The sequence below is a fragment of the Pyrus communis genome, chromosome 1 (assembly GCF_963583255.1).
Source record: "Pyrus communis chromosome 1, drPyrComm1.1, whole genome shotgun sequence".
Lineage (NCBI taxonomy): Eukaryota > Viridiplantae > Streptophyta > Magnoliopsida > Rosales > Rosaceae > Pyrus > Pyrus communis.
This window is the reverse complement of record NC_084803.1, coordinates 28660947-28733035: the sequence shown is the minus strand read 5'-3', so window position 1 is coordinate 28733035 and position 72089 is coordinate 28660947. Positions and strand designations below refer to the sequence as shown.

At 39.3% G+C, this 72089-nt stretch overlaps 2 protein-coding genes across 2 annotated transcripts; both read right to left on the bottom strand.

The window, feature by feature from the left end:
• Positions 1–27028: 27028 nt before the first annotated feature.
• Positions 27029–27526, bottom strand: LOC137735432 (uncharacterized; the record flags this gene model as incomplete). The annotated part of the gene is made up of 1 exon (XM_068474859.1): positions 27029–27526. A coding segment is annotated over one exon (498 nt), but the record flags the coding sequence as incomplete, so codon positions are not given.
• Positions 27527–51024: 23498 nt separating this feature from the next.
• LOC137735478 (uncharacterized) lies at positions 51025–51522 on the bottom strand (the record flags this gene model as incomplete). Its single annotated transcript, XM_068474912.1, has 1 exon — positions 51025–51522. A coding segment is annotated over one exon (498 nt), but the record flags the coding sequence as incomplete, so codon positions are not given.
• Between the last annotated feature and the right edge of the window lie 20567 nt (positions 51523–72089).

Genomic DNA, 72089 nt, shown 5'->3' with positions numbered 1-72089 from the left:
ACATGTGAGGGACAACTAGGGTGAATGATGATGAATGCATATGGAAGTGTGGCTGAATTGAAGGATACATGTGGCTGAAATGAAAGGGAAATGCAAAGGGAAAAGCTGGAATTGTAGTGAAGTGCACGGCAAGGTTAATTTCTTGATGGTTTTGGGGTTGTGATGCATGTGAATGCATGTGAATGGCAGCTAGGGTGTGTGATGATGAATGCATGTGGAATAAAGAGTGAATGGTGGCTGCAATAATGAAATGGAATGGCTGGAAATGCAAAAGGGGAATGCATGTGGAATGACAACTAGGGTGTGTTGGTGTGTGTATGGGAATTTCTGGTTTTAAGGCTTTGTTTGATTGGGCTAGGCCCTTTGTTTTATGTCCTAAAATGCATAAGTGGCCTTCAATTTCGTCCATCCTCTTGGCTCCATGGTTAAGCTATCCAATCCATGCCCAAAAATGCTCCAAATAGCCTCAAAATGCACTTTCTTGCTCCCTTTGCCATTAGGACCTAAAAACAAACGAAAATAGCTTAAACTACTAAAACAACTATGAATTTACAACATAAATGCACGAAAACAAGCTAAGTAAGTCGCCTAAATATGCTCCTATCAGGGGTGTCGTTCAGAAATCGAAGGGGCGCCTACTCAGAAATCGAAGAGGCGTATTCAAAGATCGAAGAGGCGCCACTATTTCAAAAAGCCGGATTTGCGGGATCAAAACGTTTGTCGACAAGGGTAAAAAGTACCACCACTTGCTATTATCTCTATATATGTCGACCTTCGTCTTTTATGGCAAGGCAGACCTGAAGAAAATGCCCAACTCTTCCTCACCTCTGAGGCCGCAAAACCCTTCGAAATACTCAATTTTTTCTTCTTCCCCAAAGATGATACCGGATGCCTGGAGTACAGATAACCCAGGAGGAAACAGCACAACAAATACATGTGCTGATTCATTCACCGCTTCTTCAAAAGCAAAGGTATCTCATATCATCAAGGTCAAAAGCAAAAGTATCTCATATCATGCTCTTTCCCTGTCTTTTTCTTTGTCCTTGTTCTTACTCGCATGGCAAAGTGAAAGAAGCAATCAGCCGGCACATGGAGTCAGTCTTTCGATCTGGAGCCAACTGCCTGGAATCTATTCCTGGTTGCTTACCTAGCGTTGCTCTCGAGTAGTCATCTTCAACGGAGCAAGTAAGGCAAGTGAAAATGATACATTGAAGCATGTAGAGACAAGCAACAACTGCTTATGCTGAGCTATCCTCTAACCCTCTTCAATATGAATTGGAGAGATTGAACAAAGAAACAGATAAAAGGATTAAGCTCAGACCTTCGGGGGAGACCAAAAGAATTCCTGCTGCCCAGTTCAAGAGTAGCACAAAGGAAAATCAATGAGTGGAGGAGACCAAAAGAATCCTCCAGCCCAGTTCAAGAGTAGCACAAAGGAAAATCAACGAGTGGAGGAGACCAAAAGAATCCTGCAGCCCAGTTCAAGATTAAGCCTGTGGAATCACCAAGATCAATGCCTCAATGCAATCACCAAGGAGAAGATGGAATTTACACTCCATAACCAGATTTGCGTCCCTAAACTCTTCTCTTTGTTAGTTACATTCTGCCATGTTTAGTATGTTTAAGTGCTTTTTGTGTGTTTACTTATGTTTTGTGTGAATCTATGCTTAAAACATTGAGGACAATGTTTGATTTAAGTGTGGGGGTATTGGTAACTAAGTATATTTGATGCAAATTCGTGGGATTTTATCACCCATAACTTCAAGTGTTGTTCCTTGCTGTTTTAAAATGTTTTTAAGCTGTTTTAGAGTGTTTTAGTATTTTTAGTTTTATAAACTCCGAAAATCACATAAAAATTTGAAAAACATGTTTTGAAAAGCCTAAAAAGAGTGTTTTGAGTCGTTTTTGTGTGTTTGTGTCTTAGGATACCTTCCAACACAATGACGAGGATTTGGTTTATAATTGCATGACTGTTAAAAAGAGTTATAAACATGGATGAAAGTTTGATTTACTCTTGGTATATGCTTAGTTATGGTTATAATGTATGACTTCATGATGTGAGAATTACTTGACACTCAAATTAAACCCTCGTTTGACAATTGTAGTAGAATGGATAAGTGAGGGATCGTTCTAGACCGGGGATTAGGAGGGCTTGCTAAAACCTTCTAAATTGACTTAAAAACATAAAAACACAATATAAAACACTATTTAATGCTCGAAGAAAGCAAAACTAAAAATAAGAAAGATTAAGACTAAGACTTCAACGAAATAGGGGGGAATTGGATTTGGACGAATTTAAACTAAAATGAATACTTGGAAACAAAACAAATTGTAAATATGGATTTGACGGAAATGAATGGATGGGAAGCTAGCTAAGGGTTCTTTCTCTACACATGATATTTATGCATATGAATCAATTTCCAGTTATTCCTTCATTGAATTATGAACGACAATGCCCCAAATTAACCGTGACATCACTAGTTAACCCTTAGATTTTCCTTATATTATTGGATTGGATGGCATCATTCGACAACCCAAAACATTCTCAAAAGTTCCCTACATGTCATCATAATAGAGATACAATCGAAGATCATTAAGAATAATGAAAACCATAAGCATTGACAAAGCATTTGTAACTATGACATCATGTTACTCATGCTAAGAATTCAACTTAACGCGATCGTGACAAGCGACCTTCACTACTTTCAAGTATAAGTTAGTAACGATTATGTGAAACCTTCTTAAACTTTAGCCACATATTCATGCATGCTAATTAAGTGTCGACCCTCAATCAACAAACACAAATAAGTTAATCATCAAATAGTTAAGCCAATTGCATTCACGAATCAAGAGTTCATAACCGGAATTCATCAATTCATATCACATAAATAAACATGGTATTGAAATCACCCCTAGCCAAAAAGGGTTTAGTTCCTCATAACTTTGAAATCAAAGAAACACCTAAACATTCCAACAACTCAAACTTGAATTGTATGAACGTTTAGGCACTCTTCTCTTCCATTCCTCATATTACAAAACAAAGAGAATTGAATTTAAACATTGAAATCAAAGAAACGCATAAACATTCCAACAACTCAAACGTGAATTGTATGAATGTTTAGGCCCTCTTCTCTTCGTCTTCGTTTGAGCACAAGGACTAAGGGATGTTGTTGGTGTGTTGAATGGATTGGGGGATTATGGAAATGGAAGAAATGGAGGAGAAAGGGAATGGAATGGTGCAGAAAATGGAGAGACTCACGGCTAGGGAGAAGATGGAAGTGTTTGTGGTGTGTTGTGTATGAAAATGAGATATGCATGAATGAATGAATGCTAGGGTATTTATAGGGGTAGTGGAGGGAACATATGGCTGTTTGTTTAAGCATTTGTGTGGAGGAATGATGGAAAAACAGCTAGGACACATGTGAAAACTGGAATTGCACAAGGGGAGCAAAGGGAACCCACGGCATTGAGTGTTTGTTTGATGATGATGCATGTGATGGGTGGGAACAAAGGGGGAAACATGGCACAAGGGGGCTTGAATGAATGATTGAATGTGCATGTGGATTTTTAAAGAATGAGTGGTGGTGTAATGATGAAGTGAGTGCATGTGAAAATTAGCTAGGAAAAGTTGTGGAAAGGCAAGGGAATACACGGCATTGAGATGTTGTTAGTGTGTGAATGCATGTGAATTAAAGCTAGGGTGAATGATTATGTGTTTGTGAATTATGCAAGATTGTATGGATGAATGATTAGGGTCTTGTAAGGGTGGGAATGCATGTGTTGTGCATGGTTGTGAAGCTGGAATTAAGGGGGAAAGCCACGGCAATGAAGATGGGTGCATGTGTTGGATGATTTGTTTGTTGGTTAAAGCTTGTGAGTGAATGATTAAAGATGCATGTGGATGAATTATACAATGGAAAAGTATGGGAGTGACACTAGGTTGAATGATGATGAGTGCATGTGAGTTGAAATGCATGTGGAATGAAGATGGAGAAGGTGGTGTAATGATGCATGGTTGTAGTTTAGGGTGTTGAATATGGATTTGCATGGCTTTTGAAGTGATTGTGGGTTTTGGAATTGGAAGGAAATGCATGGCCTTGGGGTTGGTTTAAGAGAGAATGGGCTAGGCCCTTTGTTTTATGTCCAAAGTGAATACAAGGTCTTCAAATTCGTCCAACACTTTGGCTCCAATCATATGCTATCCATTCCAAGCCCAATTTTGCTCCAAAATGCTCCAAAATGCATCTTTTTGCTCCCTTAGCCATATGAACCTAAAAACACACGAAAATGGCTTAATCTACTAAAACAACTATGAATTAACAACAAAGATGCACGAAAACAAGCTAAGTAAGTCGCCTAAATATGCTCCTATCAAACTCCCCCACACTTATCTTTTGCTAGTCCTCTAGCAAAACAGAAAAACAAAACAAAACCTAAACCTTCCAACAATTGTCTTAGGGATTTCCAATGCACATGACATGTTAAAAATCATCATTCTCACAGATTTTAGTCATCTTCACACTTAAGTACATTCTTAATCATAGTCACCACATACTATTTCACAATTAAGCATTTAAAACCATGTTTTGAATGTAGTAACATGCCTTAGAGAATTTGCTCAAATCCTTACAAGATATGCACTCGTTTTTCACACAGATTTTCTGACTACACTCCCTACACTAGGTATATGTGAGAAGATTGATGTAAACATGAAAGATTAGTATCTCACATATGTTATAACAAAGAAAGCATTTTCTGGATTTACGATAATGACATGAATATGATCTCATGAATGGAATGCTACTACTTAGAATGAGAACCAGTGATTCCATAAGCTCATATCAATTTCAAACTCCGCAAATTGAAACACATAACACTCAAGATAGAAGTTGAGGGATGTAACGGGGCTAAGGGTAATGGTTTAACAAAGAAAGGTAGAGTACACAAACGTTCTTAAAGCAATAGTGAGCAAAGTATTGAATTAGGCACTTGATAGGAGCATATTTAGGCGACTTACTTAGCTTGTTTTCGTGCATTTATATTGTTAATTCATAGTTGTTTTTGGCGTTTAAGCCATTTTCGTGTGTTTTTAGGTTCATGTGGCTAAGGAAGCAAAAAGATGCATTTTGGAGCATTTTGGAGCAAAATTGGACTTGGAAGGGATAACTTATACTTGGAGCAAAAGGAATGGACGAAATTGAAGAGTTGATGTCACAAGGATTCCTACTTGAAGTAGCCACATGCACTTGTTCCTCCATCATTGCACCAACAACAACATTGCACATGCACTCCCTTTAATTAATTAACCCACATGCACCCTTTATTCATTCATCATTCCAGCCACTCCACATCCCTCACCAAGAAATCATTCAACACATGCATCCATAATCATTTCTCCACACCAAAACCGTGCACATGCATTCCCCTTGTGAAATTCCATCATTCCACACCTCCATGGCAGCCACCAACCAACCTAGCTGTCATGTTTCCCCTTTAATCATTCAAACATTCACCCACATGCATTTCTAACCCACATGCACCCTAGATTCTAATCAGCCATTCACATTTAATCATTCATTCCCATCAGATTTCTAGCATATTCACATGCATTCCATCCTTTAAAACATTGCACATGCACTCCACATGCATTCATCCTAGCTGTCATGTTTCCCCTTTCATCATTCCCTCACATTCTTTAAATCAGCCAACACATGCATCCACCTTTCTCCCATCAGATTTCCAACATTGCACATGCATTCCCCTTACAATTTCAGCCATCCTAGCATTTGCACATGCAACCTAGCTGTCATGTTCCCTCTCCCATCCATCCATCTCGCTATAAAAACCATACACACTTCACACAAACATTCATTCACTCTTTCATATTCCAGAAATTCGTCAAAACCTCTCCACACCCTTGCAGCAGCCACCAAAACACTTTTCTCCTCCATTGCAGCCACTCCAACCACTCCCCAAACCATTCACACCATCAAACTATCCTTAGACCTTGTGCTACAACGAAGAGGAAGATAAGAGGGCCTAAACGTTCATACAATTCAAGTTTGAGTTGTTGGAATGTTTAGGTGTTTCTTTGATTTCAATGTTTAATTTCAATACTCTTTGTTTTGTACGAACGAGGAATGGAAGAGAAGAGGGCCTAAACGTTCATACAATTCAAGTTTGAGTTGTTGGAATGTTTAGGTGTTTCTTTGATTCCAATGTTTAAATTCAACTAAACCCCCCTTGGCTAGGGGGGGATTCGAAATATATGTTTATGCTTGCATTTTGATTTGATTACTTCTAATTGCGTTTCATAAGTTGTGGATTCAATTTGTTTAACTGTTTGATTGATAACTTATTTATGTATGTTTATTGAGAGTGCACGCTTAATTTTCATGCATGAGTATGACGCTAGAATATAAGTGAGTTTCACCTAATAGTTACGAACTTATATTCGCAAGTAGTGGAGGTTGCTTATAAACAATCGTGTTAAACAAATTCTTGGCATAAGTTTCATGCAATCATAGTAACGAATGCCTCGTCAACACTTATAATTTTCATAGAGCGTAATGATTCTTGCTTGTACCTCTTCTATGCATTCATGTTGAGGACTTGTGGGGAATGTATTGAATTGTCGCATGCATCATCCAATTCAATAACGTTAGGAAGATTTGAAGGTTAATTAGTGCATCACGGTTAACTTGGGGTGTTGAGAATTAATGATTTATTGAAATGCAATTGGAAATCGTTTTATTATGCAAGTATAACATGTATGGAGATGAACCCCTTAGCTAGCTTTCATTCCATTCAATTCTATCACACATTCACATTTACATTTTGCTTTTACTTACAATCTGTTCTTTTAGTTTAAATTCGTCAAAACCTAACCCCCCCCCTTTACTTTCTTGTTCTTTAGTGTTTAGACTTTGTTTAGTTTATGTTTTAAAGTGTTTTGATTCAATTTATTTCCCAAAATTCGTCCAAATTCACCAAAGTGCTCAAAACTGCCCAGAAAGTGATTTTAAGGCTGTTTTGAGTGTTTTGGGTGATGTTTGAGTCTTTTGGTTTGTTTTAGTGTTTTAAAGTTTAGTTTTGCATTCTTTGAGTCTAGTATAGTGTTTTATATTGTTATTTTACGTTTGAATCAAGCCATAATACTAAATTCGTCCAACATTGGGGTTAAGGTCAGAAACTGCCTAGTTAGTGTTTTTAGGCAGTTTTGAGTCTTTTGAACTTGTTTTGAGTCCTTTGAGTCTTTGTGAACGTTTTTAACTTTGTTTTTATGTTTTTGAGTCAACTCCAAGTGATTAACAATCCCTCCTAATCCCCGGTCCAGAACGATCCCTACTTATACTTATACTACAATTGACAAAAAGAGGGTTTAATTTGTGTGCGTATAAATCACGCATCAGCACTTAGAATTCCCTTTAGAACGCAGAAGTTAACTTTGAACACCCAAGGGGAAGTCACAAAACTTAGGGCCATATTCAAACTTTTTGGGCCCTTTCATCAACAATCACACTTGTGAGTCCATTCTCACTTATTTTCACTCTTTTTCTTTCTTTTTTTTTTTTTTTTTTTTTTTTTTTTTTTTTTTCATCTTTCTTTTTCCCGTGCCTCCTTTAAGACTTAGGCACATACATACACACAAAAATCCCTTCCCCCACACTTATTTTCTGCAACATATTAATAAAAAGGAATTCAATTAAGTCATGCTCACTATCTTTCAAGAACAAAGGGTACGGATGGTCCTACTCTAGGCTAGGTAAGGGGTGATGTGGTTAGCAAAGAAAATAGGCTAAACGAGGCTCAACGGGGTTAAAACTTACAACAAATACGAAATATGGGAAGTAAGGCTATTTGGTTATGGTGGCAACTACACAACTTCATCTTGATATATGTTATGCAATTCAATGTTATGCTTTGAATGAAACGGATATAAGTTCTGGCATTTAGTTCTATCATGATACAATTGCATCCTAAGTAGCAACCAAGCAAGGAATAATGAGATCATGCAACAACTTTAGAAAACACAGAATCACAGAAAATAACTCTCCAAAGAAGGTAATGGCTCGAGTCTCACAGGGTTGTAGCGTTTGTTTGAATTCCTTCCTTCAAGCATGTTACAAAAACGAATTTTTCTTTTATGATTGCATGTGAAGTCATACATTATAACCATAACCAAGCATATACCAAGAGTAAATCAAACTTTTCTCTATGTTAATAACTCTTTTTAACCGTCATGCAATTACAAACCAAATCCTTATCATTGTGTTGGAAGGTACCCTAAGACACAAACACACAAAAACGACTCAAAACACTCTTTTTAGGCTTTTCAAAACATTTTTTTTTTTTTTTTTTTCAAATTTTTATGTGATTTTCGGAGTTATAAAAACAAAACATACTAAAACACTCTAAAACAACTTAAAAACACCTTAAAACAGCAAGGAACAACATTTGAAGTTATGGGTGATAAAATCCAACGAATTTGCATCAACATACTTAGTTACCCCCCACACTTAAATCAAACATTGTCCTCAATGTTTTAAGCATAGATTCACACAAAACATAAGTAAACACATAAACAGCATTTAAACAAACTAAACATGGCAGAATGTAACTAATAAAGAGAAGAGTTTAGGGACGCAAATCTGGTTATGGAGTGTAAATTCCCTCTTCTCCTTGGTGATTGCACTGAGGCTTGATCTTGGTGATTCCACAGGCTTACTCTTGAACTGGTTTCTGCCCATCGTTGATTTTCCTTTGTGCTACTTCTTAAACTGGGCAGCAGGATGGTTCTTTTGGTCTCCCCCGAAGGTCTGAGCTTCCTCCTTTTATCTGTTTCTTTGTTCAATCTCTCCAATTCGTATTGAAGAGGGTTAGAGGATAGCTCAGCATTGCTTGTCTCTACATGCTTCAATGCCCTACTTTCACTTGCCTTGCTTACTCCCCTTTGCAGAAGTGGTCCCTTCTCTGGAAGTGTATCAACCGTTTGAAGATGACTACTCGAGAGCAACGCTAGGTAAGCAATCAGGAATAGATTCCAGGCAGTTGGCTCCAGATCGGAAGACTGACTCCAAGTGCCGGCTGATTGCTTCTTTTACTTTGCCATGCGAGTAAGAACAAGGACAAAGAAAAAGACAGGGAAAGAGCATGATATGAGATACCTTTGCTTTTGACCTTGATGATATGAGATACCTTTGCTTTTGAATAAGCAGTGAAGGAATCAGCGCATGTATTTCCTCCTGGATCATATGTACTCCAGGTATCTGGTATCATCTTTGGGGAAGAAGAAAATTTTGAGTATTTCAAAAGGCTTTGCTGGGAGTGCGCCCTCAGAGGTGAGAGAGAGTTGGTGGGCATTTTCTTCAAGTCTGCCTTGCCATAAGAGATGAAGGTCGACAAATATAGGGATTTTCTGAATAGCAAGTGGTGATACTATTCTTTTACCCTTTGTCGACAAACGTCTCTTCGATTTCTGAACGGACGGCTCTTCGATTTCTGCATGGCAAAAGTAGTCACGGGTGCGGCTCTTTTGACAAAGCTGCACGCGTTTTCTGAAAAGCAGAGAAAGCGTCGCCGAACTTTGCGCTTGTCGGCTAAAGACGTGTAAATGAGATGATGGCCTCCACGTGTTATCAGCTTTGTCAGATATCTTTTGACAAAGCTGAACGCGTTTTCTGAAAAGCCGCGAATGCGTCGTCGAGATTTGCGGAGGAAAATCCGGATCTCTGAATCGGTGGACGCGTCGCCATGGCTTTTTATGGAGCTATCGATCACCCCAACAAATACACTCTGAAGAAATCCCATTCTTGAAAAATCGACTCCGGCCCTTTGAGAATTAACTCCATCCACCCCTTCTTTCTGAACACTTTTGAAAAATGGCAAACTCATCGAACCTTAGCTTGGAATTGAGCCTTAGCAGTGATACGGGCGTGCCGCGTCAAGGTAACGTATGGCGCCCTTCTTTCTTTTCTTCTAACGGTCCTCTCACAGGTGAAGACTCCGTGATGCAGGACGCCACAACAGCTACAATAGTAGCTAGGAACCTCCTCACTCCAAAAGATAGTAGGCTGCTGTCAGGACGGTCCGATGAGTTGGCCGTTCAAGAGTCCCTCGCACTTAGTGTTTAGTGTGCGAGTTCTGTGTCCAACATGGGCCAACGCCTGCTTGCCCGCTCCCGTTAGGTGGAATCATTGATGGCAGAGGTGGAAAGTCACAAGCAGGAGATCCAGCAGCTGAAGTATGAGAATAGAAGTTTGCACGTGCTTGCAAACAACTATTCGACGGGCATGAAGAGGAAGCTTGATGAGCTGCAAGAGTCTGAAGGTCGGATTCACAGTGACCGTCAAAGGTTCTCGTCTTTCCTCCAGAGGCACCTTTTTCCTGGCTCATCCAGCGCTTGGCCAAGTATTGAGGCCTGGAATGCTCTATCTTCGATGCCTTCTGCTCCGATGCCTTCTGTTCCTACGCCTTCCGCTCCGATGCCTTCTGTTCCTACGCCTTCTGCTTGATGCGAGATTCACTTGACACTCAAATTAAACCCTCGTTTGACAATTGTAGTAGAATGGATAAGTGAGGGATCGTTCTAGACCGGGGATTAGGAGGGCTTGCTAAAACCTTCTAAATTGACTTAAAAACATAAAAACAGCATATAAAACACTATTTAATGCTCGAAGAAAGCAAAACTAAAAATAAGAAAGATTAAGACTAAGACTTCAACGAAATAGGGGGGGGGAATTGGATTTGGACGAATTTAAATTAAATGGACAGAATATAATTAAAGGCAAAATGTAAATATGAATGTGATAAAAAAATATGGATGATGGAATAGCTAAGAGGTTCTTCTCCACACATGTTACACTTGCAATACAAGATTGATTTTCGGTTGGTCTTTCGATAAATTATGAAACTCAATGCTCCAAGTTAATTAGGTCCACTTACATTAACTTTCAGATTTCCCTAGATTCGTTGGATTGAATGGAATACGCATTACAACCAATTTATTCTTAATCAAAGTCCCTAACTATGGAATACGCATGATAGAGACATTCAACAAAGATCATTAAGTTCAACGGAAATCATAAACATTGACGAGGCATTCGTTACTATGGAATACGCATGAAACTTATGCCAAGAATTCGTTTAACGCGATTGTTTATAAGCAACCTCCACTACTTGTGAATATAAGTTCGTAACTATTAGGTGAAACTCACTTATATTCTAGCGTCATATTCATTCAAACGGTTAAACAAATTGAATCCACAACTTATGAAATTCCAACCAAAAGTAATCAATTCATATTGCAAGCATAAACATGTATTTTGAATCACCCCCTAGCTAAAGGGGGTTTAGTTCCTCATAACTTTGAAATCAAAGAAACACCTAAACATTCCAACAACTCAAACGTGAATTGTATGAACGTTTAGGCACTCTTCTCTTCCATTCTCATACGTACAAAACAAAGAGAATTAAATTTAAACTTTGAAATCAAAGAAACACCTAAACATTCCAACAACTCAAACTTGAATTGTATGAACGTTTAGGCACTCTTTTCTTCCTCGTTGTTGTAGCACAAGGTCTAAGGTGAGCTTTGGGGATTATGTGAAGTGTTTTGGAGGGATGGGAAGTGGTTGGATAGTGGCTGCAATGAAGGAGAAAAACTGCACAGAAAATGGAAGGGGAATTGCGGCAATGGATGTGTATTTGTGTTGTGTGAAGTGTTGTGAATGGAAATATGAGATATGAATTGAATGAATGAATGCTAGGGTATTTATAGGGGTAGTGGAGGGAACATATGGCTGTTTGTTTAAGCATTTGTGTGGAGGAATGATGGAAAAACAGCTAGGACACATGTGAAAACTGGAATTGCACAAGGGGAGCAAAGGGAACCCACGGCATTGAGTGTTTGTTTGATGATGATGCATGTGATGGGTGGGAACAAAGGGGGAAACATGGCACAAGGGGGCTTGAATGAATGATTGAATGTGCATGTGGATTTTTAAAGAATGAGTGGTGGTGTAATGATGAAGTGAATGCATGTGAAAATTAGCAGGAAAAGTTGTGGAAAGGCAAGGGAATACACGGCATTGAGATGTTGTTAGTGTGTGAATGCATGTGAATTAAAGCTAGGGTGAATGATTATGTGTTTGTGAATTATGCAAGATTGTATGGATGAATGATTAGGGTCTTGTAAGGGTGGGAATGCATGTGTTGTGCATGGTTGTGAAGCTGGAATTAAGGGGGAAAGCCACGGCAATGAAGATGGGTGCATGTGTTGGATGATTTGTTTGTTGGTTAAAGCTTGTGAGTGAATGATTAAAGATGCATGTGGATGAATTATACAATGGAAAAGTATGGGAGTGACACTAGGTTGAATGATGATGAGTGCATGTGAGTTGAAATGCATGTGGAATGAAGATGGAGAAGGTGGTGTAATGATGCATGGTTGTAGTTTAGGGTGTTGAATATGGATTTGCATGGCTTTTGAAGTGATTGTGGGTTTTGGAATTGGAAGGAAATGCATGGCCTTGGGGTTGGTTTAAGAGAGAATGGGCTAGGCCCTTTGTTTTATGTCCAAAGTGAATACAAGGTCTTCAAATTCGTCCAACACTTTGGCTCCAATCATATGCTATCCATTCCAAGCCCAATTTTGCTCCAAAATGCTCCAAAATGCATCTTTTTGCTCCCTTAGCCATATGAACCTAAAAACACACGAAAATGGCTTAATCTACTAAAACAACCATGAATTAACAACAAAGATGCACAAAAACAAGCTAAGTAAGTCGCCTAAATATGCTCCTATCACTGCTTCAAGAGTAAAGCCACGTAGTGGGGCCTCAAGCAAACACCCTTTGTGAAGCACCATCTTTCTTTGTTTAGCAGTGCCTATCAATAAATCAAACATTTTCTCAATGTTACAATCATAGACTCACACAATTAATAAACAAACAAACAATAACAACTAAACAACCTAACAAGGCAGAAACGAAATAGCAACAAAGAGAAGAGTTTTTTTTTTTAGGAATCTGGATTTGGAGTTTTTTTTTTTTTAAATTTTTATCAAATTTTCGGAGTTTTATACCAAGACACTATAAAACACACTAAAACACTCTAAAAACGCTTAAAACAGCAAGAAACAACATTCTAAGTGATAGGTGAATAAATCCCACGAAATTCATGCAAATACAAATTGTTTACCCCCCCACACTTAAATCAAACTTTGTCCTCAATGTTTTAAGCAGAAAGTCACAACAGAGCAAGCAAATAAACAAATACGAGAAAGAAAGCAAAGTAAAGGCAGTAAAGAAAAAGAAAGGAATAAAAATAAGTCTCTTAAAGGGGTTTCCAAGTTCTTCTCTATTCGGATGCATGGGTTGCCTCCCACGAAGCGCTTTCTTTTACGTCTTGCAGCCGGACGGTACCTCCGTTTAAGCTTGACTAGGTTCCACGGCATGGAGGGGTACCTCCTCCACGACATGCTCCTCAAACATCTCGTAATAGGGCTTCAATCGATGCCCATTCACTTTGAATTCTTGCTGCGTCCTTGAACTTTTGATTTGCACTGCACCATGAGGGAAAACATTAGTAACAACAAACGGGCCAATCCATTTAGAACGCAACTTACCAGGAAACAAACGTAGGCGAGAGTTGAAAAGTAACACTTTCTGCCCAACTGTGAAGGTCTTGGTTCGAATCATTTTATCATGGAATGCTTTGGTCTTGGCTTTGTACATCCGGGCATTCTCATAGGCTTCATTCCGAATCTCCTCAAGTTCATTCAATTGGAGCTTCCTATGAACTCCCGCTGCATCTATGTCCATGTTGAAAGTCTTCACGGCCCAATGTGCCTTGTGCTCTAACTCTACGGGCAAATGACATGGCTTACCATAGACGAGCCGAAAAGGTGACATCCCAATGGGTGTTTTGTACGCTGTACGATATGCCCACAGTGCATCATCTAAACGTAAGCTCCAATCCCTCCTTGTTGGTCCAACGGTCTTTTCCAAAATTTGTTTGATTTCTCGGTTAGACACCTCGGCTTGGCCATTTGTTTGAGGATGGTAAGGTGTGGAGACCTTATGGTTGACATGGTACTTTCTTAGCAACGCCTCATGATAGGAGCATATTCATGCGACTTAAATGGCTTGTTCTCGTGCATTTACGTTATGTTTCTCTCGTTATTTTAGTCCTTTATGCTTCTTTTGTGTGTTTTCAGGTTCTAAGGGCCTAGGGAGCAAGAAAGTGCATTTTGAGGCCATTTGGAGCATTTTTGGGCATGGATTGGATAGCTTATCCATGGAGCCAAGAGGATGGACGAATTTGAAGGCCTTGTATGCACTTGAAGACACAAAACAATGGCCCTAACCCAATCACATAACACCTTGCCATGGGCTTAACACATTATGCCATACAAACCAACCTATTTTAGGCCCATTCTATGTACTTAAACCCTAGCCCTTTAAACTAGTTCATTTATCACTTATCAAACCATTCACTTATCACTCACCACATATAATTCATTTATCACTTAACATATCATTCATTTATCACTTAGCATATCATTCATTTATCAATTATCAAACCATTCACTTATCACTTCCATTCACTTATCACTCACCACATATCATTCATTTATCACTTAACATATCATTCACTTATCACTTATCATACTCATAATCATCTACACATTTCAACCATTTAAACATATGCATTTCAAATCACATGCACACCCACCTCTTTCCACCTAATCCACATGCATTCACACACATGCACATCATTCATTCTTCTTCCTAGCCGTGCATCCCCTTAGCCATTTCCAACCATATTCTTCCACTTCCCACTTCATCATTACACCACCTAATCCACATGCACTCCCATCCATTTCATCATTGCATTCATCACCAAAGAACCAACAACAAAACCGTGCATTACTCATCAATTCCAGCCACATTCCACATGTTTTCACAACCTAATTCACATGCACATTCAGCCACCTTTCTCCCAAAAACAGTGCACATGCATTCATTATTCATTCACTTTGCATTCCCTTTGCAATTACACCCCACATGTCCATTTAATCATTCAACCACATTCCCATTAACCACAAAACAAATCACACAACACACCAACACACATGCATCCTGAAATTCTTTGCCGTGCAATCACATGCATTTCCTTTGACATTTTCAGCCATCACACTTCATCATTACACCACCATTCACTCTTTAACCCACACACACTTCACACAAACAACATTCACATGCATTCACATGCATTTCCAACACAAAACACACTCAAAACCGTGGCCACCTTTGCATTTCAACATTCCCATTTGCATTTTCAGATTTCCAGCTTTCCAACCTAGCCACATTCACATGCATTCACTCATAATCATTCACCAAACTTGCAGCCACATTTCCACCCACCTCCTAGCTGTCATGTTCCCTCCATTACTCCTATAAATACCCTTGCATTCATTCATTCAAAGATCATCTCATTCCATTGTAGATACCACAACACAAACACTCCATTCCTTCTCTAGCCGTGAGTTTCTCTACATTTTCTGCACCATTTTCTCCACCACTCCTCACCTATTTCCATAATTCCTTTTCCATTCCACACTTCCATCCCCCAAACCAATTATCCCTAGACCTTATGCTACAATAAAGAGGAAGAGAAGAGGGCCTAAACGTTCATACAATTCAAGTTTGAGTTGTTGGAATGTTTAGTCGTTTCTTTGATTTCAATGGTTAATTTCAATTCTCTTTGTTTTGTATGAGGAACTAAACCCCCCTTTAGCTAGGGGGGGATTCGAAATATATGTTTATGCTTGCATTTTGATTTGATTACTTTTAATTACGTTTCATAAATTGTGAATTCAATTTGTTTAACTGTTTGATTGATAACCTATTTATGTATGTTTATTAAGAATGAACGCTTAATTTTCATGCATGAATTTGACGCTAGAATATAAGTGAGTTTCACGTAATAGTTATGAACTTATATTCACAAGTAGTGGAGGTTGCTTATAAACAATCGCGTTAAACAAATTCTTGGCATAAGTTTCATGCAATCATAGTAACGAATGCCTCGTCAACACTTATAGTTTTCATGATGCTTAATGATTCTTGCTTGTATCTCTATTATGCAATTCATGTAGGGAACTTGTGAGGAATGCTTTGGGTTGTCGTATGCAATCATCCAATTCATTAACTTAAGGAAAACTTGACGGTTAATTTAAGCGGACCTAATTAACCCGGGGTGTTGAGAATTCATGGTTTGTTGAAATGCAATTGGAAATCATTTTATTATGCAAGTGTAACATGTATGGAGATGAACCCCTTAGCTAGCCATACCATCCATTCATTTCCGTCAATTTCATATTTACAATTTGTTTTCTTTACAATCTATCCATTTTAGTTTAAATTCGTCCAAAATCAATCCCCCCATATTTCGTTTAAGTCTTAGTCTTAATCTTTCTTATTTTTAGTTTTGAATTCTTCGAGTTTAGTATAGTGTTTTAGTTTGTGTTTTTTACGTTTTTAAGTCAAATCCAAGTGATTAACAATCCCTCCTAATCCCCGGTCCAGAACGATCCCTACTTACATACTTACTACAATTTGACAAAAAGAGGGTTTAATTTGTGTGCGTATAAATCTCGCATCAAATTTTGGCGCCGTTGCCGGGGATTAGAAAATTTGCTAATCCCTTGGATTGTTTGTTTCTGTATTGTCTTTTAGATTTAGTTTTTTTTTATTTGTGTTTTGTTTGTTAAGAACAAGATGGCACTTAATAATGCTTCTCTTTTGTCACAACTCATGGAAAGGTCCCAAATGCAAAGAGTTGATATATTTAATCTTCAATCAAGGAATAACGTGTTTTCCAATACTTACAATTCGGATTGGAGTGATCATTCAAACTCTATGTGGTGGGAACCTCAAAATGCTCAACAAGGAGGATATTGGCAGCCACCACAACCTCATATTCAATATGCCCAACCAAATTTAAGTTCGTCAATAAATTATAACCAAAAGCTTGATGAATTAATTTGTTTGGTGCAGGGCTTACAAAATCAAGACAATGAGGCTCAACAAAAAGGATATTGGCAGCCGTATGAGGAGTTCTATTCAACGCCTATGCAGCCACCACAACCTGCCCAAAGTAATGTAGGTAATTCAAATGATAATGATACGATTTTTCAATTACTTACTACTCTGGAAAAGCAAATTGGGCAGATAGCGGAGTTCGAAGGACAATTTTGCGACCAAGGCGAACTCCCTAGTTCAACCATTGCAAATCAGAAGGGAGAATTTGAAACTGCCAAGGAAATCATGTTGAGAAGTGACAAGGAGGTTGGAACGGACCCTCAACCATCAAAATCAAATCACAAGGAAGAGGAATACACCCAACCCACGGAAAGGGTGGAAACACCTTTACCGGAGGCTCCTATTGCTCCTATGCCATCTAATACAGGTATGGTTGTTCCAAATTTCATTATTTTTAACCCTATTCCTTGCAGATTCATGACTTCCAAGGAAGAAGAAGGTGAAAAAGACATCTTGGAAGCCCTTCCAAAGGTGACAAGTAGGGAATGTCATGAATCCATCAAAGAGGACGTTCTTGAAACCACAAAATCCAAAGAAGTTAAATTTGATGACATTGGACAAGTAATAACCATCACTTGCAATCTGGCCAAGTCCAATATCCCTGAAACTTTCAAAGGAGTGGTATTTGTCATTGAGTTCTTGTCGGACAAAACAAGTAAGTATTTTTTTCCAAATTCCATTAGATTTTATACTAACTTGCTATTTTTTTTGAATCAGGCACCTACACTAGAATTCAAACCAATGCCGGTTCACTTCAAGTATCACCTTCCATTCAAGGACCAATTCCATGCCGTTTGATTTTATTTATGTTAATAAAAAAAAAGAAAAAAAAAAAAAAAAGAGAAAAAAAAAAAAAAGAAAAAGAAAATAAAAAGAAAGATACTAAACATGGAGAAAGGTGGTGCTTCACAAAGGTTGTTTGCGTGAAGTCCCACTACGAGGTGCAGAAGCGGAAGGCGCAGAAGCGGGAGGCATAGAAGCGGGAGGCATCGAAGCGGAAGGCATCGGAGCGGGAGGCATCGGAGCTAGAGCATTCCAGGCCTCAATACTTGGCCAAGCGCTGGATGACCCAGGAAAAAGGTGCCTCTGGAGATAAGACGCAAGCCTTTGACGGTCACTGTGAATTCGACCCTCAGATTCTTGCAGCTCATCAAGCTTCCTCTTCATCCCCGACGAATAGTTATTTGCAAGCACATGCAAACTTCTATTCTCATACTTAAGCTGCTGGATCTCTTGCTTAAGTCTCTCCACCTCTGCCATCAACGATTCCACCTGACGGGAGCGGGCAAGCAGGCGTAGGCCCATGTTGGACACAGAGCTCGCACACTGAACACTAAGTGCGAGGGACTCTTGAACGGCCAACTCATCGGACCGTCCTGACAGCAGCCTACTATCTTTTGGAGTGAGGAGGTTTTTAGCTACTATTGTAGCTGTTGTGGCGTCCTGCATCACAGAGTCTTCACCTGAAAGAGGACCGTTAGAAGATAAAAAAGAAGGACGCCATACATTACCTTGACGGGGCGCAACCGGATCGCTGCTGAGACTCAAATCTAAGCTAAGGTTCGATGAGTTTGCCATTTTTTTCAAAAGTGTTCAAAGAGAAGGGGTGGATGGAGTTAAAATTTCAAAGGGCCGGAGACGATGTTCAAGAATGGGAAATCTTCAGAGTGTGTATGTTGGCGGTGATCGATAGCTCTATAAAATGCCAAGGCGACGCGTCCACCGATTCAAAGAGCCGGATTTTCCGGCGTAAGTTAGGCGACGCTCCCTCGGCTTTTCAGAAAACGCGTTCAACTTTGTCAAAAGATTTCTGACAAAGCTGAAAACACGTGGAGGCCATCATCGCAACTACACGTCTTTAGCCGACAAGCGCAAAGTTCGGCGACGCTTTCTCTGCTTTTCAGAAAACGCGTGCAGCTTTGTCAAAAGGAGCCGCATCTGCATTACCACGTGTCGTTCAGAAAGCGAAGGGGCGTCGTTCAGAAATCGAAGGGGCGCCTGCTCAGAAATCGAAGAGCCGAATTCAAAGATCGAAGAGGCGCCACTATTTCAAAAAGCCGGAGTTGCGGGATCAAAACGTTTGTCGACAAAGGTAAAAAGTACCACCACTTGATATTATCTCTATATATGTCGACCTTCGTCTTTTATGGCAGGGAAAACCTGAAGAAAATGCCCAACTCTCCCTCACCTCTGAGGGCGCACTCCCAGCAAAGCCTTTCGAAAGACTCAATTCTTTCTTCTTCCCCAAAGATGATACCAGATGCCTGGAGTACATATGACCCAGGAGGAACCAGCACAACAAATACATGTGCTGATTCATTCACCGCTTCTTCAAAAGCAAAGGTATCTCATATCATCAAGGTCAAAAGCAAAAGTATCTCATATCATGCTCTTTCCCTGTCTTTTTCTTTGTCCTTGTTCTTACTCGCATGGCAAAGTAAAAGAAGCAATCAGCCGGCACTTGGAGTCAGTCTTCCGATCTGGAGCCAACTGCCTGGGATCTATTCCTGATTGCTTACCTAGCGTTGCTCTCGAGTAGTCATCTTCAACGGTTGATACACTTCCGGAGAAGGGACCACTTCTGCAAAGGGGAGCGAGTAAGGCAAGTGAAAATGATACATTGAAGCATGTGGAGACAAACATAGGCTGAGTTTTCCTCCAACCCTTTTCAATACGAATTGGAAAGATTGAACAAAGAAACAGACCAAAGGGGTAAGCTCAGACCTTCGGGGAAGACCAAAAGAACCATCATGCTGCCCAGTTCAAGAAGTAGCACAAAGGAAAATCAACGATGGGCAGAAACCAGTTCAAGAGTAAGCCTGTGGAATCACAAAGATCAAAAGCCTCAATGCAATTACCAAGGAGAAGATGGAATTTACACTCTATAACCAGATTTGCGTCTCTAAACTCTTCTCTTTGTTAATTACATTCTGCCATGTTTAGTATGTTTAAAGTTTTTTTTTTTTTTTTTGTGTATTTACTATTGCTTTGTGTGAATCTATGCTTAAAACATTGAGGACAATGTTTGATTTAAGTGTGGGGGGGTAACTAAGTATGTTGATGCAAATTCGTTGAATTTTATCACCCATAACTTCAAGTGTTGTTCCTTGCTGTTTTAAATGTTTTTAAGGTGTTTTTAAACTGTTTTAGCGTGTTTTGTTTTATAACTCCGAAAATCACATAAAAATTTGAAAAACATTTTTTTGAAAAGCCTAAAAAGAGTGTTTTGAGTTGTTTTTGTGTCTTAGGGAACCTTCCAACGTTATGATGAGGATTTGGTTTGTAATTGCATGACTGTTAAAAAGAGTTATAAACATGGATGAAAGTTTGATTTACTCTTGGTATATGTTTAGTTATGGTTATAATGTATGACTTCACATGCAATCATAAAAGAAAAATTCGTTTTTGTAACATGCTTGAAGGAAGGAACTCATAATAACGCTACATCCCTGTGAGACTCGAACCATTACCTTCTTTGGAGAGTTATTTTCTGTGATTCTTTGTTTTCTAAAGTTGTTGCATGATCTCATTATTCCTTGCTTGGTTGCTACTTAGAATGCAATTGTATCATGATAGAACTAAATGCTAGAACTTATATCCGTTTCATTCAAAGCATGATATTGATTGCATAATATATATCAAGATGAAGTTGTTGCCACCATAGCCAAATAGCCTTACTTCCCATATTTCGTATATGTTGTAAGTTTTACCCCCGTTGAGCCTTGTTTAGCCTTTATTCTTTGTTTACCCACATTATCCTCACCTAGCCTAGTGTAGGACAGTCCACACCCTTGTTCTTAATTGATAGTGAGCATGACTAAAATGAATTCCTTTTGAGTACATTATGCAAGAAAATGAGTGTGGGGGAGTAAAAGTTTGTTCTTACGTTTATATGTATGTTTTGAGATAAAAAAGAAAAAAAAAAAAAAAAAAAAAAAAAAAAAGGGAGTGAAAATAAGTAAGAATGAACTCACGAGCGTTGATGGTTGAAGAAAGGGTCCAAAAAAGTTGAATATGGCCCTAAGTTTTGTGTGACTTTCCCTTGGGTGTTCAAAGTTGACTTCTGCGTTCTTAAGGGAATTCTAAGTGCCTAAATCAATACTTTGCTCACTATTGCTTTAAGAATGTTTGTTTATCCTTCACCTTTCATTGTTAGCCAACACCTTTAGCCCCGTTACACCCCTTTGACTTCTATCTTGATCGTTATGTGTTCAATAATGTGGAGTTTGAAATTGATATGAGCTTATGGAATCACTGGTTCTCATTCTAAGTAGTAGCATTCCATTCATGAGATCATATTCATGTCATTATCGTAAATCCAGAAAATGCTTTCCTTGTTATAACATATGTGAGTGTTCGTCTACATGTTTACATCAATCTTCTCACATATAACTAGTGTAGGGTGTGTAGTCAGAAAATCTGTGTGAAAAACGAGTGCATATCTTGTAAGGATTTGAGCAATTTCTCTAAGGCATGTTACTGCATTCGAAATGTGTTTTAAATGTTTAATTGTGAACTAGTATATGGTGACTATGATTAAGAATGTACTTAAGTGTGAAGATGACTAAAATCTGTGAGAATGATGATTTTTAACTTGTCATGTGCATTGGAAATCCCTAAAGACGGTTGTTGGAAGGTTTAGGTTGTGTTTTACGTGTTTAGTGTCGTTTTGTTTATTTGTTTTTATTCTGTTTTGCTCGAGGACTAGCAAAAGCTAAGTGTGGGGGTATTTGATAGGAGCATATTCATGCGACTTAAATGGCTTGTTCTCGTGCATTTACGTTATGTTTCTCTCGTTATTTTAGTCCTTTATGCTTCTTTTGTGTGTTTTCAGGTTCTAAGGGCCTAGGGAGCAAGAAAGTGCATTTTGAGGCCATTTGGAGCATTTTTGGGCATGGATTGGATAGCTTATCCATGGAGCCAAGAGGATGGACGAATTTGAAGGCCTTGTATGCACTTGAAGACACAAAACAATGGCCCTAACCCAATCACATAACACCTTGCCATGGGCTTAACACATTATGCCATACAAACCAACCTATTTTAGGCCCATTCTATGTACTTAAACCCTAGCCCTTTAAACTAGTTCATTTATCACTTATCAAACCATTCACTTATCACTCACCACATATAATTCATTTATCACTTAACATATCATTCATTTATCACTTAGCATATCATTCATTTATCAATTATCAAACCATTCACTTATCACTTCCATTCACTTATCACTCACCACATATCATTCATTTATCACTTAACATATCATTCACTTATCACTTATCATACTCATAATCATCTACACATTTCAACCATTTAAACATATGCATTTCAAATCACATGCACACCCACCTCTTTCCACCTAATCCACATGCATTCACACACATGCACATCATTCATTCTTCTTCCTAGCCGTGCATCCCCTTAGCCATTTCCAACCATATTCTTCCACTTCCCACTTCATCATTACACCACCTAATCCACATGCACTCCCATCCATTTCATCATTGCATTCATCACCAAAGAACCAACAACAAAACCGTGCATTACTCATCAATTCCAGCCACATTCCACATGTTTTCACAACCTAATTCACATGCACATTCAGCCACCTTTCTCCCAAAAACAGTGCACATGCATTCATTATTCATTCACTTTGCATTCCCTTTGCAATTACACCCCACATGTCCATTTAATCATTCAACCACATTCCCATTAACCACAAAACAAATCACACAACACACCAACACACATGCATCCTGAAATTCTTTGTCGTGCAATCACATGCATTTCCTTTGACATTTTCAGCCATCACACTTCATCATTACACCACCATTCACTCTTTAACCCACACACACTTCACACAAACAACATTCACATGCATTCACATGCATTTCCAACACAAAACACACTCAAAACCGTGGCCACCTTTGCATTTCAACATTCCCATTTGCATTTTCAGATTTCCAGCTTTCCAACCTAGCCACATTCACATGCATTCACTCATAATCATTCACCAAACTTGCAGCCACATTTCCACCCACCTCCTAGCTGTCATGTTCCCTCCATTACTCCTATAAATACCCTTGCATTCATTCATTCAAAGATCATCTCATTCCATTGTAGATACCACAACACAAACACTCCATTCCTTCTCTAGCCGTGAGTTTCTCTACATTTTCTGCACCATTTTCTCCACCACTCCTCACCTATTTCCATAATTCCTTTTCCATTCCACACTTCCATCCCCCAAACCAATTATCCCTAGACCTTATGCTACAATAAAGAGGAAGAGAAGAGGGCCTAAACGTTCATACAATTCAAGTTTGAGTTGTTGGAATGTTTAGTCGTTTCTTTGATTTCAATGTTTAATTTCAATTCTCTTTGTTTTGTATGAGGAACTAAACCCCCCTTTAGCTAGGGGGGGATTCGAAATATATGTTTATGCTTGCATTTTGATTTGATTACTTTTAATTACGTTTCATAAATTGTGAATTCAATTTGTTTAACTGTTTGATTGATAACCTATTTATGTATGTTTATTAAGAATGAACGCTTAATTTTCATGCATGAATTTGACGCTAGAATATAAGTGAGTTTCACGTAATAGTTATGAACTTATATTCACAAGTAGTGGAGGTTGCTTATAAACAATCGCGTTAAACAAATTCTTGGCATAAGTTTCATGCAATCATAGTAACGAATGCCTCGTCAACACTTATAGTTTTCATGATGCTTAATGATTCTTGCTTGTATCTCTATTATGCAATTCATGTAGGGAACTTGTGAGGAATGCTTTGGGTTGTCGTATGCAATCATCCAATTCATTAACTTAAGGAAAACTTGACGGTTAATTTAAGCGGACCTAATTAACCCGGGGTGTTGAGAATTCATGGTTTGTTGAAATGCAATTGGAAATCATTTTATTATGCAAGTGTAACATGTATGGAGATGAACCCCTTAGCTAGCCATACCATCCATTCATTTCCGTCAATTTCATATTTACAATTTGTTTTCTTTACAATCTATCCATTTTAGTTTAAATTCGTCCAAAATCAATCCCCCCATATTTCGTTTAAGTCTTAGTCTTAATCTTTCTTATTTTTAGTTTTGAATTCTTCGAGTTTAGTATAGTGTTTTAGTTTGTGTTTTTTACGTTTTTAAGTCAAATCCAAGTGATTAACAATCCCTCCTAATCCCCAGTCCAGAACGATCCCTACTTACATACTTACTACAATTTGACAAAAAGAGGGTTTAATTTGTGTGCGTATAAATCTCGCATCACCTCAATGGTCCGATTGCAAAAGTGAGACCCTCCATCACTTATGATTACTCTCGGCATTCCAAACCTAGCAAGAATGTTAGTTTTCACGAAATCTGCAACCACCTTAGAATCGTTAGTACGGGTGGCTTTTGCTTCCACCCATTTAGAAACATAATCAACGGCTAGCAAGATATAAGTGAAACCATAAGATGGAGGGAAAGGGCCCATGAAATCAATGCCCCAAACATCAAAAATTTCAACATTAAAGACAGGGGTTTGCGGCATTTGGTCCTTGGTACCTATGTTACCCATTCGTTGGCAACGATCACAAGACATACAAAAGGTTCTAGCATCCCTAAATATAGTCGGCCAATAAAAAACCACACTCTAGAACCTTGAGGGCAGTGCGTTGTGTGCCAAAATGACCACCACATGCATATGTGTGACAAAAGCTTAGAATCGAGTGAAATTCAGAATCATGCACACATCTACGTACAATTTGATCTGAGCAATACTTCCACAAATAAGGGTCATCCCAAACATAGAAACGTGCATCATTTTTAAGCTTATCACGTTGGTGCTTGTTTAGTTCATTTGGAATTTGTTTAGCCACCAAGTAATTCACTAAATCTGCATACCATGGTTCACTTACCTCAATGGATAGCAGCTGCTCATCGGGAAAAGTTTCAGGGATAGGCACGGCATGTTCATGCTCCTCGTGGATCATTCGGCTTAAATGGTCAGCCACTACATTCTCGCTTCCTTTCTTATCCCGGATTTCAATATCAAATTCTTGAAGAAGAAGAATCCAACGGATAAGCCTCGGCTTTGCTTCCTTTTTCGTGAGCAAGTACCTCAAAGCTGCATGATCAGAATAAACGATTACTTTAGTACCAATTAAATATGAACAGAATTTATCTAAAGCAAAAACCACAGCTAGAAGTTCTTTTTCCGTCGTGGAGTAGTTGAATTGGGCATCATTGAGAGTCCGAGAGGCATAGTATATGACATGCGGCCGCTTGTCTCTTCTTTGTCCTAGAACAGCTCCTAATGCATAGTCGGATGCATCGCACATGAGCTCGAACGGAAGGCTCCAATCTGGAGGTACAATAATGGGGGCCGAGACTAGCTTCTCCTTGAGTTGGTTAAATGCCGAATTACACTCTTCATCAAACTTGAATGGCACATCTTTTTGGAGCAATCGGCAAAGAGGGTTAGACATCTTGGAGAAGTCCTTGATAAAACGCCTATAGAACCCTGCATGGCCAAGAAACGAACGTACCTCTCTAACCGAAGTAGGAGAGGGTAAGTGACGTACAAGGTCTATTTTCGATTTATCTACTTCAATTCCTTTTTCTGAAACAATATGTCCTAAAACTATACCTTGTTTCACCATAAAGTGACATTTCTCCCAATTCAAGACAAGGTTAGTTTCAACACATCGTTTCAAAATTAAGGTCAGATTATCTAAGCAATTATCAAATGAACTCCCAAATACACTGAAATCATCCATGAAAACCTCAATGATCTTTTCAACAAAATCGGAAAATATACTTACCATACACCTTTGGAAAGTGGCCGGTGCGTTGCATAAGCCAAATGGCATGCGACGATAAGCAAATGTTCCAAAGGGACATGTGAATGTGGTCTTCTCTTGATCATCCGGGGCTATCACAATTTGGTTATATCCAGAGTATCCGTCAAGAAAACAGTAAAAAGCATGACCGGCTAACCTTTCGAGCATCTGGTCGATGAATGGCAAAGGAAAGTGATCTTTCCTAGTCATGGCATTTAGCTTCCGGTAATCGATACATACTCGCCATCCAGTCTGAATGCGTGTAGGCATGAGCTCATTCTCATCATTCTTGATAACAGTTACTCCGGACTTCTTGGGAACGACTTGAACTGGAGAGACCCAACGGCTATCGGAGATAGGGTAGATCACTCCGCAATCCAAAAGCTTGATTATTTCCTTCTTCACCACTTCCATCATCGGAGGGTTGAGACGGCGTTGAGCCTCTCGAGTTGGTTTAGCCCCCTCCTCAAGAAGTATACGGTGCATGCATGTGGTAGGGCTTATTCCTTTAATGTCGGCCAAAGTCCACCCTATGGCCGTTTTGTGCTCTCGCAGCACCCTCACAAGCTTCTCCTCCTCCATTGCCGTGAGACTTGATGAAATGATGACGGGCAATGTTTCGCCTTCTCCCAAAAACACATACTTCAAATGGTCCGGCAACGGCTTAAGTTCAAGCGATGGTGCCTGAACAACAGAAGGTAGCATCTTAGTGGAAACTGAATTTGAAAGTGAGAGTGGAACCTTACCATATTGTTGTGGCAATGACTCAAGGGCTGCCACAACCTCAATTATTTCTTCACTAGAACCCATTGCAAAGAATTCCTCCTCATTGCCATGGCCTTGCATTGGCCCAAATCCTTCATTTTTGCGCTCTATGGCCTTAGTGATGGTTGTTTCCAGGGCGTCCTCGTTCAATTCTTCAAGGTATACCTGCGCCAAAGAATCGATAACATCAATGGAAAAACAAGAATGGTCATCAACGGGATATCTCATAGTTTCAGAAATATTAAAATCAATCACTTCCCCATCGAATTCCATTGTCAAGGTGCCTTTGTATACATCAATCTTCGTTCGGGCCGTCTTCATGAATGGCCTACCAAGGAGAATCGGCAAAGATGTAGAATGGTCTGAATCCTCCATGTCTAGGACGTAGAAATCAGCCGGAAAAATTAAATGGTTCACCTGCACAAGCACATCTTCCAAAACTCCTTTTGGATACGCGTTAGAACGATCGGCCAATTGTATAATTACACCATCTTGTTTTAATTCACCCAAATTCATAGATGCATAAATAGAATAAGGCATGACATTTATGGATGCACCTAAATCAAGCATGGCATGTTCAAAATGATTATGTCCAATCACACAAGGAATCGTGAAACTACCGGGGTCTTTGCACTTGGTAGGCAGTTTACGTTGCAAAACAGCGGACACATTCTCGCTTACCTTCACTACCTCTTTGTTTGCCCTTCTTCTCTTTGTATTGCATAGGTCCTTGAGGAATTTAGCATACTTTGGAACCTGTTTGATTGCATCGAGAAGCGGTATGTTCACTTGCACCTTCCGGAACGTTTCAAGAATGTCCTTCTCGCTTTCTTCCTTTTTTTCTTGCATGAACCTGCGAGGAAAAGGTACATTGGGCAGATTAGGACGTGAAGTACATGAATTTGAACTTAAATTACCTGATTTGGCCGAGTTAGGGTGATCTGCCTCAGGTTGTGTTGTCTCTTCATCTACTTTCTGGGCAGATTTGGGATTGTTTGGCTTGGTCCCAACTTCTTTTCCACCCCTTAGGGTGATGGCCTTGGCGGATTTGAATCCTCCCTTTGGATTGACTGTGGTTGAGCTAGGAAGCTTTCCTTGCTCTCTAATCTGTCCAAGGAACTCAGAAATCTGCCCTATTTGTTTCTTCATATCCATCATCTCCTTCTCGTTATTTTCTATCCGGTTGTTTTGATTTTGCAACCCCTGCGAAATAGAGGTTAGTAATTGCATAGCTTGATTACTTTCCAAAGATGTACCCGAATGAGATGATGCCGCAGGTTGTTGGGATTGTTGGGGTGCATACGGCTTGGAATAAAAACCAGGGGGGTTTGGCCTAAATCCTCCTTGTTGGGCAGCTTGTTGTGGCTCCCTCCATTTGAAGTTTGGATGGTCCCTCCATCCGGCATTGTAAGTGTTCGAGTATGGGTTGTTTTGATTTTGTCCTTGGAAACCAATTGCATTGGCAGATTCCCACCCACCATTCTCGATTAGTTGAGGGCACTTGTCGGATGGATGCCCTTGAATTGAGCACACGCCACAAACTTGGTGTTCTTGTGCTTTTGGACCAATCACAACCTGAGAAACAAGAGAATTAAGATTAGCAAGTTGTGATTGAATTTCAGAAATAGCACTCACCTCATTTACACTTTGTTGCCGTGGGGCTTCCCTTTGGCCCACTCCTTTATATTGTTGAGCGTTGAGCGCTCGGTTGGCTATGAGAATCTTGGCATCCCTTGGTGTTTTGTCCACCAATGCTCCTCCCGCTGATGCATCAAGCATTTGACGTTCGATAAGAAGGAGGCCCTCATAGAAATATTGAAGGAGAAGTTCCTCCTTCATTTGATGTTGAGGACATGAAGCTACAAGGCCCTTGAAGCGCTCATAATAAGCCGGGAATGTCTCACCATGATTCTGTTGAATACCACTAATTTTCTTCCGTAGGAGAATCACTCTCGAAGTAGGGAAAAATTTCTCCAAGAAAGCACGCTTCATACTCTCCCACGAAGTCACAGTTCCCGGGGCTAGTTCGTAGAGCCAATCTTTGGCCTTGTCCATAAGTGAAAATGGAAAGGCCTTCATCTTCAATATACTCCCATCCACATTGACGGGGGTCATGCTTGAACAAACCACCTCGAACTCCTTCAAGTGTTTGTTGGGGTCTTCCATAGACAAGCCATGGAACTTCGGAATATGGTGTAACAAACTGGATTTGAGTTCAAATTCCTCAGTCTTCCCCTCTGCAGCCGTGGGGTATTGGATACAAAGAGGCAATGCATTATCCAAACCCGAGGCCGAAAGCTCCTTGATGGTTCTATTATCTGCTGCCATGGCTTGTTCTTCTTCAAAAATCTGATCCGTGGGCTTTTCTTCTACACCTACTTCGTCTTCTTCAAGCCCAGGTTGTGGTGGAGGTTGTGGTGGCTCTTGTTGACTCCTCGTTCTCCTCAAAGTGCGTTCAAAATCACCGTCAAAGTCGGAGATGTTCTCTATAATAGGCCGAGAGCGACGAGTCATACACAGTACCTAAAAAAACAAGGAAACAAACAAACTAAGAATCTGAAATAAGAATGCACGAAAAAAAAAAAAAAAAAAAAAATATAAAAATAAAGACAAAGGATTAGCAAAGTTGCTAATCCCCGGCAACGGCGCCAAAATTTGATGCGAGATTTACTTGACACTCAAATTAAACCCTCGTTTGACAATTGTAGTAGAATGGATAAGTGAGGGATCGTTCTAGACCGGGGATTAGGAGGGCTTGCTAAAACCTTCTAAATTGACTTAAAAACAGCATATAAAACACTATTTAATGCTCGAAGAAAGCAAAACTAAAAATAAGAAAGATTAAGACTAAGACTTCAACGAAATAGGGGGGGGAATTGGATTTGGACGAATTTAAATTAAATGGACAGAATATAATTAAAGGCAAAATGTAAATATGAATGTGATAAAAAAATATGGATGATGGAATAGCTAAGGGGTTCTTCTCCACACATGTTACACTTGCAATACAAGATTGATTTTCGGTTGGTCTTTCGATAAATTATGAAACTCAATGCTCCAAGTTAATTAGGTCCACTTACATTAACTTTCAGATTTCCCTAGATTCGTTGGATTGAATGGAATACGCATTACAACCAATTTATTCTTAATCAAAGTCCCTAACTATGGAATACGCATGATAGAGACATTCAACAAAGATCATTAAGTTCAACGGAAATCATAAACATTGACGAGGCATTCGTTACTATGGAATACGCATGAAACTTATGCCAAGAATTCGTTTAAAGAATGAGTGGTGGTGTAATGATGAAGTGAGTGCATGTGAAAATTAGCTAGGAAAAGTTGTGGAAAGGCAAGGGAATACACGGCATTGAGATGTTGTTAGTGTGTGAATGCATGTGAATTAAAGCTAGGGTGAATGATTATGTGTTTGTGAATTATGCAAGATTGTATGGATGAATGATTAGGGTCTTGTAAGGGTGGGAATGCATGTGTTGTGCATGGTTGTGAAGCTGGAATTAAGGGGGAAAGCCACGGCAATGAAGATGGGTGCATGTGTTGGATGATTTGTTTGTTGGTTAAAGCTTGTGAGTGAATGATTAAAGATGCATGTGGATGAATTATACAATGGAAAAGTATGGGAGTGACACTAGGTTGAATGATGATGAGTGCATGTGAGTTGAAATGCATGTGGAATGAAGATGGAGAAGGTGGTGTAATGATGCATGGTTGTAGTTTAGGGTGTTGAATATGGATTTGCATGGCTTTTGAAGTGATTGTGGGTTTTGGAATTGGAAGGAAATGCATGGCCTTGGGGTTGGTTTAAGAGAGAATGGGCTAGGCCCTTTGTTTTATGTCCAAAGTGAATACAAGGTCTTCAAATTCGTCCAACACTTTGGCTCCAATCATATGCTATCCATTCCAAGCCCAATTTTGCTCCAAAATGCTCCAAAATGCATCTTTTTGCTCCCTTAGCCATATGAACCTAAAAACACACGAAAATGGCTTAATCTACTAAAACAACTATGAATTAACAACAAAGATGCACGAAAACAAGCTAAGTAAGTCGCCTAAATATGCTCCTATCAAACTCCCCCACACTTATCTTTTGCTAGTCCTCTAGCAAAACAGAAAAACAAAACAAAACCTAAACCTTCCAACAATTGTCTTAGGGATTTCCAATGCACATGACATGTTAAAAATCATCATTCTCACAGATTTTAGTCATCTTCACACTTAAGTACATTCTTAATCATAGTCACCACATACTATTTCACAATTAAGCATTTAAAACCATGTTTTGAATGTAGTAACATGCCTTAGAGAATTTGCTCAAATCCTTACAAGATATGCACTCGTTTTTCACACAGATTTTCTGACTACACTCCCTACACTAGGTATATGTGAGAAGATTGATGTAAACATGAAAGATTAGTATCTCACATATGTTATAACAAAGAAAGCATTTTCTGGATTTACGATAATGACATGAATATGATCTCATGAATGGAATGCTACTACTTAGAATGAGAACCAGTGATTCCATAAGCTCATATCAATTTCAAACTCCGCAAATTGAAACACATAACACTCAAGATAGAAGTTGAGGGATGTAACGGGGCTAAGGGTAATGGTTTAACAAAGAAAGGTAGAGTACACAAACGTTCTTAAAGCAATAGTGAGCAAAGTATTGAATTAGGCACTTAGAATTCCCTTTAGAACGCAGAAGTTAACTTTGAACACCCAAGGGGAAGTCACAAAACTTAGGGCCATATTCAAACTTTTTGGGCCCTTTCATCAACAATCACACTTGTGAGTCCATTCTCACTTATTTTCACTCTTTTTCTTTCTTTTTTTTTTTTTTTTTTTTTTTTTTTTTTTCATCTTTCTTTTTCCCGTGCCTCCTTTAAGACTTAGGCACATACATACACACAAAAATCCCTTCCCCCACACTTATTTTCTGCAACATATTAATAAAAAGGAATTCAATTAAGTCATGCTCACTATCTTTCAAGAACAAAGGGTACGGATGGTCCTACTCTAGGCTAGGTAAGGGGTGATGTGGTTAGCAAAGAAAATAGGCTAAACGAGGCTCAACGGGGTTAAAACTTACAACAAATATGAAATATGGGAAGTAAGGCTATTTGGTTATGGTGGCAACTACACAACTTCATCTTGATATATGTTATGCAATTCAATGTTATGCTTTGAATGAAACGGATATAAGTTCTGGCATTTAGTTCTATCATGATACAATTGCATCCTAAGTAGCAACCAAGCAAGGAATAATGAGATCATGCAACAACTTTAGAAAACACAGAATCACAGAAAATAACTCTCCAAAGAAGGTAATGGCTCGAGTCTCACAGGGTTGTAGCGTTTGTTTGAATTCCTTCCTTCAAGCATGTTACAAAAACGAATTTTTCTTTTATGATTGCATGTGAAGTCATACATTATAACCATAACCAAGCATATACCAAGAGTAAATCAAACCTTTCTCTATGTTAATAACTCTTTTTAACCGTCATGCAATTACAAACCAAATCCTTATCATTGTGTTGGAAGGTACCCTAAGACACAAACACACAAAAACGACTCAAAACACTCTTTTTAGGCTTTTCAAAACATTTTTTTTTTTTTTTTTTTTCAAATTTTTATGTGATTTTCGGAGTTATAAAAACAAAACATACTAAAACACTCTAAAACAACTTAAAAACACCTTAAAACAGCAAGGAACAACATTTGAAGTTATGGGTGATAAAATCCAACGAATTTGCATCAACATACTTAGTTACCCCCCACACTTAAATCAAACATTGTCCTCAATGTTTTAAGCATAGATTCACACAAAACATAAGTAAACACATAAACAGCATTTAAACAAACTAAACATGGCAGAATGTAACTAATAAAGAGAAGAGTTTAGGGACGCAAATCTGGTTATGGAGTGTAAATTCCCTCTTCTCCTTGGTGATTGCACTGAGGCTTGATCTTGGTGATTCCACAGGCTTACTCTTGAACTGGTTTCTGCCCATCGTTGATTTTCCTTTGTGCTACTTCTTAAACTGGGCAGCAGGATGGTTCTTTTGGTCTCCCCCGAAGGTCTGAGCTTCCTCCTTTTATCTGTTTCTTTGTTCAATCTCTCCAATTCGTATTGAAGAGGGTTAGAGGATAGCTCAGCATTGCTTGTCTCTACATGCTTCAATGCCCTACTTTCACTTGCCTTGCTTACTCCCCTTTGCAGAAGTGGTCCCTTCTCTGGAAGTGTATCAACCGTTTGAAGATGACTACTCGAGAGCAACGCTAGGTAAGCAATCAGGAATAGATTCCAGGCAGTTGGCTCCAGATCGGAAGACTGACTCCAAGTGCCGGCTGATTGCTTCTTTTACTTTGCCATGCGAGTAAGAACAAGGACAAAGAAAAAGACAGGGAAAGAGCATGATATGAGATACCTTTGCTTTTGACCTTGATGATATGAGATACCTTTGCTTTTGAATAAGCAGTGAAGGAATCAGCGCATGTATTTCCTCCTGGATCATATGTACTCCAGGTATCTGGTATCATCTTTGGGGAAGAAGAAAATTTTGAGTATTTCAAAAGGCTTTGCTGGGAGTGCGCCCTCAGAGGTGAGAGAGAGTTGGTGGGCATTTTCTTCAAGTCTGCCTTGCCATAAGAGATGAAGGTCGACAAATATAGGGATTTTCTGAATAGCAAGTGGTGATACTATTCTTTTACCCTTTGTCGACAAACGTCTCTTCGATTTCTGAACGGACGGCTCTTCGATTTCTGCATGGCAAAAGTAGTCACGGGTGCGGCTCTTTTGACAAAGCTGCACGCGTTTTCTGAAAAGCAGAGAAAGCGTCGCCGAACTTTGCGCTTGTCGGCTAAAGACGTGTAAATGAGATGATGGCCTCCACGTGTTATCAGCTTTGTCAGATATCTTTTGACAAAGCTGAACGCGTTTTCTGAAAAGCCGCGAATGCGTCGTCGAGATTTGCGGAGGAAAATCCGGATCTCTGAATCGGTGGACGCGTCGCCATGGCTTTTTATGGAGCTATCGATCACCCCAACAAATACACTCTGAAGAAATCCCATTCTTGAAAAATCGACTCCGGCCCTTTGAGAATTAACTCCATCCACCCCTTCTTTCTGAACACTTTTGAAAAATGGCAAACTCATCGAACCTTAGCTTGGAATTGAGCCTTAGCAGTGATACGGGCGTGCCGCGTCAAGGTAACGTATGGCGCCCTTCTTTCTTTTCTTCTAACGGTCCTCTCACAGGTGAAGACTCCGTGATGCAGGACGCCACAACAGCTACAATAGTAGCTAGGAACCTCCTCACTCCAAAAGATAGTAGGCTGCTGTCAGGACGGTCCGATGAGTTGGCCGTTCAAGAGTCCCTCGCACTTAGTGTTTAGTGTGCGAGTTCTGTGTCCAACATGGGCCAACGCCTGCTTGCCCGCTCCCGTTAGGTGGAATCATTGATGGCAGAGGTGGAAAGTCACAAGCAGGAGATCCAGCAGCTGAAGTATGAGAATAGAAGTTTGCACGTGCTTGCAAACAACTATTCGACGGGCATGAAGAGGAAGCTTGATGAGCTGCAAGAGTCTGAAGGTCGGATTCACAGTGACCGTCAAAGGTTCTCGTCTTTCCTCCAGAGGCACCTTTTTCCTGGCTCATCCAGCGCTTGGCCAAGTATTGAGGCCTGGAATGCTCTATCTTCGATGCCTTCTGCTCCGATGCCTTCTGTTCCTACGCCTTCCGCTCCGATGCCTTCTGTTCCTACGCCTTCTGCTTGATGCGAGATTCACTTGACACTCAAATTAAACCCTCGTTTGACAATTGTAGTAGAATGGATAAGTGAGGGATCGTTCTAGACCGGGGATTAGGAGGGCTTGCTAAAACCTTCTAAATTGACTTAAAAACATAAAAACAGCATATAAAACACTATTTAATGCTCGAAGAAAGCAAAACTAAAAATAAGAAAGATTAAGACTAAGACTTCAACGAAATAGGGGGGGGAATTGGATTTGGACGAATTTAAATTAAATGGACAGAATATAATTAAAGGCAAAATGTAAATATGAATGTGATAAAAAAATATGGATGATGGAATAGCTAAGAGGTTCTTCTCCACACATGTTACACTTGCAATACAAGATTGATTTTCGGTTGGTCTTTCGATAAATTATGAAACTCAATGCTCCAAGTTAATTAGGTCCACTTACATTAACTTTCAGATTTCCCTAGATTCGTTGGATTGAATGGAATACGCATTACAACCAATTTATTCTTAATCAAAGTCCCTAACTATGGAATACGCATGATAGAGACATTCAACAAAGATCATTAAGTTCAACGGAAATCATAAACATTGACGAGGCATTCGTTACTATGGAATACGCATGAAACTTATGCCAAGAATTCGTTTAACGCGATTGTTTATAAGCAACCTCCACTACTTGTGAATATAAGTTCGTAACTATTAGGTGAAACTCACTTATATTCTAGCGTCATATTCATTCAAACGGTTAAACAAATTGAATCCACAACTTATGAAATTCCAACCAAAAGTAATCAATTCATATTGCAAGCATAAACATGTATTTTGAATCACCCCCTAGCTAAAGGGGGTTTAGTTCCTCATAACTTTGAAATCAAAGAAACACCTAAACATTCCAACAACTCAAACGTGAATTGTATGAACGTTTAGGCACTCTTCTCTTCCATTCTCATACGTACAAAACAAAGAGAATTAAATTTAAACTTTGAAATCAAAGAAACACCTAAACATTCCAACAACTCAAACTTGAATTGTATGAACGTTTAGGCACTCTTTTCTTCCTCGTTGTTGTAGCACAAGGTCTAAGGTGAGCTTTGGGGATTATGTGAAGTGTTTTGGAGGGATGGGAAGTGGTTGGATAGTGGCTGCAATGAAGGAGAAAAACTGCACAGAAAATGGAAGGGGAATTGCGGCAATGGATGTGTATTTGTGTTGTGTGAAGTGTTGTGAATGGAAATATGAGATATGAATTGAATGAATGAATGCTAGGGTATTTATAGGGGTAGTGGAGGGAACATATGGCTGTTTGTTTAAGCATTTGTGTGGAGGAATGATGGAAAAACAGCTAGGACACATGTGAAAACTGGAATTGCACAAGGGGAGCAAAGGGAACCCACGGCATTGAGTGTTTGTTTGATGATGATGCATGTGATGGGTGGGAACAAAGGGGGAAACATGGCACAAGGGGGCTTGAATGAATGATTGAATGTGCATGTGGATTTTTAAAGAATGAGTGGTGGTGTAATGATGAAGTGAATGCATGTGAAAATTAGCAGGAAAAGTTGTGGAAAGCCAAGGGAATACACGGCATTGAGATGTTGTTAGTGTGTGAATGCATGTGAATTAAAGCTAGGGTGAATGATTATGTGTTTGTGAATTATGCAAGATTGTATGGATGAATGATTAGGGTCTTGTAAGGGTGGGAATGCATGTGTTGTGCATGGTTGTGAAGCTGGAATTAAGGGGGAAAGCCACGGCAATGAAGATGGGTGCATGTGTTGGATGATTTGTTTGTTGGTTAAAGCTTGTGAGTGAATGATTAAAGATGCATGTGGATGAATTATACAATGGAAAAGTATGGGAGTGACACTAGGTTGAATGATGATGAGTGCATGTGAGTTGAAATGCATGTGGAATGAAGATGGAGAAGGTGGTGTAATGATGCATGGTTGTAGTTTAGGGTGTTGAATATGGATTTGCATGGCTTTTGAAGTGATTGTGGGTTTTGGAATTGGAAGGAAATGCATGGCCTTGGGGTTGGTTTAAGAGAGAATGGGCTAGGCCCTTTGTTTTATGTCCAAAGTGAATACAAGGTCTTCAAATTCGTCCAACACTTTGGCTCCAATCATATGCTATCCATTCCAAGCCCAATTTTGCTCCAAAATGCTCCAAAATGCATCTTTTTGCTCCCTTAGCCATATGAACCTAAAAACACACGAAAATGGCTTAATCTACTAAAACAACCATGAATTAACAACAAAGATGCACAAAAACAAGCTAAGTAAGTCGCCTAAATATGCTCCTATCACTGCTTCAAGAGTAAAGCCACGTAGTGGGGCCTCAAGCAAACACCCTTTGTGAAGCACCATCTTTCTTTGTTTAGCAGTGCCTATCAATAAATCAAACATTTTCTCAATGTTACAATCATAGACTCACACAATTAATAAACAAACAAACAATAACAACTAAACAACCTAACAAGGCAGAAACGAAATAGCAACAAAGAGAAGAGTTTTTTTTTTTAGGAATCTGGATTTGGAGTTTTTTTTTTTTTAAATTTTTATCAAATTTTCGGAGTTTTATACCAAGACACTATAAAACACACTAAAACACTCTAAAAACGCTTAAAACAGCAAGAAACAACATTCTAAGTGATAGGTGAATAAATCCCACGAAATTCATGCAAATACAAATTGTTTACCCCCCCACACTTAAATCAAACTTTGTCCTCAATGTTTTAAGCAGAAAGTCACAACAGAGCAAGCAAATAAACAAATACGAGAAAGAAAGCAAAGTAAAGGCAGTAAAGAAAAAGAAAGGAATAAAAATAAGTCTCTTAAAGGGGTTTCCAAGTTCTTCTCTATTCGGATGCATGGGTTGCCTCCCACGAAGCGCTTTCTTTTACGTCTTGCAGCCGGACGGTACCTCCGTTTAAGCTTGACTAGGTTCCACGGCATGGAGGGGTACCTCCTCCACGACATGCTCCTCAAACATCTCGTAATAGGGCTTCAATCGATGCCCATTCACTTTGAATTCTTGCTGCGTCCTTGAACTTTTGATTTGCACTGCACCATGAGGGAAAACATTAGTAACAACAAACGGGCCAATCCATTTAGAACGCAACTTACCAGGAAACAAACGTAGGCGAGAGTTGAAAAGTAACACTTTCTGCCCAACTGTGAAGGTCTTGGTTCGAATCATTTTATCATGGAATGCTTTGGTCTTGGCTTTGTACATCCGGGCATTCTCATAGGCTTCATTCCGAATCTCCTCAAGTTCATTCAATTGGAGCTTCCTATGAACTCCCGCTGCATCTATGTCCATGTTGAAAGTCTTCACGGCCCAATGTGCCTTGTGCTCTAACTCTACGGGCAAATGACATGGCTTACCATAGACGAGCCGAAAAGGTGACATCCCAATGGGTGTTTTGTACGCTGTACGATATGCCCACAGTGCATCATCTAAACGTAAGCTCCAATCCCTCCTTGTTGGTCCAACGGTCTTTTCCAAAATTTGTTTGATTTCTCGGTTAGACACCTCGGCTTGGCCATTTGTTTGAGGATGGTAAGGTGTGGAGACCTTATGGTTGACATGGTACTTTCTTAGCAACGCCTCATGATAAGAGCATATTCATGCGACTTAAATGGCTTGTTCTCGTGCATTTACGTTATGTTTCTCTCGTTATTTTAGTCCTTTATGCTTCTTTTGTGTGTTTTCAGGTTCTAAGGGCCTAGGGAGCAAGAAAGTGCATTTTGAGGCCATTTGGAGCATTTTTGGGCATGGATTGGATAGCTTATCCATGGAGCCAAGAGGATGGACGAATTTGAAGGCCTTGTATGCACTTGAAGACACAAAACAATGGCCCTAACCCAATCACATAACACCTTGCCATGGGCTTAACACATTATGCCATACAAACCAACCTATTTTAGGCCCATTCTATGTACTTAAACCCTAGCCCTTTAAACTAGTTCATTTATCACTTATCAAACCATTCACTTATCACTCACCACATATAATTCATTTATCACTTAACATATCATTCATTTATCACTTAGCATATCATTCATTTATCAATTATCAAACCATTCACTTATCACTTCCATTCACTTATCACTCACCACATATCATTCATTTATCACTTAACATATCATTCACTTATCACTTATCATACTCATAATCATCTACACATTTCAACCATTTAAACATATGCATTTCAAATCACATGCACACCCACCTCTTTCCACCTAATCCACATGCATTCACACACATGCACATCATTCATTCTTCTTCCTAGCCGTGCATCCCCTTAGCCATTTCCAACCATATTCTTCCACTTCCCACTTCATCATTACACCACCTAATCCACATGCACTCCCATCCATTTCATCATTGCATTCATCACCAAAGAACCAACAACAAAACCGTGCATTACTCATCAATTCCAGCCACATTCCACATGTTTTCACAACCTAATTCACATGCACATTCAGCCACCTTTCTCCCAAAAACAGTGCACATGCATTCATTATTCATTCACTTTGCATTCCCTTTGCAATTACACCCCACATGTCCATTTAATCATTCAACCACATTCCCATTAACCACAAAACAAATCACACAACACACCAACACACATGCATCCTGAAATTCTTTGCCGTGCAATCACATGCATTTCCTTTGACATTTTCAGCCATCACACTTCATCATTACACCACCATTCACTCTTTAACCCACACACACTTCACACAAACAACATTCACATGCATTCACATGCATTTCCAACACAAAACACACTCAAAACCGTGGCCACCTTTGCATTTCAGCATTCCCATTTGCATTTTCAGATTTCCAGCTTTCCAACCTAGCCACATTCACATGCATTCACTCATAATCATTCACCAAACTTGCAGCCACATTTCCACCCACCTCCTAGCTGTCATGTTCCCTCCATTACTCCTATAAATACCCTTGCATTCATTCATTCAAAGATCATCTCATTCCATTGTAGATACCACAACACAAACACTCCATTCCTTCTCTAGCCGTGAGTTTCTCTACATTTTCTGCACCATTTTCTCCACCACTCCTCACCTATTTCCATAATTCCTTTTCCATTCCACACTTCCATCCCCCAAACCAATTATCCCTAGACCTTATGCTACAATAAAGAGGAAGAGAAGAGGGCCTAAACGTTCATACAATTCAAGTTTGAGTTGTTGGAATGTTTAGTCGTTTCTTTGATTTCAATGTTTAATTTCAATTCTCTTTGTTTTGTATGAGGAACTAAACCCCCCTTTAGCTAGGGGGGGATTCGAAATATATGTTTATGCTTGCATTTTGATTTGATTACTTTTAATTACGTTTCATAAATTGTGAATTCAATTTGTTTAACTGTTTGATTGATAACCTATTTATGTATGTTTATTAAGAATGAACGCTTAATTTTCATGCATGAATTTGACGCTAGAATATAAGTGAGTTTCACGTAATAGTTATGAACTTATATTCACAAGTAGTGGAGGTTGCTTATAAACAATCGCGTTAAACAAATTCTTGGCATAAGTTTCATGCAATCATAGTAACGAATGCCTCGTCAACACTTATAGTTTTCATGATGCTTAATGATTCTTGCTTGTATCTCTATTATGCAATTCATGTAGGGAACTTGTGAGGAATGCTTTGGGTTGTCGTATGCAATCATCCAATTCATTAACTTAAGGAAAACTTGACGGTTAATTTAAGCGGACCTAATTAACCCGGGGTGTTGAGAATTCATGGTTTGTTGAAATGCAATTGGAAATCATTTTATTATGCAAGTGTAACATGTATGGAGATGAACCCCTTAGCTAGCCATACCATCCATTCATTTCCGTCAATTTCATATTTACAATTTGTTTTCTTTACAATCTATCCATTTTAGTTTAAATTCGTCCAAAATCAATCCCCCCATATTTCGTTTAAGTCTTAGTCTTAATCTTTCTTATTTTTAGTTTTGAATTCTTCGAGTTTAGTATAGTGTTTTAGTTTGTGTTTTTTACGTTTTTAAGTCAAATCCAAGTGATTAACAATCCCTCCTAATCCCCGGTCCAGAACGATCCCTACTTACATACTTACTACAATTTGACAAAAAGAGGGTTTAATTTGTGTGCGTATAAATCTCGCATCAAATTTTGGCGCCGTTGCCGGGGATTAGAAAATTTGCTAATCCCTTGGATTGTTTGTTTCTGTATTGTCTTTTAGATTTAGTTTTTTTTTATTTGTGTTTTGTTTGTTAAGAACAAGATGGCACTTAATAATGCTTCTCTTTTGTCACAACTCATGGAAAGGTCCCAAATGCAAAGAGTTGATATATTTAATCTTCAATCAAGGAATAACGTGTTTTCCAATACTTACAATTCGGATTGGAGTGATCATTCAAACTCTATGTGGTGGGAACCTCAAAATGCTCAACAAGGAGGATATTGGCAGCCACCACAACCTCATATTCAATATGCCCAACCAAATTTAAGTTCGTCAATAAATTATAACCAAAAGCTTGATGAATTAATTTGTTTGGTGCAGGGCTTACAAAATCAAGACAATGAGGCTCAACAAAAAGGATATTGGCAGCCGTATGAGGAGTTCTATTCAACGCCTATGCAGCCACCACAACCTGCCCAAAGTAATGTAGGTAATTCAAATGATAATGATACGATTTTTCAATTACTTACTACTCTGGAAAAGCAAATTGGGCAGATAGCGGAGTTCGAAGGACAATTTTGCGACCAAGGCGAACTCCCTAGTTCAACCATTGCAAATCAGAAGGGAGAATTTGAAACTGCCAAGGAAATCATGTTGAGAAGTGACAAGGAGGTTGGAACGGACCCTCAACCATCAAAATCAAATCACAAGGAAGAGGAATACACCCAACCCACGGAAAGGGTGGAAACACCTTTACCGGAGGCTCCTATTGCTCCTATGCCATCTAATACAGGTATGGTTGTTCCAAATTTCATTATTTTTAACCCTATTCCTTGCAGATTCATGACTTCCAAGGAAGAAGAAGGTGAAAAAGACATCTTGGAAGCCCTTCCAAAGGTGACAAGTAGGGAATGTCATGAATCCATCAAAGAGGACGTTCTTGAAACCACAAAATCCAAAGAAGTTAAATTTGATGACATTGGACAAGTAATAACCATCACTTGCAATCTGGCCAAGTCCAATATCCCTGAAACTTTCAAAGGAGTGGTATTTGTCATTGAGTTCTTGTCGGACAAAACAAGTAAGTATTTTTTTCCAAATTCCATTAGATTTTATACTAACTTGCTATTTTTTTTGAATCAGGCACCTACACTAGAATTCAAACCAATGCCGGTTCACTTCAAGTATCACCTTCCATTCAAGGACCAATTCCATGCCGTTTGATTTTATTTATGTTAATAAAAAAAAAAGAAAAAAAAAAAAAAAAGAGAAAAAAAAAAAAAAGAAAAAGAAAATAAAAAGAAAGATACTAAACATGGAGAAAGGTGGTGCTTCACAAAGGTTGTTTGCGTGAAGTCCCACTACGAGGTGCAGAAGCGGAAGGCGCAGAAGCGGGAGGCATAGAAGCGGGAGGCATCGAAGCGGAAGGCATCGGAGCGGGAGGCATCGGAGCTAGAGCATTCCAGGCCTCAATACTTGGCCAAGCGCTGGATGACCCAGGAAAAAGGTGCCTCTGGAGATAAGACGCAAGCCTTTGACGGTCACTGTGAATTCGACCCTCAGATTCTTGCAGCTCATCAAGCTTCCTCTTCATCCCCGACGAATAGTTATTTGCAAGCACATGCAAACTTCTATTCTCATACTTAAGCTGCTGGATCTCTTGCTTAAGTCTCTCCACCTCTGCCATCAACGATTCCACCTGACGGGAGCGGGCAAGCAGGCGTAGGCCCATGTTGGACACAGAGCTCGCACACTGAACACTAAGTGCGAGGGACTCTTGAACGGCCAACTCATCGGACCGTCCTGACAGCAGCCTACTATCTTTTGGAGTGAGGAGGTTTTTAGCTACTATTGTAGCTGTTGTGGCGTCCTGCATCACAGAGTCTTCACCTGAAAGAGGACCGTTAGAAGATAAAAAAGAAGGACGCCATACATTACCTTGACGGGGCGCAACCGGATCGCTGCTGAGACTCAAATCTAAGCTAAGGTTCGATGAGTTTGCCATTTTTTTCAAAAGTGTTCAAAGAGAAGGGGTGGATGGAGTTAAAATTTCAAAGGGCCGGAGACGATGTTCAAGAATGGGAAATCTTCAGAGTGTGTATGTTGGCGGTGATCGATAGCTCTATAAAATGCCAAGGCGACGCGTCCACCGATTCAAAGAGCCGGATTTTCCGGCGTAAGTTAGGCGACGCTCCCTCGGCTTTTCAGAAAACGCGTTCAACTTTGTCAAAAGATTTCTGACAAAGCTGAAAACACGTGGAGGCCATCATCGCAACTACACGTCTTTAGCCGACAAGCGCAAAGTTCGGCGACGCTTTCTCTGCTTTTCAGAAAACGCGTGCAGCTTTGTCAAAAGGAGCCGCATCTGCATTACCACGTGTCGTTCAGAAAGCGAAGGGGCGTCGTTCAGAAATCGAAGGGGCGCCTGCTCAGAAATCGAAGAGCCGAATTCAAAGATCGAAGAGGCGCCACTATTTCAAAAAGCCGGAGTTGCGGGATCAAAACGTTTGTCGACAAAGGTAAAAAGTACCACCACTTGATATTATCTCTATATATGTCGACCTTCGTCTTTTATGGCAGGGAAAACCTGAAGAAAATGCCCAACTCTCCCTCACCTCTGAGGGCGCACTCCCAGCAAAGCCTTTCGAAAGACTCAATTCTTTCTTCTTCCCCAAAGATGATACCAGATGCCTGGAGTACATATGACCCAGGAGGAACCAGCACAACAAATACATGTGCTGATTCATTCACCGCTTCTTCAAAAGCAAAGGTATCTCATATCATCAAGGTCAAAAGCAAAAGTATCTCATATCATGCTCTTTCCCTGTCTTTTTCTTTGTCCTTGTTCTTACTCGCATGGCAAAGTAAAAGAAGCAATCAGCCGGCACTTGGAGTCAGTCTTCCGATCTGGAGCCAACTGCCTGGGATCTATTCCTGATTGCTTACCTAGCGTTGCTCTCGAGTAGTCATCTTCAACGGTTGATACACTTCCGGAGAAGGGACCACTTCTGCAAAGGGGAGCGAGTAAGGCAAGTGAAAATGATACATTGAAGCATGTGGAGACAAACATAGGCTGAGTTTTCCTCCAACCCTTTTCAATACGAATTGGAAAGATTGAACAAAGAAACAGACCAAAGGGGTAAGCTCAAACCTTCGGGGAAGACCAAAAGAACCATCATGCTGCCCAGTTCAAGAAGTAGCACAAAGGAAAATCAACGATGGGCAGAAACCAGTTCAAGAGTAAGCCTGTGGAATCACAAAGATCAAAAGCCTCAATGCAATTACCAAGGAGAAGATGGAATTTACACTCTATAACCAGATTTGCGTCTCTAAACTCTTCTCTTTGTTAATTACATTCTGCCATGTTTAGTATGTTTAAAGTTTTTTTTTTTTTTTTTTGTATTTACTATTGCTTTGTGTGAATCTATGCTTAAAACATTGAGGACAATGTTTGATTTAAGTGTGGGGGGGTAACTAAGTATGTTGATGCAAATTCGTTGAATTTTATCACCCATAACTTCAAGTGTTGTTCCTTGCTGTTTTAAATGTTTTTAAGGTGTTTTTAAACTGTTTTAGCGTGTTTTGTTTTATAACTCCGAAAATCACATAAAAATTTGAAAAACATTTTTTTGAAAAGCCTAAAAAGAGTGTTTTGAGTTGTTTTTGTGTCTTAGGGAACCTTCCAACGTTATGATGAGGATTTGGTTTGTAATTGCATGACTGTTAAAAAGAGTTATAAACATGGATGAAAGTTTGATTTACTCTTGGTATATGTTTAGTTATGGTTATAATGTATGACTTCACATGCAATCATAAAAGAAAAATTCGTTTTTGTAACATGCTTGAAGGAAGGAACTCATAATAACGCTACATCCCTGTGAGACTCGAACCATTACCTTCTTTGGAGAGTTATTTTCTGTGATTCTTTGTTTTCTAAAGTTGTTGCATGATCTCATTATTCCTTGCTTGGTTGCTACTTAGAATGCAATTGTATCATGATAGAACTAAATGCTAGAACTTATATCCGTTTCATTCAAAGCATGATATTGATTGCATAATATATATCAAGATGAAGTTGTTGCCACCATAGCCAAATAGCCTTACTTCCCATATTTCGTATATGTTGTAAGTTTTACCCCCGTTGAGCCTTGTTTAGCCTTTATTCTTTGTTTACCCACATTATCCTCACCTAGCCTAGTGTAGGACAGTCCACACCCTTGTTCTTAATTGATAGTGAGCATGACTAAAATGAATTCCTTTTGAGTACATTATGCAAGAAAATGAGTGTGGGGGAGTAAAAGTTTGTTCTTACGTTTATATGTATGTTTTGAGATAAAAAAGAAAAAAAAAAAAAAAAAAAAAAAAAAAAAGGGAGTGAAAATAAGTAAGAATGAACTCACGAGCGTTGATGGTTGAAGAAAGGGTCCAAAAAAGTTGAATATGGCCCTAAGTTTTGTGTGACTTTCCCTTGGGTGTTCAAAGTTGACTTCTGCGTTCTTAAGGGAATTCTAAGTGCCTAAATCAATACTTTGCTCACTATTGCTTTAAGAATGTTTGTTTATCCTTCACCTTTCATTGTTAGCCAACACCTTTAGCCCCGTTACACCCCTTTGACTTCTATCTTGATCGTTATGTGTTCAATAATGTGGAGTTTGAAATTGATATGAGCTTATGGAATCACTGGTTCTCATTCTAAGTAGTAGCATTCCATTCATGAGATCATATTCATGTCATTATCGTAAATCCAGAAAATGCTTTCCTTGTTATAACATATGTGAGTGTTCGTCTACATGTTTACATCAATCTTCTCACATATAACTAGTGTAGGGTGTGTAGTCAGAAAATCTGTGTGAAAAACGAGTGCATATCTTGTAAGGATTTGAGCAATTTCTCTAAGGCATGTTACTGCATTCGAAATGTGTTTTAAATGTTTAATTGTGAACTAGTATATGGTGACTATGATTAAGAATGTACTTAAGTGTGAAGATGACTAAAATCTGTGAGAATGATGATTTTTAACTTGTCATGTGCATTGGAAATCCCTAAAGACGGTTGTTGGAAGGTTTAGGTTGTGTTTTACGTGTTTAGTGTCGTTTTGTTTATTTATTTTTATTCTGTTTTGCTCGAGGACTAGCAAAAGCTAAGTGTGGGGGTATTTGATAGGAGCATATTCATGCGACTTAAATGGCTTGTTCTCGTGCATTTACGTTATGTTTCTCTCGTTATTTTAGTCCTTTATGCTTCTTTTGTGTGTTTTCAGGTTCTAAGGGCCTAGGGAGCAAGAAAGTGCATTTTGAGGCCATTTGGAGCATTTTTGGGCATGGATTGGATAGCTTATCCATGGAGCCAAGAGGATGGACGAATTTGAAGGCCTTGTATGCACTTGAAGACACAAAACAATGGCCCTAACCCAATCACATAACACCTTGCCATGGGCTTAACACATTATGCCATACAAACCAACCTATTTTAGGCCCATTCTATGTACTTAAACCCTAGCCCTTTAAACTAGTTCATTTATCACTTATCAAACCATTCACTTATCACTCACCACATATAATTCATTTATCACTTAACATATCATTCATTTATCACTTAGCATATCATTCATTTATCAATTATCAAACCATTCACTTATCACTTCCATTCACTTATCACTCACCACATATCATTCATTTATCACTTAACATATCATTCACTTATCACTTATCATACTCATAATCATCTACACATTTCAACCATTTAAACATATGCATTTCAAATCACATGCACACCCACCTCTTTCCACCTAATCCACATGCATTCACACACATGCACATCATTCATTCTTCTTCCTAGCCGTGCATCCCCTTAGCCATTTCCAACCATATTCTTCCACTTCCCACTTCATCATTACACCACCTAATCCACATGCACTCCCATCCATTTCATCATTGCATTCATCACCAAAGAACCAACAACAAAACCGTGCATTACTCATCAATTCCAGCCACATTCCACATGTTTTCACAACCTAATTCACATGCACATTCAGCCACCTTTCTCCCAAAAACAGTGCACATGCATTCATTATTCATTCACTTTGCATTCCCTTTGCAATTACACCCCACATGTCCATTTAATCATTCAACCACATTCCCATTAACCACAAAACAAATCACACAACACACCAACACACATGCATCCTGAAATTCTTTGCCGTGCAATCACATGCATTTCCTTTGACATTTTCAGCCATCACACTTCATCATTACACCACCATTCACTCTTTAACCCACACACACTTCACACAAACAACATTCACATGCATTCACATGCATTTCCAACACAAAACACACTCAAAACCGTGGCCACCTTTGCATTTCAACATTCCCATTTGCATTTTCAGATTTCCAGCTTTCCAACCTAGCCACATTCACATGCATTCACTCATAATCATTCACCAAACTTGCAGCCACATTTCCACCCACCTCCTAGCTGTCATGTTCCCTCCATTACTCCTATAAATACCCTTGCATTCATTCATTCAAAGATCATCTCATTCCATTGTAGATACCACAACACAAACACTCCATTCCTTCTCTAGCCGTGAGTTTCTCTACATTTTCTGCACCATTTTCTCCACCACTCCTCACCTATTTCCATAATTCCTTTTCCATTCCACACTTCCATCCCCCAAACCAATTATCCCTAGACCTTATGCTACAATAAAGAGGAAGAGAAGAGGGCCTAAACGTTCATACAATTCAAGTTTGAGTTGTTGGAATGTTTAGTCGTTTCTTTGATTTCAATGTTTAATTTCAATTCTCTTTGTTTTGTATGAGGAACTAAACCCCCCTTTAGCTAGGGGGGGATTCGAAATATATGTTTATGCTTGCATTTTGATTTGATTACTTTTAATTACGTTTCATAAATTGTGAATTCAATTTGTTTAACTGTTTGATTGATAACCTATTTATGTATGTTTATTAAGAATGAACGCTTAATTTTCATGCATGAATTTGACGCTAGAATATAAGTGAGTTTCACGTAATAGTTATGAACTTATATTCACAAGTAGTGGAGGTTGCTTATAAACAATCGCGTTAAACAAATTCTTGGCATAAGTTTCATGCAATCATAGTAACGAATGCCTCGTCAACACTTATAGTTTTCATGATGCTTAATGATTCTTGCTTGTATCTCTATTATGCAATTCATGTAGGGAACTTGTGAGGAATGCTTTGGGTTGTCGTATGCAATCATCCAATTCATTAACTTAAGGAAAACTTGACGGTTAATTTAAGCGGACCTAATTAACCCGGGGTGTTGAGAATTCATGGTTTGTTGAAATGCAATTGGAAATCATTTTATTATGCAAGTGTAACATGTATGGAGATGAACCCCTTAGCTAGCCATACCATCCATTCATTTCCGTCAATTTCATATTTACAATTTGTTTTCTTTACAATCTATCCATTTTAGTTTAAATTCGTCCAAAATCAATCCCCCCATATTTCGTTTAAGTCTTAGTCTTAATCTTTCTTATTTTTAGTTTTGAATTCTTCGAGTTTAGTATAGTGTTTTAGTTTGTGTTTTTTACGTTTTTAAGTCAAATCCAAGTGATTAACAATCCCTCCTAATCCCCGGTCCAGAACGATCCCTACTTACATACTTACTACAATTTGACAAAAAGAGGGTTTAATTTGTGTGCGTATAAATCTCGCATCACCTCAATGGTCCGATTGCAAAAGTGAGACCCTCCATCACTTATGATTACTCTCGGCATTCCAAACCTAGCAAGAATGTTAGTTTTCACGAAATCTGCAACCACCTTAGAATCGTTAGTACGGGTGGCTTTTGCTTCCACCCATTTAGAAACATAATCAACGGCTAGCAAGATATAAGTGAAACCATAAGATGGAGGGAAAGGGCCCATGAAATCAATGCCCCAAACATCAAAAATTTCAACATTAAAGACAGGGGTTTGCGGCATTTGGTCCTTGGTACCTATGTTACCCATTCGTTGGCAACGATCACAAGACATACAAAAGGTTCTAGCATCCCTAAATATAGTCGGCCAATAAAAACCACACTCTAGAACCTTGAGGGCAGTGCGTTGTGTGCCAAAATGACCACCACATGCATATGTGTGACAAAAGCTTAGAATCGAGTGAAATTCAGAATCATGCACACATCTACGTACAATTTGATCTGAGCAATACTTCCACAAATAAGGGTCATCCCAAACATAGAAACGTGCATCATTTTTAAGCTTATCACGTTGGTGCTTGTTTAGTTCATTTGGAATTTGTTTAGCCACCAAGTAATTCACTAAATCTGCATACCATGGTTCACTTACCTCAATGGATAGCAGCTGCTCATCGGGAAAAGTTTCAGGGATAGGCACGGCATGTTCATGCTCCTCGTGGATCATTCGGCTTAAATGGTCAGCCACTACATTCTCGCTTCCTTTCTTATCCCGGATTTCAATATCAAATTCTTGAAGAAGAAGAATCCAACGGATAAGCCTCGGCTTTGCTTCCTTTTTCGTGAGCAAGTACCTCAAAGCTGCATGATCAGAATAAACGATTACTTTAGTACCAATTAAATATGAACAGAATTTATCTAAAGCAAAAACCACAGCTAGAAGTTCTTTTTCCGTCGTGGAGTAGTTGAATTGGGCATCATTGAGAGTCCGAGAGGCATAGTATATGACATGCGGCCGCTTGTCTCTTCTTTGTCCTAGAACAGCTCCTAATGCATACTCGGATGCATCGCACATGAGCTCGAACGGAAGGCTCCAATCTGGAGGTACAATAATGGGGGCCGAGACTAGCTTCTCCTTGAGTTGGTTAAATGCCGAATTACACTCTTCATCAAACTTGAATGGCACATCTTTTTGGAGCAATCGGCAAAGAGGGTTAGACATCTTGGAGAAGTCCTTGATAAAACGCCTATAGAACCCTGCATGGCCAAGAAACGAACGTACCTCTCTAACCGAAGTAGGAGAAGGTAAGTGACGTACAAGGTCTATTTTCGATTTATCTACTTCAATTCCTTTTTTTGAAACAATATGTCCTAAAACTATACCTTGTTTCACCATAAAGTGACATTTCTCCCAATTCAAGACAAGGTTAGTTTCAACACATCGTTTCAAAATTAAGGTCAGATTATCTAAGCAATTATCAAATGAACTCCCAAATACACTGAAATCATCCATGAAAACCTCAATGATCTTTTCAACAAAATCGGAAAATATACTTACCATACACCTTTGGAAAGTGGCCGGTGCGTTGCATAAGCCAAATGGCATGCGACGATAAGCAAATGTTCCAAAGGGACATGTGAATGTGGTCTTCTCTTGATCATCCGGGGCTATCACAATTTGGTTATATCCAGAGTATCCGTCAAGAAAACAGTAAAAAGCATGACCGGCTAACCTTTCGAGCATCTGGTCGATGAATGGCAAAGGAAAGTGATCTTTCCTAGTCATGGCATTTAGCTTCCGGTAATCGATACATACTCGCCATCCAGTCTGAATGCGTGTAGGCATGAGCTCATTCTCATCATTCTTGATAACAGTTACTCCGGACTTCTTGGGAACGACTTGAACTGGAGAGACCCAACGGCTATCGGAGATAGGGTAGATCACTCCGCAATCCAAAAGCTTGATTATTTCCTTCTTCACCACTTCCATCATCGGAGGGTTGAGACGGCGTTGAGCCTCTCGAGTTGGTTTAGCCCCCTCCTCAAGAAGTATACGGTGCATGCATGTGGTAGGGCTTATTCCTTTAATGTCGGCCAAAGTCCACCCTATGGCCGTTTTGTGCTCTCGCAGCACCCTCACAAGCTTCTCCTCCTCCATTGCCGTGAGACTTGATGAAATGATGACGGGCAATGTTTCGCCTTCTCCCAAAAACACATACTTCAAATGGTCCGGCAACGGCTTAAGTTCAAGCGATGGTGCCTGAACAACAGAAGGTAGCATCTTAGTGGAAACTGAATTTGAAAGTGAGAGTGGAACCTTACCATATTGTTGTGGCAATGACTCAAGGGCTGCCACAACCTCAATTATTTCTTCACTAGAACCCATTGCAAAGAATTCCTCCTCATTGCCATGGCCTTGCATTGGCCCAAATCCTTCATTTTTGCGCTCTATGGCCTTAGTGATGGTTGTTTCCAGGGCGTCCTCGTTCAATTCTTCAAGGTATACCTGCGCCAAAGAATCGATAACATCAATGGAAAAACAAGAATGGTCATCAACGGGATATCTCATAGTTTCAGAAATATTAAAATCAATCACTTCCCCATCGAATTCCATTGTCAAGGTGCCTTTGTATACATCAATCTTCGTTCGGGCCGTCTTCATGAATGGCCTACCAAGGAGAATCGGCAAAGATGTAGAATGGTCTGAATCCTCCATGTCTAGGACGTAGAAATCAGCCGGAAAAATTAAATGGTTCACCTGCACAAGCACATCTTCCAAAACTCCTTTTGGATACGCGTTAGAACGATCGGCCAATTGTATAATTACACCATCTTGTTTTAATTCACCCAAATTCATAGATGCATAAATAGAATAAGGCATGACATTTATGGATGCACCTAAATCAAGCATGGCATGTTCAAAATGATTATGTCCAATCACACAAGGAATCGTGAAACTACCGGGGTCTTTGCACTTGGTAGGCAGTTTACGTTGCAAAACAGCGGACACATTCTCGCTTACCTTCACTACCTCTTTGTTTGCCCTTCTTCTCTTTGTATTGCATAGGTCCTTGAGGAATTTAGCATACTTTGGAACCTGTTTGATTGCATCGAGAAGCGGTATGTTCACTTGCACCTTCCGGAACGTTTCAAGAATGTCCTTCTCGCTTTCTTCCTTTTTTTCTTGCATGAACCTGCGAGGAAAAGGTACATTGGGCAGATTAGGACGTGAAGTACATGAATTTGAACTTAAATTACCTGATTTGGCCGAGTTAGGGTGATCTGCCTCAGGTTGTGTTGTCTCTTCATCTACTTTCTGGGCAGATTTGGGATTGTTTGGCTTGGTCCCAACTTCTTTTCCACCCCTTAGGGTGATGGCCTTGGCGGATTTGAATCCTCCCTTTGGATTGACTGTGGTTGAGCTAGGAAGCTTTCCTTGCTCTCTAATCTGTCCAAGGAACTCAGAAATCTGCCCTATTTGTTTCTTCATATCCATCATCTCCTTCTCGTTATTTTCTATCCGGTTGTTTTGATTTTGCAACCCCTGCGAAATAGAGGTTAGTAATTGCATAGCTTGATTACTTTCCAAAGATGTACCCGAATGAGATGATGCCGCAGGTTGTTGGGATTGTTGGGGTGCATACGGCTTGGAATAAAAACCAGGGGGGTTTGGCCTAAATCCTCCTTGTTGGGCAGCTTGTTGTGGCTCCCTCCATTTGAAGTTTGGATGGTCCCTCCATCCGGCATTGTAAGTGTTCGAGTATGGGTTGTTTTGATTTTGTCCTTGGAAACCAATTGCATTGGCAGATTCCCACCCACCATTCTCGATTAGTTGAGGGCACTTGTCGGATGGATGCCCTTGAATTGAGCACACGCCACAAACTTGGTGTTCTTGTGCTTTTGGACCAATCACAACCTGAGAAACAAGAGAATTAAGATTAGCAAGTTGTGATTGAATTTCAGAAATAGCACTCACCTCATTTACACTTTGTTGCCGTGGGGCTTCCCTTTGGCCCACTCCTTTATATTGTTGAGCGTTGAGCGCTCGGTTGGCTATGAGAATCTTGGCATCCCTTGGTGTTTTGTCCACCAATGCTCCTCCCGCTGATGCATCAAGCATTTGACGTTCGATAAGAAGGAGGCCCTCATAGAAATATTGAAGGAGAAGTTCCTCCTTCATTTGATGTTGAGGACATGAAGCTACAAGGCCCTTGAAGCGCTCATAATAAGCCGGGAATGTCTCACCATGATTCTGTTGAATACCACTAATTTTCTTCCGTAGGAGAATCACTCTCGAAGTAGGGAAAAATTTCTCCAAGAAAGCACGCTTCATACTCTCCCACGAAGTCACAGTTCCCGGGGCTAGTTCGTAGAGCCAATCTTTGGCCTTGTCCATAAGTGAAAATGGAAAGGCCTTCATCTTCAATATACTCCCATCCACATTGACGGGGGTCATGCTTGAACAAACCACCTCGAACTCCTTCAAGTGTTTGTTGGGGTCTTCCATAGACAAGCCATGGAACTTCGGAATATGGTGTAACAAACTGGATTTGAGTTCAAATTCCTCAGTCTTCCCCTCTGCAGCCGTGGGGTATTGGATACAAAGAGGCAATGCATTATCCAAACCCGAGGCCGAAAGCTCCTTGATGGTTCTATTATCTGCTGCCATGGCTTGTTCTTCTTCAAAAATCTGATCCGTGGGCTTTTCTTCTACACCTACTTCGTCTTCTTCAAGCCCAGGTTGTGGTGGAGGTTGTGGTGGCTCTTGTTGACTCCTCGTTCTCCTCAAAGTGCGTTCAAAATCACCGTCAAAGTCGGAGATGTTCTCTATAATAGGCCGAGAGCGACGAGTCATACACAGTACCTAAAAAAACAAGGAAACAAACAAACTAAGAATCTGAAATAAGAATGCACGAAAAAAAAAAAAAAAAAAAAAATATAAAAATAAAGACAAAGGATTAGCAAAGTTGCTAATCCCCGGCAACGGCGCCAAAATTTGATGCGAGATTTACTTGACACTCAAATTAAACCCTCGTTTGACAATTGTAGTAGAATGGATAAGTGAGGGATCGTTCTAGACCGGGGATTAGGAGGGCTTGCTAAAACCTTCTAAATTGACTTAAAAACAGCATATAAAACACTATTTAATGCTCGAAGAAAGCAAAACTAAAAATAAGAAAGATTAAGACTAAGACTTCAACGAAATAGGGGGGGGAATTGGATTTGGACGAATTTAAATTAAATGGACAGAATATAATTAAAGGCAAAATGTAAATATGAATGTGATAAAAAAATATGGATGATGGAATAGCTAAGGGGTTCTTCTCCACACATGTTACACTTGCAATACAAGATTGATTTTCGGTTGGTCTTTCGATAAATTATGAAACTCAATGCTCCAAGTTAATTAGGTCCACTTACATTAACTTTCAGATTTCCCTAGATTCGTTGGATTGAATGGAATACGCATTACAACCAATTTATTCTTAATCAAAGTCCCTAACTATGGAATACGCATGATAGAGACATTCAACAAAGATCATTAAGTTCAACGGAAATCATAAACATTGACGAGGCATTCGTTACTATGGAATACGCATGAAACTTATGCCAAGAATTCGTTTAAAGAATGAGTGGTGGTGTAATGATGAAGTGAGTGCATGTGAAAATTAGCTAGGAAAAGTTGTGGAAAGGCAAGGGAATACACGGCATTGAGATGTTGTTAGTGTGTGAATGCATGTGAATTAAAGCTAGGGTGAATGATTATGTGTTTGTGAATTATGCAAGATTGTATGGATGAATGATTAGGGTCTTGTAAGGGTGGGAATGCATGTGTTGTGCATGGTTGTGAAGCTGGAATTAAGGGGGAAAGCCACGGCAATGAAGATGGGTGCATGTGTTGGATGATTTGTTTGTTGGTTAAAGCTTGTGAGTGAATGATTAAAGATGCATGTGGATGAATTATACAATGGAAAAGTATGGGAGTGACACTAGGTTGAATGATGATGAGTGCATGTGAGTTGAAATGCATGTGGAATGAAGATGGAGAAGGTGGTGTAATGATGCATGGTTGTAGTTTAGGGTGTTGAATATGGATTTGCATGGCTTTTGAAGTGATTGTGGGTTTTGGAATTGGAAGGAAATGCATGGCCTTGGGGTTGGTTTAAGAGAGAATGGGCTAGGCCCTTTGTTTTATGTCCAAAGTGAATACAAGGTCTTCAAATTCGTCCAACACTTTGGCTCCAATCATATGCTATCCATTCCAAGCCCAATTTTGCTCCAAAATGCTCCAAAATGCATCTTTTTGCTCCCTTAGCCATATGAACCTAAAAACACACGAAAATGGCTTAATCTACTAAAACAACTATGAATTAACAACAAAGATGCACGAAAACAAGCTAAGTAAGTCGCCTAAATATGCTCCTATCAAACTCCCCCACACTTATCTTTTGCTAGTCCTCTAGCAAAACAGAAAAACAAAACAAAACCTAAACCTTCCAACAATTGTCTTAGGGATTTCCAATGCACATGACATGTTAAAAATCATCATTCTCACAGATTTTAGTCATCTTCACACTTAAGTACATTCTTAATCATAGTCACCACATACTATTTCACAATTAAGCATTTAAAACCATGTTTTGAATGTAGTAACATGCCTTAGAGAATTTGCTCAAATCCTTACAAGATATGCACTCGTTTTTCACACAGATTTTCTGACTACACTCCCTACACTAGGTATATGTGAGAAGATTGATGTAAACATGAAAGATTAGTATCTCACATATGTTATAACAAAGAAAGCATTTTCTGGATTTACGATAATGACATGAATATGATCTCATGAATGGAATGCTACTACTTAGAATGAGAACCAGTGATTCCATAAGCTCATATCAATTTCAAACTCCGCAAATTGAAACACATAACACTCAAGATAGAAGTTGAGGGATGTAACGGGGCTAAGGGTAATGGTTTAACAAAGAAAGGTAGAGTACACAAACGTTCTTAAAGCAATAGTGAGCAAAGTATTGAATTAGGCACTTAGAATTCCCTTTAGAACGCAGAAGTTAACTTTGAACACCCAAGGGGAAGTCACAAAACTTAGGGCCATATTCAAACTTTTTGGGCCCTTTCATCAACAATCACACTTGTGAGTCCATTCTCACTTATTTTCACTCTTTTTCTTTCTTTTTTTTTTTTTTTTTTTTTTTTTTTTTTTCATCTTTCTTTTTCCCGTGCCTCCTTTAAGACTTAGGCACATACATACACACAAAAATCCCTTCCCCCACACTTATTTTCTGCAACATATTAATAAAAAGGAATTCAATTAAGTCATGCTCACTATCTTTCAAGAACAAAGGGTACGGATGGTCCTACTCTAGGCTAGGTAAGGGGTGATGTGGTTAGCAAAGAAAATAGGCTAAACGAGGCTCAACGGGGTTAAAACTTACAACAAATACGAAATATGGGAAGTAAGGCTATTTGGTTATGGTGGCAACTACACAACTTCATCTTGATATATGTTATGCAATTCAATGTTATGCTTTGAATGAAACGGATATAAGTTCTGGCATTTAGTTCTATCATGATACAATTGCATCCTAAGTAGCAACCAAGCAAGGAATAATGAGATCATGCAACAACTTTAGAAAACACAGAATCACAGAAAATAACTCTCCAAAGAAGGTAATGGCTCGAGTCTCACAGGGTTGTAGCGTTTGTTTGAATTCCTTCCTTCAAGCATGTTACAAAAACGAATTTTTCTTTTATGATTGCATGTGAAGTCATACATTATAACCATAACCAAGCATATACCAAGAGTAAATCAAACCTTTCTCTATGTTAATAACTCTTTTTAACCGTCATGCAATTACAAACCAAATCCTTATCATTGTGTTGGAAGGTACCCTAAGACACAAACACACAAAAACGACTCAAAACACTCTTTTTAGGCTTTTCAAAACATTTTTTTTTTTTTTTTTTTTCAAATTTTTATGTGATTTTCGGAGTTATAAAAACAAAACATACTAAAACACTCTAAAACAACTTAAAAACACCTTAAAACAGCAAGGAACAACATTTGAAGTTATGGGTGATAAAATCCAACGAATTTGCATCAACATACTTAGTTACCCCCCACACTTAAATCAAACATTGTCCTCAATGTTTTAAGCATAGATTCACACAAAACATAAGTAAACACATAAACAGCATTTAAACAAACTAAACATGGCAGAATGTAACTAATAAAGAGAAGAGTTTAGGGACGCAAATCTGGTTATGGAGTGTAAATTCCCTCTTCTCCTTGGTGATTGCACTGAGGCTTGATCTTGGTGATTCCACAGGCTTACTCTTGAACTGGTTTCTGCCCATCGTTGATTTTCCTTTGTGCTACTTCTTAAACTGGGCAGCAGGATGGTTCTTTTGGTCTCCCCCGAAGGTCTGAGCTTCCTCCTTTTATCTGTTTCTTTGTTCAATCTCTCCAATTCGTATTGAAGAGGGTTAGAGGATAGCTCAGCATTGCTTGTCTCTACATGCTTCAATGCCCTACTTTCACTTGCCTTGCTTACTCCCCTTTGCAGAAGTGGTCCCTTCTCTGGAAGTGTATCAACCGTTTGAAGATGACTACTCGAGAGCAACGCTAGGTAAGCAATCAGGAATAGATTCCAGGCAGTTGGCTCCAGATCGGAAGACTGACTCCAAGTGCCGGCTGATTGCTTCTTTTACTTTGCCATGCGAGTAAGAACAAGGACAAAGAAAAAGACAGGGAAAGAGCATGATATGAGATACCTTTGCTTTTGACCTTGATGATATGAGATACCTTTGCTTTTGAATAAGCAGTGAAGGAATCAGCGCATGTATTTCCTCCTGGATCATATGTACTCCAGGTATCTGGTATCATCTTTGGGGAAGAAGAAAATTTTGAGTATTTCAAAAGGCTTTGCTGGGAGTGCGCCCTCAGAGGTGAGAGAGAGTTGGTGGGCATTTTCTTCAAGTCTGCCTTGCCATAAGAGATGAAGGTCGACAAATATAGGGATTTTCTGAATAGCAAGTGGTGATACTATTCTTTTACCCTTTGTCGACAAACGTCTCTTCGATTTCTGAACGGACGGCTCTTCGATTTCTGCATGGCAAAAGTAGTCACGGGTGCGGCTCTTTTGACAAAGCTGCACGCGTTTTCTGAAAAGCAGAGAAAGCGTCGCCGAACTTTGCGCTTGTCGGCTAAAGACGTGTAAATGAGATGATGGCCTCCACGTGTTATCAGCTTTGTCAGATATCTTTTGACAAAGCTGAACGCGTTTTCTGAAAAGCCGCGAATGCGTCGTCGAGATTTGCGGAGGAAAATCCGGATCTCTGAATCGGTGGACGCGTCGCCATGGCTTTTTATGGAGCTATCGATCACCCCAACAAATACACTCTGAAGAAATCCCATTCTTGAAAAATCGACTCCGGCCCTTTGAGAATTAACTCCATCCACCCCTTCTTTCTGAACACTTTTGAAAAATGGCAAACTCATCGAACCTTAGCTTGGAATTGAGCCTTAGCAGTGATACGGGCGTGCCGCGTCAAGGTAACGTATGGCGCCCTTCTTTCTTTTCTTCTAACGGTCCTCTCACAGGTGAAGACTCCGTGATGCAGGACACCACAACAGCTACAATAGTAGCTAGGAACCTCCTCACTCCAAAAGATAGTAGGCTGCTGTCAGGACGGTCCGATGAGTTGGCCGTTCAAGAGTCCCTCGCACTTAGTGTTTAGTGTGCGAGTTCTGTGTCCAACATGGGCCAACGCCTGCTTGCCCGCTCCCGTTAGGTGGAATCATTGATGGCAGAGGTGGAAAGTCACAAGCAGGAGATCCAGCAGCTGAAGTATGAGAATAGAAGTTTGCACGTGCTTGCAAACAACTATTCGACGGGCATGAAGAGGAAGCTTGATGAGCTGCAAGAGTCTGAAGGTCGGATTCACAGTGACCGTCAAAGGTTCTCGTCTTTCCTCCAGAGGCACCTTTTTCCTGGCTCATCCAGCGCTTGGCCAAGTATTGAGGCCTGGAATGCTCTATCTTCGATGCCTTCTGCTCCGATGCCTTCTGTTCCTACGCCTTCCGCTCCGATGCCTTCTGTTCCTACGCCTTCTGCTTGATGCGAGATTCACTTGACACTCAAATTAAACCCTCGTTTGACAATTGTAGTAGAATGGATAAGTGAGGGATCGTTCTAGACCGGGGATTAGGAGGGCTTGCTAAAACCTTCTAAATTGACTTAAAAACATAAAAACAGCATATAAAACACTATTTAATGCTCGAAGAAAGCAAAACTAAAAATAAGAAAGATTAAGACTAAGACTTCAACGAAATAGGGGGGGGAATTGGATTTGGACGAATTTAAATTAAATGGACAGAATATAATTAAAGGCAAAATGTAAATATGAATGTGATAAAAAAATATGGATGATGGAATAGCTAAGAGGTTCTTCTCCACACATGTTACACTTGCAATACAAGATTGATTTTCGGTTGGTCTTTCGATAAATTATGAAACTCAATGCTCCAAGTTAATTAGGTCCACTTACATTAACTTTCAGATTTCCCTAGATTCGTTGGATTGAATGGAATACGCATTACAACCAATTTATTCTTAATCAAAGTCCCTAACTATGGAATACGCATGATAGAGACATTCAACAAAGATCATTAAGTTCAACGGAAATCATAAACATTGACGAGGCATTCGTTACTATGGAATACGCATGAAACTTATGCCAAGAATTCGTTTAACGCGATTGTTTATAAGCAACCTCCACTACTTGTGAATATAAGTTCGTAACTATTAGGTGAAACTCACTTATATTCTAGCGTCATATTCATTCAAACGGTTAAACAAATTGAATCCACAACTTATGAAATTCCAACCAAAAGTAATCAATTCATATTGCAAGCATAAACATGTATTTTGAATCACCCCCTAGCTAAAGGGGGTTTAGTTCCTCATAACTTTGAAATCAAAGAAACACCTAAACATTCCAACAACTCAAACGTGAATTGTATGAACGTTTAGGCACTCTTCTCTTCCATTCTCATACGTACAAAACAAAGAGAATTAAATTTAAACTTTGAAATCAAAGAAACACCTAAACATTCCAACAACTCAAACTTGAATTGTATGAACGTTTAGGCACTCTTTTCTTCCTCGTTGTTGTAGCACAAGGTCTAAGGTGAGCTTTGGGGATTATGTGAAGTGTTTTGGAGGGATGGGAAGTGGTTGGATAGTGGCTGCAATGAAGGAGAAAAACTGCACAGAAAATGGAAGGGGAATTGCGGCAATGGATGTGTATTTGTGTTGTGTGAAGTGTTGTGAATGGAAATATGAGATATGAATTGAATGAATGAATGCTAGGGTATTTATAGGGGTAGTGGAGGGAACATATGGCTGTTTGTTTAAGCATTTGTGTGGAGGAATGATGGAAAAACAGCTAGGACACATGTGAAAACTGGAATTGCACAAGGGGAGCAAAGGGAACCCACGGCATTGAGTGTTTGTTTGATGATGATGCATGTGATGGGTGGGAACAAAGGGGGAAACATGGCACAAGGGGGCTTGAATGAATGATTGAATGTGCATGTGGATTTTTAAAGAATGAGTGGTGGTGTAATGATGAAGTGAATGCATGTGAAAATTAGCAGGAAAAGTTGTGGAAAGGCAAGGGAATACACGGCATTGAGATGTTGTTAGTGTGTGAATGCATGTGAATTAAAGCTAGGGTGAATGATTATGTGTTTGTGAATTATGCAAGATTGTATGGATGAATGATTAGGGTCTTGTAAGGGTGGGAATGCATGTGTTGTGCATGGTTGTGAAGCTGGAATTAAGGGGGAAAGCCACGGCAATGAAGATGGGTGCATGTGTTGGATGATTTGTTTGTTGGTTAAAGCTTGTGAGTGAATGATTAAAGATGCATGTGGATGAATTATACAATGGAAAAGTATGGGAGTGACACTAGGTTGAATGATGATGAGTGCATGTGAGTTGAAATGCATGTGGAATGAAGATGGAGAAGGTGGTGTAATGATGCATGGTTGTAGTTTAGGGTGTTGAATATGGATTTGCATGGCTTTTGAAGTGATTGTGGGTTTTGGAATTGGAAGGAAATGCATGGCCTTGGGGTTGGTTTAAGAGAGAATGGGCTAGGCCCTTTGTTTTATGTCCAAAGTGAATACAAGGTCTTCAAATTCGTCCAACACTTTGGCTCCAATCATATGCTATCCATTCCAAGCCCAATTTTGCTCCAAAATGCTCCAAAATGCATCTTTTTGCTCCCTTAGCCATATGAACCTAAAAACACACGAAAATGGCTTAATCTACTAAAACAACCATGAATTAACAACAAAGATGCACAAAAACAAGCTAAGTAAGTCGCCTAAATATGCTCCTATCACTGCTTCAAGAGTAAAGCCACGTAGTGGGGCCTCAAGCAAACACCCTTTGTGAAGCACCATCTTTCTTTGTTTAGCAGTGCCTATCAATAAATCAAACATTTTCTCAATGTTACAATCATAGACTCACACAATTAATAAACAAACAAACAATAACAACTAAACAACCTAACAAGGCAGAAACGAAATAGCAACAAAGAGAAGAGTTTTTTTTTTTAGGAATCTGGATTTGGAGTTTTTTTTTTTTTAAATTTTTATCAAATTTTCGGAGTTTTATACCAAGACACTATAAAACACACTAAAACACTCTAAAAACGCTTAAAACAGCAAGAAACAACATTCTAAGTGATAGGTGAATAAATCCCACGAAATTCATGCAAATACAAATTGTTTACCCCCCCACACTTAAATCAAACTTTGTCCTCAATGTTTTAAGCAGAAAGTCACAACAGAGCAAGCAAATAAACAAATACGAGAAAGAAAGCAAAGTAAAGGCAGTAAAGAAAAAGAAAGGAATAAAAATAAGTCTCTTAAAGGGGTTTCCAAGTTCTTCTCTATTCGGATGCATGGGTTGCCTCCCACGAAGCGCTTTCTTTTACGTCTTGCAGCCGGACGGTACCTCCGTTTAAGCTTGACTAGGTTCCACGGCATGGAGGGGTACCTCCTCCACGACATGCTCCTCAAACATCTCGTAATAGGGCTTCAATCGATGCCCATTCACTTTGAATTCTTGCTGCGTCCTTGAACTTTTGATTTGCACTGCACCATGAGGGAAAACATTAGTAACAACAAACGGGCCAATCCATTTAGAACGCAACTTACCAGGAAACAAACGTAGGCGAGAGTTGAAAAGTAACACTTTCTGCCCAACTGTGAAGGTCTTGGTTCGAATCATTTTATCATGGAATGCTTTGGTCTTGGCTTTGTACATCCGGGCATTCTCATAGGCTTCATTCCGAATCTCCTCAAGTTCATTCAATTGGAGCTTCCTATGAACTCCCGCTGCATCTATGTCCATGTTGAAAGTCTTCACGGCCCAATGTGCCTTGTGCTCTAACTCTACGGGCAAATGACATGGCTTACCATAGACGAGCCGAAAAGGTGACATCCCAATGGGTGTTTTGTACGCTGTACGATATGCCCACAGTGCATCATCTAAACGTAAGCTCCAATCCCTCCTTGTTGGTCCAACGGTCTTTTCCAAAATTTGTTTGATTTCTCGGTTAGACACCTCGGCTTGGCCATTTGTTTGAGGATGGTAAGGTGTGGAGACCTTATGGTTGACATGGTACTTTCTTAGCAACGCCTCATGATAGGAGCATATTCATGCGACTTAAATGGCTTGTTCTCGTGCATTTACGTTATGTTTCTCTCGTTATTTTAGTCCTTTATGCTTCTTTTGTGTGTTTTCAGGTTCTAAGGGCCTAGGGAGCAAGAAAGTGCATTTTGAGGCCATTTGGAGCATTTTTGGGCATGGATTGGATAGCTTATCCATGGAGCCAAGAGGATGGACGAATTTGAAGGCCTTGTATGCACTTGAAGACACAAAACAATGGCCCTAACCCAATCACATAACACCTTGCCATGGGCTTAACACATTATGCCATACAAACCAACCTATTTTAGGCCCATTCTATGTACTTAAACCCTAGCCCTTTAAACTAGTTCATTTATCACTTATCAAACCATTCACTTATCACTCACCACATATAATTCATTTATCACTTAACATATCATTCATTTATCACTTAGCATATCATTCATTTATCAATTATCAAACCATTCACTTATCACTTCCATTCACTTATCACTCACCACATATCATTCATTTATCACTTAACATATCATTCACTTATCACTTATCATACTCATAATCATCTACACATTTCAACCATTTAAACATATGCATTTCAAATCACATGCACACCCACCTCTTTCCACCTAATCCACATGCATTCACACACATGCACATCATTCATTCTTCTTCCTAGCCGTGCATCCCCTTAGCCATTTCCAACCATATTCTTCCACTTCCCACTTCATCATTACACCACCTAATCCACATGCACTCCCATCCATTTCATCATTGCATTCATCACCAAAGAACCAACAACAAAACCGTGCATTACTCATCAATTCCAGCCACATTCCACATGTTTTCACAACCTAATTCACATGCACATTCAGCCACCTTTCTCCCAAAAACAGTGCACATGCATTCATTATTCATTCACTTTGCATTCCCTTTGCAATTACACCCCACATGTCCATTTAATCATTCAACCACATTCCCATTAACCACAAAACAAATCACACAACACACCAACACACATGCATCCTGAAATTCTTTGCCGTGCAATCACATGCATTTCCTTTGACATTTTCAGCCATCACACTTCATCATTACACCACCATTCACTCTTTAACCCACACACACTTCACACAAACAACATTCACATGCATTCACATGCATTTCCAACACAAAACACACTCAAAACCGTGGCCACCTTTGCATTTCAACATTCCCATTTGCATTTTCAGATTTCCAGCTTTCCAACCTAGCCACATTCACATGCATTCACTCATAATCATTCACCAAACTTGCAGCCACATTTCCACCCACCTCCTAGCTGTCATGTTCCCTCCATTACTCCTATAAATACCCTTGCATTCATTCATTCAAAGATCATCTCATTCCATTGTAGATACCACAACACAAACACTCCATTCCTTCTCTAGCCGTGAGTTTCTCTACATTTTCTGCACCATTTTCTCCACCACTCCTCACCTATTTCCATAATTCCTTTTCCATTCCACACTTCCATCCCCCAAACCAATTATCCCTAGACCTTATGCTACAATAAAGAGGAAGAGAAGAGGGCCTAAACGTTCATACAATTCAAGTTTGAGTTGTTGGAATGTTTAGTCGTTTCTTTGATTTCAATGGTTAATTTCAATTCTCTTTGTTTTGTATGAGGAACTAAACCCCCCTTTAGCTAGGGGGGGATTCGAAATATATGTTTATGCTTGCATTTTGATTTGATTACTTTTAATTACGTTTCATAAATTGTGAATTCAATTTGTTTAACTGTTTGATTGATAACCTATTTATGTATGTTTATTAAGAATGAACGCTTAATTTTCATGCATGAATTTGACGCTAGAATATAAGTGAGTTTCACGTAATAGTTATGAACTTATATTCACAAGTAGTGGAGGTTGCTTATAAACAATCGCGTTAAACAAATTCTTGGCATAAGTTTCATGCAATCATAGTAACGAATGCCTCGTCAACACTTATAGTTTTCATGATGCTTAATGATTCTTGCTTGTATCTCTATTATGCAATTCATGTAGGGAACTTGTGAGGAATGCTTTGGGTTGTCGTATGCAATCATCCAATTCATTAACTTAAGGAAAACTTGACGGTTAATTTAAGCGGACCTAATTAACCCGGGGTGTTGAGAATTCATGGTTTGTTGAAATGCAATTGGAAATCATTTTATTATGCAAGTGTAACATGTATGGAGATGAACCCCTTAGCTAGCCATACCATCCATTCATTTCCGTCAATTTCATATTTACAATTTGTTTTCTTTACAATCTATCCATTTTAGTTTAAATTCGTCCAAAATCAATCCCCCCATATTTCGTTTAAGTCTTAGTCTTAATCTTTCTTATTTTTAGTTTTGAATTCTTCGAGTTTAGTATAGTGTTTTAGTTTGTGTTTTTTACGTTTTTAAGTCAAATCCAAGTGATTAACAATCCCTCCTAATCCCCGGTCCAGAACGATCCCTACTTACATACTTACTACAATTTGACAAAAAGAGGGTTTAATTTGTGTGCGTATAAATCTCGCATCAAATTTTGGCGCCGTTGCCGGGGATTAGAAAATTTGCTAATCCCTTGGATTGTTTGTTTCTGTATTGTCTTTTAGATTTAGTTTTTTTTTATTTGTGTTTTGTTTGTTAAGAACAAGATGGCACTTAATAATGCTTCTCTTTTGTCACAACTCATGGAAAGGTCCCAAATGCAAAGAGTTGATATATTTAATCTTCAATCAAGGAATAACGTGTTTTCCAATACTTACAATTCGGATTGGAGTGATCATTCAAACTCTATGTGGTGGGAACCTCAAAATGCTCAACAAGGAGGATATTGGCAGCCACCACAACCTCATATTCAATATGCCCAACCAAATTTAAGTTCGTCAATAAATTATAACCAAAAGCTTGATGAATTAATTTGTTTGGTGCAGGGCTTACAAAATCAAGACAATGAGGCTCAACAAAAAGGATATTGGCAGCCGTATGAGGAGTTCTATTCAACGCCTATGCAGCCACCACAACCTGCCCAAAGTAATGTAGGTAATTCAAATGATAATGATACGATTTTTCAATTACTTACTACTCTGGAAAAGCAAATTGGGCAGATAGCGGAGTTCGAAGGACAATTTTGCGACCAAGGCGAACTCCCTAGTTCAACCATTGCAAATCAGAAGGGAGAATTTGAAACTGCCAAGGAAATCATGTTGAGAAGTGACAAGGAGGTTGGAACGGACCCTCAACCATCAAAATCAAATCACAAGGAAGAGGAATACACCCAACCCACGGAAAGGGTGGAAACACCTTTACCGGAGGCTCCTATTGCTCCTATGCCATCTAATACAGGTATGGTTGTTCCAAATTTCATTATTTTTAACCCTATTCCTTGCAGATTCATGACTTCCAAGGAAGAAGAAGGTGAAAAAGACATCTTGGAAGCCCTTCCAAAGGTGACAAGTAGGGAATGTCATGAATCCATCAAAGAGGACGTTCTTGAAACCACAAAATCCAAAGAAGTTAAATTTGATGACATTGGACAAGTAATAACCATCACTTGCAATCTGGCCAAGTCCAATATCCCTGAAACTTTCAAAGGAGTGGTATTTGTCATTGAGTTCTTGTCGGACAAAACAAGTAAGTATTTTTTTCCAAATTCCATTAGATTTTATACTAACTTGCTATTTTTTTTGAATCAGGCACCTACACTAGAATTCAAACCAATGCCGGTTCACTTCAAGTATCACCTTCCATTCAAGGACCAATTCCATGCCGTTTGATTTTATTTATGTTAATAAAAAAAAAGAAAAAAAAAAAAAAAAGAGAAAAAAAAAAAAAAGAAAAAGAAAATAAAAAGAAAGATACTAAACATGGAGAAAGGTGGTGCTTCACAAAGGTTGTTTGCGTGAAGTCCCACTACGAGGTGCAGAAGCGGAAGGCGCAGAAGCGGGAGGCATAGAAGCGGGAGGCATCGAAGCGGAAGGCATCGGAGCGGGAGGCATCGGAGCTAGAGCATTCCAGGCCTCAATACTTGGCCAAGCGCTGGATGACCCAGGAAAAAGGTGCCTCTGGAGATAAGACGCAAGCCTTTGACGGTCACTGTGAATTCGACCCTCAGATTCTTGCAGCTCATCAAGCTTCCTCTTCATCCCCGACGAATAGTTATTTGCAAGCACATGCAAACTTCTATTCTCATACTTAAGCTGCTGGATCTCTTGCTTAAGTCTCTCCACCTCTGCCATCAACGATTCCACCTGACGGGAGCGGGCAAGCAGGCGTAGGCCCATGTTGGACACAGAGCTCGCACACTGAACACTAAGTGCGAGGGACTCTTGAACGGCCAACTCATCGGACCGTCCTGACAGCAGCCTACTATCTTTTGGAGTGAGGAGGTTTTTAGCTACTATTGTAGCTGTTGTGGCGTCCTGCATCACAGAGTCTTCACCTGAAAGAGGACCGTTAGAAGATAAAAAAGAAGGACGCCATACATTACCTTGACGGGGCGCAACCGGATCGCTGCTGAGACTCAAATCTAAGCTAAGGTTCGATGAGTTTGCCATTTTTTTCAAAAGTGTTCAAAGAGAAGGGGTGGATGGAGTTAAAATTTCAAAGGGCCGGAGACGATGTTCAAGAATGGGAAATCTTCAGAGTGTGTATGTTGGCGGTGATCGATAGCTCTATAAAATGCCAAGGCGACGCGTCCACCGATTCAAAGAGCCGGATTTTCCGGCGTAAGTTAGGCGACGCTCCCTCGGCTTTTCAGAAAACGCGTTCAACTTTGTCAAAAGATTTCTGACAAAGCTGAAAACACGTGGAGGCCATCATCGCAACTACACGTCTTTAGCCGACAAGCGCAAAGTTCGGCGACGCTTTCTCTGCTTTTCAGAAAACGCGTGCAGCTTTGTCAAAAGGAGCCGCATCTGCATTACCACGTGTCGTTCAGAAAGCGAAGGGGCGTCGTTCAGAAATCGAAGGGGCGCCTGCTCAGAAATCGAAGAGCCGAATTCAAAGATCGAAGAGGCGCCACTATTTCAAAAAGCCGGAGTTGCGGGATCAAAACGTTTGTCGACAAAGGTAAAAAGTACCACCACTTGATATTATCTCTATATATGTCGACCTTCGTCTTTTATGGCAGGGAAAACCTGAAGAAAATGCCCAACTCTCCCTCACCTCTGAGGGCGCACTCCCAGCAAAGCCTTTCGAAAGACTCAATTCTTTCTTCTTCCCCAAAGATGATACCAGATGCCTGGAGTACATATGACCCAGGAGGAACCAGCACAACAAATACATGTGCTGATTCATTCACCGCTTCTTCAAAAGCAAAGGTATCTCATATCATCAAGGTCAAAAGCAAAAGTATCTCATATCATGCTCTTTCCCTGTCTTTTTCTTTGTCCTTGTTCTTACTCGCATGGCAAAGTAAAAGAAGCAATCAGCCGGCACTTGGAGTCAGTCTTCCGATCTGGAGCCAACTGCCTGGGATCTATTCCTGATTGCTTACCTAGCGTTGCTCTCGAGTAGTCATCTTCAACGGTTGATACACTTCCGGAGAAGGGACCACTTCTGCAAAGGGGAGCGAGTAAGGCAAGTGAAAATGATACATTGAAGCATGTGGAGACAAACATAGGCTGAGTTTTCCTCCAACCCTTTTCAATACGAATTGGAAAGATTGAACAAAGAAACAGACCAAAGGGGTAAGCTCAAACCTTCGGGGAAGACCAAAAGAACCATCATGCTGCCCAGTTCAAGAAGTAGCACAAAGGAAAATCAACGATGGGCAGAAACCAGTTCAAGAGTAAGCCTGTGGAATCACAAAGATCAAAAGCCTCAATGCAATTACCAAGGAGAAGATGGAATTTACACTCTATAACCAGATTTGCGTCTCTAAACTCTTCTCTTTGTTAATTACATTCTGCCATGTTTAGTATGTTTAAAGTTTTTTTTTTTTTTTTTTGTATTTACTATTGCTTTGTGTGAATCTATGCTTAAAACATTGAGGACAATGTTTGATTTAAGTGTGGGGGGGTAACTAAGTATGTTGATGCAAATTCGTTGAATTTTATCACCCATAACTTCAAGTGTTGTTCCTTGCTGTTTTAAATGTTTTTAAGGTGTTTTTAAACTGTTTTAGCGTGTTTTGTTTTATAACTCCGAAAATCACATAAAAATTTGAAAAACATTTTTTTGAAAAGCCTAAAAAGAGTGTTTTGAGTTGTTTTTGTGTCTTAGGGAACCTTCCAACGTTATGATGAGGATTTGGTTTGTAATTGCATGACTGTTAAAAAGAGTTATAAACATGGATGAAAGTTTGATTTACTCTTGGTATATGTTTAGTTATGGTTATAATGTATGACTTCACATGCAATCATAAAAGAAAAATTCGTTTTTGTAACATGCTTGAAGGAAGGAACTCATAATAACGCTACATCCCTGTGAGACTCGAACCATTACCTTCTTTGGAGAGTTATTTTCTGTGATTCTTTGTTTTCTAAAGTTGTTGCATGATCTCATTATTCCTTGCTTGGTTGCTACTTAGAATGCAATTGTATCATGATAGAACTAAATGCTAGAACTTATATCCGTTTCATTCAAAGCATGATATTGATTGCATAATATATATCAAGATGAAGTTGTTGCCACCATAGCCAAATAGCCTTACTTCCCATATTTCGTATATGTTGTAAGTTTTACCCCCGTTGAGCCTTGTTTAGCCTTTATTCTTTGTTTACCCACATTATCCTCACCTAGCCTAGTGTAGGACAGTCCACACCCTTGTTCTTAATTGATAGTGAGCATGACTAAAATGAATTCCTTTTGAGTACATTATGCAAGAAAATGAGTGTGGGGGAGTAAAAGTTTGTTCTTACGTTTATATGTATGTTTTGAGATAAAAAAGAAAAAAAAAAAAAAAAAAAAAAAAAAAAAGGGAGTGAAAATAAGTAAGAATGAACTCACGAGCGTTGATGGTTGAAGAAAGGGTCCAAAAAAGTTGAATATGGCCCTAAGTTTTGTGTGACTTTCCCTTGGGTGTTCAAAGTTGACTTCTGCGTTCTTAAGGGAATTCTAAGTGCCTAAATCAATACTTTGCTCACTATTGCTTTAAGAATGTTTGTTTATCCTTCACCTTTCATTGTTAGCCAACACCTTTAGCCCCGTTACACCCCTTTGACTTCTATCTTGATCGTTATGTGTTCAATAATGTGGAGTTTGAAATTGATATGAGCTTATGGAATCACTGGTTCTCATTCTAAGTAGTAGCATTCCATTCATGAGATCATATTCATGTCATTATCGTAAATCCAGAAAATGCTTTCCTTGTTATAACATATGTGAGTGTTCGTCTACATGTTTACATCAATCTTCTCACATATAACTAGTGTAGGGTGTGTAGTCAGAAAATCTGTGTGAAAAACGAGTGCATATCTTGTAAGGATTTGAGCAATTTCTCTAAGGCATGTTACTGCATTCGAAATGTGTTTTAAATGTTTAATTGTGAACTAGTATATGGTGACTATGATTAAGAATGTACTTAAGTGTGAAGATGACTAAAATCTGTGAGAATGATGATTTTTAACTTGTCATGTGCATTGGAAATCCCTAAAGACGGTTGTTGGAAGGTTTAGGTTGTGTTTTACGTGTTTAGTGTCGTTTTGTTTATTTATTTTTATTCTGTTTTGCTCGAGGACTAGCAAAAGCTAAGTGTGGGGGTATTTGATAGGAGCATATTCATGCGACTTAAATGGCTTGTTCTCGTGCATTTACGTTATGTTTCTCTCGTTATTTTAGTCCTTTATGCTTCTTTTGTGTGTTTTCAGGTTCTAAGGGCCTAGGGAGCAAGAAAGTGCATTTTGAGGCCATTTGGAGCATTTTTGGGCATGGATTGGATAGCTTATCCATGGAGCCAAGAGGATGGACGAATTTGAAGGCCTTGTATGCACTTGAAGACACAAAACAATGGCCCTAACCCAATCACATAACACCTTGCCATGGGCTTAACACATTATGCCATACAAACCAACCTATTTTAGGCCCATTCTATGTACTTAAACCCTAGCCCTTTAAACTAGTTCATTTATCACTTATCAAACCATTCACTTATCACTCACCACATATAATTCATTTATCACTTAACATATCATTCATTTATCACTTAGCATATCATTCATTTATCAATTATCAAACCATTCACTTATCACTTCCATTCACTTATCACTCACCACATATCATTCATTTATCACTTAACATATCATTCACTTATCACTTATCATACTCATAATCATCTACACATTTCAACCATTTAAACATATGCATTTCAAATCACATGCACACCCACCTCTTTCCACCTAATCCACATGCATTCACACACATGCACATCATTCATTCTTCTTCCTAGCCGTGCATCCCCTTAGCCATTTCCAACCATATTCTTCCACTTCCCACTTCATCATTACACCACCTAATCCACATGCACTCCCATCCATTTCATCATTGCATTCATCACCAAAGAACCAACAACAAAACCGTGCATTACTCATCAATTCCAGCCACATTCCACATGTTTTCACAACCTAATTCACATGCACATTCAGCCACCTTTCTCCCAAAAACAGTGCACATGCATTCATTATTCATTCACTTTGCATTCCCTTTGCAATTACACCCCACATGTCCATTTAATCATTCAACCACATTCCCATTAACCACAAAACAAATCACACAACACACCAACACACATGCATCCTGAAATTCTTTGCCGTGCAATCACATGCATTTCCTTTGACATTTTCAGCCATCACACTTCATCATTACACCACCATTCACTCTTTAACCCACACACACTTCACACAAACAACATTCACATGCATTCACATGCATTTCCAACACAAAACACACTCAAAACCGTGGCCACCTTTGCATTTCAACATTCCCATTTGCATTTTCAGATTTCCAGCTTTCCAACCTAGCCACATTCACATGCATTCACTCATAATCATTCACCAAACTTGCAGCCACATTTCCACCCACCTCCTAGCTGTCATGTTCCCTCCATTACTCCTATAAATACCCTTGCATTCATTCATTCAAAGATCATCTCATTCCATTGTAGATACCACAACACAAACACTCCATTCCTTCTCTAGCCGTGAGTTTCTCTACATTTTCTGCACCATTTTCTCCACCACTCCTCACCTATTTCCATAATTCCTTTTCCATTCCACACTTCCATCCCCCAAACCAATTATCCCTAGACCTTATGCTACAATAAAGAGGAAGAGAAGAGGGCCTAAACGTTCATACAATTCAAGTTTGAGTTGTTGGAATGTTTAGTCGTTTCTTTGATTTCAATGTTTAATTTCAATTCTCTTTGTTTTGTATGAGGAACTAAACCCCCCTTTAGCTAGGGGGGGATTCGAAATATATGTTTATGCTTGCATTTTGATTTGATTACTTTTAATTACGTTTCATAAATTGTGAATTCAATTTGTTTAACTGTTTGATTGATAACCTATTTATGTATGTTTATTAAGAATGAACGCTTAATTTTCATGCATGAATTTGACGCTAGAATATAAGTGAGTTTCACGTAATAGTTATGAACTTATATTCACAAGTAGTGGAGGTTGCTTATAAACAATCGCGTTAAACAAATTCTTGGCATAAGTTTCATGCAATCATAGTAACGAATGCCTCGTCAACACTTATAGTTTTCATGATGCTTAATGATTCTTGCTTGTATCTCTATTATGCAATTCATGTAGGGAACTTGTGAGGAATGCTTTGGGTTGTCGTATGCAATCATCCAATTCATTAACTTAAGGAAAACTTGACGGTTAATTTAAGCGGACCTAATTAACCCGGGGTGTTGAGAATTCATGGTTTGTTGAAATGCAATTGGAAATCATTTTATTATGCAAGTGTAACATGTATGGAGATGAACCCCTTAGCTAGCCATACCATCCATTCATTTCC